Below are 72,089 nucleotides of genomic sequence, written 5' to 3' on the forward strand. Positions count from 1 at the left end.
TCGGACTAAGTCCACCTGCAGGGTTTACATGACAATCCTTATGAGCTCCTCTTGGGGACATTATCAACCTAGATTATTAGGACACAATTTCATTCTATAATCAACAACACACCGTATAAATAATATCATTTCCCAACTTATCCGCCCTATTGATTTATCGAACTAAATCGCACCCTTCGATAAATTAAAGAAATGAATATTGAGTATATGTGCTTGTTATTATATCATGATTTAGAGCACACACTTCCATAATAACAAAGTTCTTGTTCTTTTATGCAGTCAGTATAAAAAGAACTTATCTTAAATGGTCCTGCTCAATACACTCAGAGTGTACTAGTGTAATTTTATAATCAAGATAAACTAATATCAAATTACACTACGACTATTCCAATGGTTTGTTTCTATCCATCTTAGTCATGAGCTACTGTTTATAATTTATAAGGAATTGATAACATGATCTTCTGTGTGTGACACCACACACCATGTTATCTATAATATAAATTAATTGAATAATTACACTTAGCATATAAATGTAGACATTTGACCAATGTGATTCTTATAAATGTTTATACAAAAAACTAGGCTTTTAGTATACATTCCAACAATATCAATGTGCTTGGTTCTCGCATGATGTACCTGATTCTTCGTCAAATAGATAGTACTCTGATTATCGCATAACAACTTGACTCCATCTTGCTGAACACCAATTTCTCTGACCAACCCTGTAAGCCATAAGGCCTCCTTCGCTGCTTCAGCTGCTGCCATGTGCTCTGACTCCGTAGTAGACAATGAAACAATAGATTGTATCATAGATTTTCAACAAATAGATTCTTCTGTCATAGTGAACATGTATCCTGTAATAGACCTCCTATTATCTAAATCTCCTGCATAGTTCACATCTATGTACCCAACAACTGAAGAATCTTCCGGTTGTCTACTGAATGATGTCATAATCAGTTGTATTTCTGAAGTATCTGAAAATCTACCTCACTGTATCCCAATATGGTCTATCATGATTTGAGAGAAACTTGCTTACCATATTAACTGCTTGCGCCAAATCTAGTCTCGTACAAACCATAACATACATTAAACAACCAACTGAACTGGCATAAGGAACCTTTGACATCTCTTGGATCTCGTCAGCCATCTTTGGACACTGTGTATTAGATAACTTGAAGAGATACGCCAGGGGTGTGCTCACCGACTTTGCATTCTTCATGTTAAACCTATCCAGCACCTTCTCCACATAGCTATGTTGATACAACAATAGTCTCCCTGAAGCTCTATCCCCGTGAATCTCCATCCCAAGAATCTTCTTGGCCTCTCCCAAATTTTTCATGTCAAATTTCTTACTCAGTAGCCTCTTCAATTTGTCAACCTCTTTCATTTTTCTTCGTAAAAATGAACATGTCATCTACGTATAGTAGTAAGAAAATCAGTAATTCATTTTCAAGGCTCTTCACATATATGCAACAGTCATACTCATATCTCTTATATCCGTTTTAAATCATGTATAAATTAAATTATTTGTACCATTATGTAGGAGATTGTTTCAATCCATAGAGTGATTTCTTCAATTTGCAAACCAACTGCTCTTGTCCATGTTGACTAAATCTCTCAAGTTGTGACATAAAAATCTGCTCCTCTAAATTTGTATAAAGAAATGTCATCTTCATATCCATTTTATCTAGCCGCAAATCGTGATGTGCCACCAAAGGCAACACCGCTCTAATTGATGTATGTCTTACCACTAGAGAAAAAATTTCTTTATAGTCAATCCTCTTTGCTACCAACCGAACCTTGAACTTTACTTCTTCTCCCTCCAATATTATTTTTTTCTTGAATATCCACTTGCATCCTATAGCTTTCTCTCCTTCAGGAGCTTCCACTAGATCCCACGTTTGGTTCTTATGCAACAACTCTATCTCCTTTGCCATAGCACCTGCCCACCTGTCTCTCTCATAGTTGTGTATTGTCTCCTGAAAAGATGTAGAGTCTCCCCTACTAGTGATAAGCGCATAAGAAACCAAGTCTTCAAATCTATATTTGGTGGATGATTTTACGACTCGTCTTGTTCTACCACCAGGTATAGTGCGATACTCTGTGTGCTCTGAGCTAGAATCATCGGAGTCATGAGTCTCTAGCTCCACCGACATAACATCTTTCTCCATGTTGCTATGTGGTGTTTCCTTTCCTTCTTCTCGAGTATGTTGTAGCATAATTTTCTCATCAAACACCACATCTCTGTTGATCACTGCCTTGTTTGCCTTAGGATCTCAAAACTTGAAGCCTTTAACTCATTTCTGATACCTCAGAAAAATGTACTATTTTGACTTCACATCCAGCTTTGATCTTTCCTCATTAGATATATGCATATACGTCGAGCATCTAAAAAATCTAAGATGAGAGTAATTTACTTGATTTCCTGTCCATACTTCCTCTGATACTTTGTCTTCTAGTGCTGCCCTTAGTGATCTATTAATGAGATAACATGACATGTTAACCGCTTCCGTCTAGAAATTCTTTGCAAGCCCTGCATTAAGCCTAAGACATCTTGTTTTCTCAATGATTATCCTGTTCAAGCTTTCCGCTACACCATTCTACTGAGGTGTCCTACGAACTGAGAACTACCTTATTATCCCATGCTGCTCACAAAATTCCAAAAACTTTGAATCTGTGTACTCAGTCCCATTGTCTGACCTAAGACATTTGATCTTCCTTCCGATCTGGTTCTCCACTTCAGTTTTCCACAGTTTAAACTTTACAAAAAAATTTGACTTATGACGCATAAAGTATACCCAAACCTTTCGTGAGAAATCATCAGTAAAATTCATAAAATACAAGTGCCCTCCACATGATTCTATACTATACTAGTTGGTCCCCAAATATCCGTATGTACGTAGTCTAGAATCCCCTCCGTTTTATTTATTGTTGTCTTGAATTGTACTTTGTTCTGTTTCCCAAGAACACAGAATTTGTAGAATTCAAGCTTGCATGTCTTGACACCCTTCAACAAATCTCTCTTGTGAAATTCTAACATCTCACGTTCACCCATATGCCCTAGCCGTATATGTGACAAGACTGTACTGTCTGATTCAGATTCCACTGAGGCGACCCCACCTACAACTGTAATCCATATCAACTTGTAGATGTTTCCTGCTACCTTTTGTCCTTTCATTATTGTCAGAGCTCCCTTCCTAACCTTCATCACCCCACTCACTGATTTGTAATTGCAACTAATGTCATCCAGTGTGCCTAGTGAGATCAAGTTCTTCCTTAGTTCTGGTATATATCTGACATCACATAGAATTCTGATCACACCATCAAACATCTTGATTATGATGTTCGCTATGCCGATAACTCTGCATGACACATCATTTTCCATCAACACTGAATTAGAATTCACTGCCTTATAGGTGTCAAACCACTCCTTGTTTGGAGTCATGTGATATGAACATGTAGAGTCTAAAATCTATGCATTCGTCAGTTGGTTCGAACTCGACATAACTGATAGCATATCTCCATCACCGCTTTCTAAATTTTCTTCTTCAACTATATTTGTAGACTTTGTCGAATTACCTTTGTTCTTTACAACATGTTTCTTTATCTCTGGACAATCTCTCTAGATATAACCTTTACCTCCACACTTATAGCAAGTGATCACCTTCTTCCTTCTCGACTTCGAATGAGACTTCTTGTTGTTACCCGATCCATGTCGAGATTTACTTCTACCACGCTCTTGGTTGCTATTTATCATAAGTCCTTCTTCTTGAGAAACTTCATCGCTTGTTTTCTTCATTTGGTGAAAACTTAGCAACACACCTGTGATCTCCAATTTGAGAGTTTCTTTACCCAACATCAAAGTAGTAACTAAATTCTCGTACGTAGGAGATGAAGGTAGAGAATTCAATAACATCAACACCTTGTCTTCGTCTTCGATCTTCACATCAACCTGCTTTAGATCGCTCACAATATAATTAAATACGTTGATGTGCTAGCTCACATAAGCTCCTTCTGCCATCTTCAGCCCGAACAATTTCTGTTTGAGATACAACTTGTTTGTCAATGATTTTGACATGTGTCAGCTTTTCAGCTTTTGCCAAACTGCCACCGGTGACTCCTCGTCCATGACATGGTACATCACATCATCCGTAAGACAAAGCTTGATTATTGCCACTGCCTTCACCTGAAATTCTTCCCAATCTAATTTTTCCATGCTTTTCGGTTTCCTTTCTCCTAACGCCTTCACCATGTCTTGTTGCACCAACAAGTCTTTAACTCTTCTCTGCCATAATCCAAAGTTTCCGATTTTGTCAAACTTCATCATATCAAACTTCGCAGAAGTCGTCTCCAACATGTTGAAGAAATTCGCCAAAACCTGTAGCTCTAATATCAATTGTTGTGCAAAGAGGAGGCAACACCGCTCAACCTCTAAAGCGAAAGAAGAGGAAGAGATCGCATAGAGTAACAAGATAAAGATGCACAAAAGGAGAGAAAACACGAGGAAATGGAAGAAGAAGAGAAAGAAGAAGAGTTATCGTGGTTCGGCGGTGTGCTTACTCCATAAAAACGATCGAAACTTTATTAGAATTCTCTCTACACAAGAGAATCACATTACATGATTCTTGTGATTGTTGTACAATAGGTTTATAATGATCCGTATAAATAGTGAATAAACCCCAGGCCCGGTAAAATCATAACATAATTTTGTCATAAAAAATCACAACAAAACTCTGTTATGAAAAATCGTAACAGAATTTTATTATATAAAATCGTAATAAAATTTTATTACAAAAATTTTACAAATTTTTCTTCCATAGCATCCATCGCATTGACTTTTATCCAAATATAAACCACTCGCCAACATCTATCATAGAGTAAGAGTTCAAATCTTGATAAAGCCGAAGAAAAACCTCTCTCTCGCACTGGCTAATTACAACTTCCCGATTTATCTCCTCACATATGGTCATGGGGCCAACCATATGGGGTTGCTGGATTGACAGATTTCCACCTTTACTACCATAGTATATATCGCCCTAGGGCATAGCCGAGTTGGTTATCACATGACATGTTTGTAGAATTAAGCAAGGGTCGAATCTCGGCAAAAACAGAGGAATCATCCTCCCATGTGATGACTAGCTTTGATTTTCTAATTTACTCCCTCCCAATGTGGGGAGGGGGGGAGGAGGCGCAAGGGTGATATATTTCACCTTTTTTTTGCAGAATAGTATGTAGTGTTGGCCTTCACGGGCATAGCTAAGGTGGTAAATAGATGAAGGTTTGTCGAGGTCAAGAGGTCGAATTTTGAGACTAGTGGGGCGTAAATTCCCGCACCTTGTATTACTCATCCCTATCCACTTACCTCCTCAGTTACCGTGATTTATCTCCTCAATATTAGTTCTGGGGCAGACTGGTGGGGGCTCTAGGTGAGTGCTTCGCCTTTTACCACTAGTATATATCAATATTGTCCTTGAGGCTATGGTGTTGTGGAAGAACGTCAAGTTGTTACTCAGATACCTACGGTTCGATCCCCGTTAAGGTGCATATGCAGGTTTTCTCTAAATGGGATGTACAACCACGGGATGCTGAGTTTCTAAGTCGTCCATCGCCAATGCTTTTTGATTTACTCTAATGACTTATGGGAAACTTCCGTAGGACTAGGTATATCGTCCCAGGTTCGATGTTATTGATTCATCATTTTTTAGTATATACTAGTGTTCTCGGTTGATTAGAGAGAGTCAATACTTACTACAATGAGGTAAAAGATTAATTTTCAACGGACACATTTCCTTTGAAAAGAAATTCTCCCATTCCCTAATTAACTTGCTATAAATTAATCTCATAATTGATCTCCTATTACGTAACCTTGGAAATGTCCGCGAGGAACCCACACCTTTTACTAGAATAGATGTTATTACATTCTATTAAATTTCATTTTAATTAGTGTTAAAACATATAAAATTATTTTGTTAAAAAATATACAAATATTTCTATGCTTGTTCACGTAGTTTTATGTTTGCATAAATAAACATAAACAATCTATTATTTGTTTAACATGTGACCATTAGAATTGCTGCCCATTCATCAAATAACTTGATAAATAATATTCTATGTATTCCTCACGTCTGAAATAGGATGGCTGCCCATTCATCATGTGACCTTTTTACTACATTGATAAATAATATTTTATATTTATTTATCAAATAGGTAGGTATATATATATATCATGGTATTGAATTGTATACAATTTTGTCAGCCAAAAACAAATAAACAATTTTTTTTTTTGGCAAAATGGATTGAAAGGGAGTATGATCGGGCATTCATTTTATCGCGAAACTTTAATTTGCCTACAGTGAAATTCTGCGTGGTTCTTTGCGTGTCATCTGCGCTTTGGGATCGTTAATGCACGTTTAATCCCGACGTTTATTCTAATGCCGCAACTTGCGAAGCACAGTGCATTTACTACGCGATGCTAATCACACGTGATGAGATCGGTGTGAGGTCAGGGACGACCGGAGACCATGACGGCGGAACGGCGACGGCGGCGGCGCCGGTTGGACGAAGGAGGAGCGGCGTTGACCCAGCATCGCCGCGGCGGCGCCGGCGGCGGAGGAGCCCCCTGTTGCTGCTTCAGAGAAAAGTTTCCATTTAGGAAGCGGAGAATAGATTTTTGTGCCATGGAGAAGGAAGGCGATCGAAGCGCCCGGCAAACTTTACATTGATCAATAACGAAGAGGAATGTTGCATTAGATCGTTGCAAGAACACAGGACAAACAAAATAAAAGAGTAGAGCTATTTGAGGGAAATTAACTAGTTCATATTCAAGGGAAATAATGGAATTTCTTGTAAACCTAACTTTTTTTGTTGCGGCGATTGAATCCGAAGAAGAGATCGACGGCGGACCGCGGATTTTTGCAGAGAATAAAACCGAACCTGGAAAAGGGCGATTTTGCAGACGAAATGCATCACGTCACCGGAAGGTGAACTTACCTACTTCTCATCGGGTACCTTGTAGGAGTCGGCGGTGATCTCCGACAGCCACGAGCCCGGGAATAAGGACTGCAGAAAGAGGGAAATCGACGTGAGGAATCAAATCTCCGACGAGGAAAATGGTTGTTTCATTGGAGAAGGCAACCGACGAAGCGAAGAAAACCGATCAAATTTGGGGATTTCTAGGAGAGAAAAAAAGCATCCGAAAACGCGAACAGATGGGAGTAGATAGATCGGGGAGGTGGTGGGGAGAGGAAACTTACATCGAGCTGCTTTTGGATCGCCCTCGGTCGCCGCCGTGGTCGGCGGCGAGCCCTGGACCCGGTCATGGAGTAGAGGTCCTCATCGATCTCCTCTTTCGTGAGCGAGACCGAGAACTTGAGCCGCTTCGGCTGCTCCTGGTCCTCCGACCTCAGCCGGACCGCCTTGTTCTCTCTTGTTACCGGCAGGGACCCGGTTAGGTACTGGTGGTTCCCCGTCGGAGACCTCGGCGCCCGGCGTCGCGCCCTCAGGTTCCAGCGCGGCGCCGCTGGCTCCCCCGACGCGTCGGCTGTAGGATGCTCCGCGATCGCCGCTGGTTCCGGCACTGGGACGGGCTCTCTTCCGCCTATCCCGTCGACGGGGAGAAACGAAACCAGGTTCATGCGGTCCGCCGCCTCTCGGAGGTGAAGCAGCAGCTTCTCTCTGACCTCCTCGATCCGGGGGTCGTCGTCGCCTCCATCGTCCTCCACAACAGTCCTCCGTCGCCCCGCTTTCTCCTCGTCGTGCTCGGCCGTCTTCCGTCGGCCGCCGCCGGCGATCTCACCTTTTCCGTTCACACTCACACAGGGGAGCACCCGCCGGCTCCCCCATGACTTTAAGATCGGGAGAGAGGGCGTCGGTAACAGGCTAGCCGGCGCCTGAGGACGAGGCGGCGTGGCTTCCCTCGCTGCCGGTGCCGGAACCGGTGCAGGATCCGGCGGACGGGGAGATGTTTCGGCAGAGGTGACCATGGGGATGTGACCTTATCGATCCGACGCAGGCTTTCGCCGGCAGAAACCGGGAAACGCCGGTGACAGAAACCGGCGCTGCGGAAAAGGGGCCGGGGAAGGGTTTTCAAACGTGAGGGTGAGAATAGTGCGTGGAGGCGGGTGAAAGGGCGACGGACATGGTCCTTAATTACTTACAACACAAAATATATATATATATATATATATATATATATATATATATATATATATATATATATATATATATATATATATATATATATATATATATATATATATATAAAAGAATAAAAAAAGAGTAATTTATAAATTAATAATAATAATAAATATTATCTTATTATTTTACTATTTTATTAAAAATCTCCCTTTTTACTAACTAACTTTAGTGAAACCTAAAATGTATTTATGTTAATATCCTTTTTTCTATTTACAATAAAAATAATTATAAGATTTATTAGTAATTCCACGAGCAAAACAATCAGTGATCTAGAGTTCGAGATTCAGCTATAGCGTATTATTATGAATTTTTTTCATCATTAATTTTCTCTGGTTGTTTTATATAAAAAAATATAGTTATCTTTAGTCCTATATCTTAGAATTGACAACACTATGATCAAAGAAACTTCTATAAATATTTTAGGCCGATGTTAAAAAATATATTTTTCTTAGTTTTTTTAATAAGACAAGTATAATATTAAATTAAAATAATTTTTTACATAAGGAAACCCGGTAGTTTGTTGTTGGGATTCTCTAGCACGAATCTTATCCAAATAATTAATTCTTGATTTATAAGGATACTGGGTACATTAGAAAATCTAAACAATTCGGATTTTCAAAAACTCAAATAATTTATATATTATTATATTACACACGTAACGCGTGTGCACGATCACACTAGTTATTATTATACCATGAGCTCACATTATGTGAAAAGATATTTTTTATTATTATTATTATTATTATTATTAGTATTAGTAGGTTGAATAAGTCTAAAGAAATATATATACTCATGCTGAATTTGTAACGAGCGGGAAATATAAGGGTAAAAATTAAAAAAAGATTTTTTATTTTAATCAAACGGACGTTTTTTTTTTATTTATTTATTATCAAAAGACATACCATGTAAATATATTTTTATTTTTAAAATTATATTATTTTTAATATTATTATAGTAACTACGAGTTCTTGTAATATAAATAGTTAATTTCTAATTAATACATGTCAGTTTCTAATAAATAGTTATTGTAATAACTATAAGATCATAATTTTATAATTGTGTAATTGCGTAATAACGGTGGGATCGTAATTGTTATAATTGTATAACAATCTTGTACTTACAACAATATTATAAAAAATAAAGACCGTTTCAAAAAAAAAAAATACAAAAGGAGGATAGAGGGTCCTTTGATAAAAAAAAATATAAATGATACTTTTCACAATTCAAATAAAAACGATGCCCTCTTGATTTTTGTCCAATCTATAATAAAATAGCATGGTTAAATATGTGATGATAAGAACTAAGAACAAGTATCTTCATTTAAGTTCTCACGGATTGATATAGTTAGTAATTTCATGGATAATTATTCTAATAAATTTTGTGGTCAATTTCTAATAAGTATAAAAATATCTCGTTAGATGTTTGATCTCTCCCATAAAAAAAATCATTGTACTAGGACAAATGTCCCAGATAATTTACTCCCTTTCAGAGAGTGTGAGTTAGAAGGACCACTAAGATAACAATTTCGTCCTTTGTTCCAAAAATATTTTTATTATTTAAGCCCCCAAGGCAATGATAGAGTGAAAGGATACATTTTCAATTTTTTAGATATCTAATGATTGAGTCTCAGCCTTGACGAATTAACATATGAATTTCTCTTAATGGATGATTGACCTAAAAATATTGAGTGATGGACCGTCCACTATGAACACTCTTAATTTATCATGATGACTGATGAAAAATTTCTATGAGACCAGATTTATCATTCCAAGATTAATTAATTAAATTGGATATACGATTAACCAAAATAAATATCTTCACTCAAGATAGTTACCATATAGATTAACAGTCCATTCATTTGCTACGTAATATGAAAATATTAGGAAATATGATTTTATATATAATGAACTCTTCCATGTAAATTGTCTATAGAATTTTTCATTCTCAAGTCATTTTGTCTAATGGCTTATATGAAAAATTTATAGAGGGTTATCTCAAATTTGATATTATCTGATTCAGTATTTTATATAATAGTATTTATATTTCCACATGAGTAGTATAGTAGTAAAGTACTTAGAAGAATAAATAAGAAAATTAAAATTTGAATTTTAATAGGACAAATATTTTAGAAATCAGCTTCTAAGTATACATAAATTTCACTTCAAAATTTATCTAGTAAACAAACCTCAGAGAAAGTCATTAACCTCCTAAATTCATTAGGCAAAATTTGAACACCTGAATTATAAAATAAAAAATTATATAATAGCATTGATGTCTAACTAAAATTTAAACTTCATTGAAAGATTAAGTATTTAAAAAATATATTAGCTCTTGTATTAGTGATGTTGTTGTCTTGTTATATTTTTACTATTAGGAATATACAATAGTTAAGTTCTGGTTGTTTATTATTTACTATGTTAAATTGGTGTAGCCTACTAAGAATTAACTAGAGTTAAGTTCCCCAATCAATTCTAGCTTGGCGGCTCATTTAAGGACATGCTTTAACTTTTATAAAAAGTATACATAAACATTAATTCTAGTTTGGCATCCATAATAAATGTGTCATCTTGAGTAACATTAGTTTTAAAAAAAGTTATGCAAAATCTAATTCATCAAGATATGGATATCAAAAGAATAATAGGATTTTGTTCACTTGCAATGATTTGAAAAGGCTTATCCTTAGCTTAAACAATCTTTCTATAACATTAATTTTAGAGGATTTGATTATTTATCCTTCTATTGTAGACACTTGAGATATATGAGTTCCATCTATGCTTTATGCCTGATTTTGAGTAGAAAATATGCAACCCATGTTTCATTTGGAACATCCTCCAAATGCTTCAGGAATAAACCTTATCTATCCACATTTTCTGGGGTAAGCAATTTATTAACCCCCAAACAACTTTCCAGTTCCATTAAGCATCTATATCATAATACCATCTACAAACATCGTTCGATTGCCGATCTCATGGATCCTCCTGTAAAGTCGGCTAGCTGTTAGTTTTCCTGGACATCGTCGTCGTCTTCTCCATTCTCTTCCTGAGAGAGTTCATTCATCACGAACCGTAGACTGTCACCTTCTTCGAGCTTCCACTGCTGCCTCAGTTCATTAATAGCTTTGGAAGCAGCCGCAGCAACAGCAGGGTTGATGTCCTGTGCCAATCTCTGCATGAAGAACCAAATAGTCATCCTGTTGCTTCTTCAGCAAAACACAATGAGTTTTCACATACTTGCAGTGCCCCCATGCCGGCATTACCCAGAATCCACATGGATGGAGCAGTTGCCAACGCGTTCGCAAGAGCTTTCCTGTGGGAATAACCGAAAAGTGAATCCAAGGGCAAGGCAGTTCAGCATAGCATCAAGGGAAAACTGCATGGTTCCTTGGTTTAAACAAGTTCAAACGGAGCAGAAGTCTCGAATTGGATTAGTCATTTGAGTAGAAGTGTCTATACATCACTAAAACTAGTAGTATGATATCACCAAGAACACTTATGAGAAACCGCAACGAATAGATAAGGATTTAGATATTTGGCTTTAGCATCACCAAATAGCTGCATTGAAACTTCGAGATTCATCGTTGTAAGATGGTTACATCCTAGTGAAAATTGTTAGATGACAATTCTCATAGCCATAATACTTGTGCTAGAATCATTGACTAGTTTGATCGGTTCAGTTTAGGGATTGAAAAGAAAGATGTACCTTGTATTAACATCTGGGGAGCTAGAACACTCAGCCAACAGGGAGACACTACTTTTACCATCCATTGCATCAAGATCGATAAGCGTTGCAACTAGTAGTTCAAGCTGCCGATGACATGCAATGCAGTGAAGATTAAGAAACCTAGTGCATAAAGTAACAAAAGATCTCGTTGATTAAAAAAACGACTAAAGAACGCACCTCCTCAGGGTCGGTGTAATCAATACCATCAGCCTCAGATAAAGCAGATGCCATAGTCCAATAAGCTTCCTAAAACAAACAATAACATGTGAAATGAAGCATTCAGAAACAAAAATAGAACAAAAAAGTATGCACATTAAAGCACCTGAATGGCTTGCATACGGTCTGTTGTGACCTCATCTGCAAATAGATCAAGAGCTTTCCCATTCTTTTCGAGTGTAATGAATCCCATTCTATCTTTGAGAGAGAAAGACCTTTCATTTGAAGGACTACAAGGAATTGTTTCAACGAAATGAATGATTGATCATGAATGCCATATAAACGCAAAAGCGTGCAAGAAACAATTTTAACAGGAGCCACTACATGTAAGAAAGTTTGATATTGAGGTGAATGACTTACAATTGGTACAATTTGTTTGCCATCATGTCATGAATGTTTCTTATAAACTGCACAAGAGAGACAGATTATTCACATTGGTAGCAGCTTGAGTACTGAATTATAGTAAAACAACAAAACAATGAACAATGAACATTATAATCATTTCAAAAATTTTACGGGATATAAACTTGACTCCCGTTTTTGAAACTAGTTAACCATATGACACTTATGCAAGTAATATACGTGATTAAACTTACACCACAACGATGTTGGAAAAAAAGCAGTACATCTTCTACCTTCAATGCCATGTATGCATCTTCCATAGCACGGCGTCTAAATATGAAGTCAGCTCGTCGTAAGTCGGCCTGCTCAAAATCAAAATGTTTTGAAGAAAATTATGCAGTTATAGATGTAAAATAATAAATCAAAAGAAGCTTTAACAGGATTGTTATGGTCATCAATAACAACTTCCACAAACTCCATAGTCACACAGTCATGTGATTTCTTCCATTAACTCATAAAAGAAACTATAATCCACACTTGATATCCAATATACACATAATATTCTGGACAATAATTTAACTTGCATTATTATGAGAAAACAAGCAGAATATTAGCTCAGCAACCATAGCTAAACTCTTTCATATATTCCTTGGATGCAATCTACTATGGAGTATGTGGCACATTTCAACAAACACTTTGGTAGCTTGTTAAAATTTTATTCAGTAATCATTCATCCAAAAGTTTTATAAAATTATAAAGGCTGGTCATCAGCTCTTTTTTTGCCTACATGTGGTGTTCTCCCTCCCTCCTCTTCCACTCTGATTCAATACCCTTCCATTCCTCACATTCAAAAAAGATCACAAATGGCTGTGAAATACATCTGACTTATCTGGTTTGGTTCAAAACACTTGCCAAATGATTGTTTCATTCTTATGAAGCCATTGTAGTTGCATTCTGAATGGAATTTCCTTTTAGATTGAGAAATAATACAATATTCTTCATTCCAGAATATTGAATATAGATGATCTTCTTTACTGCTCAAAATAAAATTTGATGATGGTTTTTACAATAAATAATGAAGGAAAAAGGTAGAAAATCATGACTAAAGAAACTGAATAATTGCTATTAAATACTACAGAAAAAGAGAAACCTCTAAGGCCCCATCACTCCAATGCTGATCTGCTGCTCTCTTCAGATCAGATTTAGCCCTGTCCTTCAAGATCTGCACGAATAAATCAAGCCATGCAGATTAAAAAAAAAATTGGCTGAAAATTGGAAAAGCTAAGCTAGAAAACATACAGTGGCTAAATGCTTCAACCGAGCAGCCTTTTCCTTGACACCAATGTCAATCTTCCCAGTGTCCTCCCTTGCACGAGCTTCCACATTACATAAATGTTAGCACTCAAAAATATTGAAGGAACTCTAAAGAACAAGTGAAAACTCTGTTATATTCAGATAAAGTATAGACTAAAGAAGATGTTATACCATCAAGCTTAAGAAATCCAAGTCCAAGAACAGCAGCATCTTGCCGTGCCCGATCATTTAGTCTTGTTATGCCACTAGTGCATAAAAATTCCATGGAAAAATATCACCAAAGCAAAACAATAATAAACAAGCGAAAAGATGATATCAAAACAAATGGCGACATAGTCAAAAGGTTGCACAGAAATGTAGTCTGACCATACATCTATGACCATTTGAATTAGCAATTTAGTTATGAGCAAGCTAATTAATTAAACTGGAGACTGAAAAAGAAGTTTAATTGTAAAAAAACATGAAAGAAAAAAAAGAAGAGAATCTAGAGTATACCATACCGATCACATTTCACTCAGAATAACAACAATGAATATTTCGTTGCAGACAGTTAGATACCGTGAAAGTAAGATAATGTCATTCCGCGCCCTTTCATTCACATATTTTGCATCATTGTAAACAAATCTGCAAGCTTCAGCTAGTCCTAAACCAGCATGGCAAGTGAATCCTTTATCTTGCCCACCTTCAAAGTGATCTCTGTGCCATTTTTTTTATAAAAAAAGGTAAAAGAAAAATTTAAACAAGTATAATAATAAAATGGAGAAAGAATTAGCATGAAGACTATGTACGACTCTTTAACTGCAAATTAAATCTGGGCCCATGGTTCCGAAGAAAATTTGTGCAATATGGGCAGTACTGAAATCTTTCAATTAGAGTTTAAAGATGATTTGGATTCTTAATTACCATTTACAGTTGATTGAACTAATGCATGTAGCCAATGACATAACTACATTAAATGCTGAAAAAGGAGCATCCATACCTAGAAGGATCTTCAGAATTCCTTATGCATTTCTTGGCCTCACTACTACTAGTATTAGCGGAACAACGAATGACCATGTGGCCTCTGGGATATATATAAGCATATGGACTCATGCACCCAAAGTCTTCATAGGATGAACAGGACCTAGCACTCATAAATTCCCCATAACATAGTTTCTTAAAGCCAATGGTCTTTCTCAAAGGTGTTGATCCGGTATAATGTGATACGTCTGAGAATGAGATAAATCCACTTTGGTCAGTAACTGTCATTCTGCAAGAAATCTTGCCAGCCATATTTGCAACTAGTCGATACAGCTATGCAACTTATTAAGAATTAATTAAACAGAGAGTCAAAATGTTTTCAATGTTCTGCAGCAAGCTTTCAGGCATATGTTGCTGAACCTTCACACATGCTGTTGACCTGAAGAATGTTAAGTTCCATATGAGCATCTCTATCAGATTATATGGTATGAGTATAAAATCATGTTAATATGTAAATTAGTACATGTAAGCACATACTACATTATCATAATCTGCTCATAGCACAAGCTTCTCCTTGAGGAAAAAGGAGCTGCTTGGCACAAGTTCCATGCCAACATGCTAACAATCATGAGTTGGAATTACATAAAACAAGTAAGCTCCCAAGGACGCTGTTGCAGTTTAGATGCTCCAGGACCATTAGTCTCGCGTAGACAAGTTCAGTAGTCCATTATGTTAGAAACACATCCCCTTCCAAATGACTAATTATTTTGGAAAGGAATCAGCTCCACCTAACCCTAGTTTGTAGTTGTTTTCATCTGAAATGAAAACCCAAGCATATGATCAAACATCTTGAGTCTATTCTTACAATTCTAATTCAAATGTGCATCTAACCACAAAATATTAAAGAAGTTGCTCAAACTTTCATCTATCCAGCTCTTCACTGTTCACCATCATCCCCCCAAGATAAGTTACTGGATGAAATGTGTTCTACCATTCAATACCTAAACAGATTGGCCCTGGTCTCAACCTTATTCTTCAAAATTTGTGTAAGTAAATTTCATCACTCCACCAAACAAAAAAAATTAGTAAAGAAGCAAAGAACTGATACGTTGCATTGTCTCCATAATGAACGCAGAATCACCAGAAAATTTTCTTCCTTTTTTTATAAACAAAATAAGCAACTGAAACATAAAAAACATCACAAGAGTAGCAAAGACGAAACCTTTCTGTAAAAGTTGACACAACTAACGATAAAGAAGCCTCAGAATTCTGCTAATGAAGCAAGTACGAAGGCAACCGGAGCACGAAAGGTTCAGTTATCTCCATCCAAGCAAATAGACCAAAATTGGTTAATGATAAACGAGCAATGGAAGGATCAGAACTCACCAGAAGCGTAAACTGTCGAGAGAGGGGAGAGGGAGGAAGGAGGAGGGAGGAAGGATCAAGAACTAGAAGGCAGCAATAATGCGGGAGGAGAGCGAAGGGGGGAAGCTACTGCAGCCACAAATTAAGCATGCGGCACCTCTCGTGCCACCAAAATAATTGACACATCACCCTCCATACTAGAAAATATATCAGTCTCCCTCCTTAGAAGGTGTATGGATATCTTAAACAAAGTGAAAATTCAGGAAACATCGAGGTGGAAACTGAGAATTTTGAATATATTAACTAGGCCCAGATGGATTCTTACGTTATTCTCTCATCCATGATGCTCTGATAGGGATTGTGATAAGAACCAGTCATGCCATAGCTTCTCTTCCCCGTCGACCTGTGTTTTTCATCCTCAAATAATCAAGAACGAACAGACAGACAGACATTAAAAAACAATATTATAATTTCGATTCAGCATCACTTTCCTTACTGTTTCTTCACAAACATTTATCTTATTTAATTCCGAGCCCATACCTTGACTGGACTTTCGAATTCTAATTCAATAGTCAACTCTTCTTACCTTCTTTTCCAATCTTTTCTCTTAAAATCTGAATAATAAGGGAGGCCCTCCACCTGTTTTGAAAAAGTAGACGGTTGTTCATCTCCTGCAAATTGAAGTGCGAAGTCAACCAAGTTTAACTGCTCCGGGGACAAGACAGAGACAGAATTTATGGTTGTTGCTGATAAGATTAACTCTTTAATCTTGAAGGATTCGTGTTGAAGGAAATGTCTTCCATTTCTGACAAAGTTTAACTTGAGGTCCAAATCATGAGGAAGAGGAACCCACGCAATTCAACTTGTCTTCTACACTAGATCTGTACAAGTTGAGCATCCCGAAATAAGAAATATAGTAAGGACTTCCTTTGAATAAAGTATTATATAGATCAAAGTCAAGTGGAGCTCCTCCTCTGAATCTACCCTACAAAATTGGAAACTCCACAGTTATAAGTTTCAACTGCCACAACTTCTCTCGCTCTCTCCCTCCTGCAGAATTCAATCCGACCTTTCTTTCTAGCTTCTTCGATTCTCAAACGCAAGCCATGGATGGAAGCTGGGTCGAAGAGGCATCGATCGACTCTCTGCGATTTTGTATCGCCGGCGTCGACGCTCTGCACAGAATGGGCAGCGTGGTGCTCGACCTTGTTCCGAAAGAAGGGGGCGGTGGCGGAGGCGGAGGCATGGAGGTGGAGTCGAGGAAGCTCCAGTCGTCCAAGTACAAAGGCGTGGTCCCGCAGCCCAACGGCCGGTGGGGCGCGCAGATCTACGAGAGGCACCAGCGCGTGTGGCTCGGCACGTTCGAGACAGAGGCCGAGGCGGCGCGGGCCTACGACGTGGCCGCGCAGCGCTTCCGCGGCCGAGAGGCGGCTACTAACTTCGGGACGCTGGCGGAGACCGAGGAGGAGGAGGAGGAGGCGGCGCGGTCCTTCCTCGGCGCCCACTCGAAGGCCGAGATAGTGGACATGCTGCGCAAGCACACGTATCTCGACGAGCTGGAACAGTGCAAGCGCGGGCGCGGGGCGGCGCTGCTCGGGAAGAGGAAGACCCCAGACGGCGGCTGCCGGCAGTCGTCGTCCCCCAGGGAGATGCTATTCGAGAAGATCGTGACGCCGAGCGACGTAGGGAAGCTGAACCGGCTGGTGATTCCCAAGCAGCACGCGGAGAAGCACTTCCCATTAAGAATCGACGGCGGAAGCGGCGGCAAGGGGGTGCTGCTGCACTTAGAGGACGCCGACGGGAAGATGTGGCGGTTCAGGTACTCCTACTGGCACAGCAGCCAGAGCTACGTGCTGACGAAGGGCTGGAGCCGGTTCGTGAAGGAGAAGCAGCTCAGAGCAGGGGACGTCGTCAGCTTCTGGCGGTCCGGGCCGGAGAATCAGCTCTACGTCATGTGGCAGAGCGGCCGTCGAGCGGAGACTCCGGCGGTGAGGTTGTTTGGGGTCAACATATCTAAGAAGCAATTCATAGAGGTATTGTAGTGTTTGCACGATTAATCCCTGGCCAAGCTGAGTTCAGTTTTACTATGTTTTTGATAAGATAATCGAATTAAATCAAGTCAATTTTAAAATAAAAGTCATCAAAATGATTTATTTAAATGGTAACTGATTCTGCATGAAAATCATGAAGAACATTAGCTGAAAATATGATTTTTGGATTGATCATTTATAGATTTCATTCTACTCTATAATATAACAAATGTTAATACCGAGTTAGGGAAGAGGTCCTTGACGTTGGCCCTTCAATTCTTAAGTCATTTATCGGAAAAATAGAAGGAAGCAGAGCAACAGTAAACATAAGCGTGAATAGTGAATAATGCGTACTTTCACCGGTGCATAGATCCTCCTTTATATAGCGCCCTAGTGGACGACATGCGCGTGCCTCAAGGCGCAGGCACACTTCCCTAACTATCCTATGAAAGGGCCTGTTAAGAAAATATTTCTAATATTATACCTTAACAGGGCATGCAAATCCCTGATGCGACAGTAGAAGTTTTCGTAGTACAATCCGCCTGTTGACCATGCCTCGTTATCAACGGCATTATCTCCCAAAGAGATATAAAAGGGATCCCACTATTTGGTCGAGCGGGGGAGGCGCTCAGCCGGGGATCCTCACCCAGTCGACCTTAGCCAATCTTCTCCATAATCCTTTAGCCCGGTTGATTGTTTCTGCCCCGACCGAACCAGCGCTCTGGTTGCCTTAGTGTCACGCCTCGGGGGAGTTCCTGTCCGAAGAAATTTCGACAACATCTCCCTTGTACTGGTGACAATCTGAGACATATATACAATGCCCTCAGGGCCACATATACCTTGGCCAACACGGCCGGAATAATAACGATAGAATAACTAAACAACCACGCAGTTATATATGTAGCAGCCCACTCGGCTGAACTAAAACCAAAACACAGCGAAAAATGATAGAAAACCAAATACAAATCAAAATACAAAATTGCTAGCCGGCTAGACTTACACAACCATCAAACAACACAAAATACCACATAACAACTCTCCAACGCCAAAACCAGAACATACAATGCTAAGTACTCTTAATATAAAAAAAATAAAGCATAAATGAAACCGATAAGTCTTCTGATGTGATGTGGGAACCGGCAGACAGGATACTCTAAGCGACTCCGTAAACAACCTGGTACTTGAAAAAGATAGTGTCCACGGGGTGAGTTCAACAACTTAGCAGATACCTAGTTGATATGAATAGTAAACTATAACAAATAGTAATAACTATGGAGTACAATCTCTTGGACAAAAGCTAGAAATGCACAACAAAAAAGGCTAAGAGAACTGTACTCACCAGGGCCTCCTATCAGAATAGTCAGGTCGTCAGACCGAGAGTATCATAAATCCTGTATGCATGTCAAACAAATGCATCCATCCAAATGCAGCATATAAGTGCAGCAAACACAATCAGTAAATGCATAAATGCATATGATGCCAATGACATGGTCACCCCTGACGCCAGTCAGCCATCTCACACACAATGGTGAGACCGAGTGGGTAGGGATGTGACAACTGTGCACTCTGCCATAACTGCTCCTGATGAGTGACCGAGTGGACGGGATGTTGTCGGAGTACACCTATCCAATGCTCTCATCTCCCGGTACACGATGACGGGGAGGAATCTCTGCCGGCTACCACGCTGCGTCGCACTACCCATGAGCGGACCAACGGAGCCTAACAAAGTCTAACCGTCTGTCGGCTACCACGCTGCTACACTAAACCAGCGGAGCCTAACAGAGCAGAATTGTCTGCCGGCTACCACGCTGACTCACCGGACCAACGGAGCCTAACAGCAGAACTGCACACACTTGCCTGATATACCACTAACCCATGAGTGGTGGTGTGTGCAGATCCATGTAACTGACGATGTGCTCAACAATAATGGAGCTGACTATCGCACAACATATAATCATGCGAGATAATGCATGACACTAAGCATGGCAAAATCATGAACAGCATAACAATATCCATATATATATATAATGTGTACCGTAGTATCGATGGTCAAATCTGAAGACCTAAGGTACATAGGTCAGGTAGGGTATAAAAACCTAGATCCTGAGCACAATAAAGCATGGTATGTCACTACTATATGAGCATAAATATAATCATGTGGGTACTAACATAAAATGCATAATAGGTGAGCAAACAAGCATGTAACATGTATCGGGTAGTGACCAACTGAAGCAAAGACGAACATAATCATTACTAAAGGCTATAACCTACTAAACATATCAACATGACATTATCAAATATAAGTCAAGGTATCCGCCTCCAATCGGAAGGATCGTATCCGAAATAGATCGCTCGTCGAGACACCGTCTCGAATCAAAGTCCTCAATCTCACAGCTGTGATCACTGATCCACTGCCAAGAGATGGTTGATGCCCGGATTCAGTGGTTGCAGCAAGGTGGGATTGTTCATCTACAACGAATCATAACCAGAATAACCTCATTCTGTCATTAAACTAATTCATAAAAACTCACCCAAATTCAAGATGGTCACTAATGGCTCACGGTCAAAGGGGTTCCCTGCCCAAAACAGAATAACTGGCGCTGTAGATCGCCAAGTCAACAGTGCTGGCCAAGCTTCAAAGGCTGGTAAACAAACAATCACAAACCTCCAACTACAAATTAAACTCACGACACTACCAAATCAGATATCATACTTCTTACCTCAACACCAAACACCACTGTTAACAGAAATCCACCTGTGTACGCTTCAAACCTAGGCAGAGGGGATGAGGAAACCGAGAAAAAGAGATGAACCAAGGTAGCACTAGGGCATGGGATGGCAACGCACAGTGAAGTCGGCGTCGGCTGCGGTGGCCGGTGGCAACACAAAGGGAAGAAGGCTTGGTTGCCGACGCTAGGGCAGAGGGTGCTAGGGCACAGGCGACGGTTCGAATGCCGGCGAGGATAGGGAGTCGGCACTGGGGTTTCCTGTGGCCGAAGACTCGAAGGGCTTCCCTCCTCCACTCTCCAAGATCGACCCGTGTTGGCAACGCCGAGAAGATGAAGAGAGAATCGCGGGTCGCAAAGAGGGGAATCGCGAGGAAGGCGAGGATCGGGTGGAGAGGAGTCGGGAGGAAGGTGAGGAGGCTCGGGAAGAAGAATCGGGTTTGGCGTTTTGTACACTCGGGGAGAAGGAACCGTTGCTTGCGGTTAGGGCAGAGAGGAGAAGGCGCGAATGAGGGGAGACGACGTCGGGGAGGCGTCGGGTGAGGGCACGGGGAAAAGGGAGAAAAACAAAAGAGAATGAAAATAAAATAAAAGAAAAAATACAACTTTTCCTCATTTTAATAGGATAACCTAAACAGGCTTTCTCGGACCCCGTTTTTATCCCCGTAACCTGAGTCATATGATCTCCAAAAAATTTCAGAAAAATTTCTAAAAATTTCGGAAAATTCCCTTATCATTATTCGTCATTTTTCGGTATTTTACACCTAGTGTTTCTCCACTTCGTGATAAACATCTGATGTTCTGGCCGTAGTGTTCATGGCTATTCAGGCGTTTCGCTCGAACAAGTCATTTGCCAGATTGACAATTGCAATAGACCTCCATTCGGCCATCTTTCGTGAGCTCGTTAGTTCTCTAGCGTTAACCGTCTTAATTTTGACCTCCACGTTGGTTGTTATCTGCACACTTGACCCGCACTCAATGAGTCTCACTTTATCATCGCATAAAAAAACTCCGAATTCAAGATTATTTGATTATTTAAAATTTTTATATTTTTACTTATTTTTTAATTAATTAGTTATTAATAATATAAATTTATCTATTTATTTTAATTTTTTATTTATTTAACATGTAAATAAAAATTTTATTAATAAATGTGATTTACGTTATCCTTCATCATTGTTTGTGAACGTTAACAAATTCAACTATATATTTAAATTTATTTATTTAATTATTAAATTATTTAAATTTATTTATTTAATTAATTTATATATATTAAACTAATATACATAGATTTTTATTAAGTCGAATATCAATTTTATTAAGAACATTTGATTTATTTGATAGTCTATACCGATCCAAATTCTGAACTGGCTTCCCTTTCATTTTGTTTTCAGAAAGAATAAACATTAAATTTATGGCTTCTCGATGCACGATTACTTGTATTTGTGATTAATTAACATTGACCTGATTATGTCTTTGCACAAGTCATTCAAATCCTAATTTAATAAAACAGACTAAGTGAGCATTGAATTCTGAAAGAAAATAATCAAATGATGTGATTAAGATATGGGAAAAATATGTTTAGATGTGCTAAGTAGAGATAAATATTCGGTTAATTTGATATTAATTTGATATAAATTTTTTTATTATTTTTTAGACAAATTCGGTTATTTCTGTGTTAACCTATATAATCTATTTTTAATTTAATTTGATTAATTCGATTTTAGTAAAACTTTGATTTGATTTGATTAATCAACATTAAATCAATTTTTGATTAATTCGGTTAATTTATATACCGAATTAACTAAATACTCATCTCTAGTGCCAAGTGCAACATCTTATATCTTAACCATCCCTACTCTGAGGGTACAATTTAATAATCAAATAATGTTCTTAAATACAGATGCTAATTTAGATCATCGAATTTGAATCATGTTATAATTTTATTTTGAAAATCTCAATCCTAATCTGAATACAATTTAAATCTCCTAAATCTGAATCCGAACCCGACCCATTCAAATCCAATTTGAATAATCCGATTCAAAATGATATTTTTTTTTATTATTTTTATATAATTTTTTATTTTTATCTCAATACTATATTATTATCGAATTAATATTGATATTAATATATATAAAAATAACTTAAATTTTAAAATAAATTTTTATACAATTTTAAAAAAATCTACCAAACCCTAAATTCAAACTGCATCAATCAAATTCGATCTAAAAACTTTTAATCCGAAAATTCTCTAACTCAAATCTCATCCAAATCTAAAAATTCTCAACCTGAGTATTATGTTTTTCAGATCAATTTGGATTAGATGGTCGGATGAGATTTATTTCAGACACCCTTATTTTTAAAGGTGTATTTGGATCGCCATACACATTCGGCTATCTAACTAAGCATTTGCATGAGCCCGATTCTTAGTTGCTCACGGGACGACTAGGAAAACATCGATAAACACAGATTATACCAATAATATATCAGATTCATATTATACAACTAGAAGTTAAAAATTATATATATATATACTCATCGAGTTGATGGTTGACATTGCATGTGGAAAAAACATAGATGACTTAATGGAATTAAGACTAAAATATATTTATAAGCAACTAAGTTGTCTGGCAAAACAAGAGCGTAATTTTTCACAGATCTCGTGGGGAAATAAAGCAATTAGCACGTTAATTAATTTTAATTGCATATATGTTGACCTTGTCAGCATCTTTGACTATGGTACGCGTGCATCATAAGTTTCAATTAATGGCGTCATTAGAAATATAAGCATTCTTAGTCATAATTAATCGTAGTATTATGACTAAGAATGTTTTTTGAAGAACAAATCCCATTTGGAAAGTTAGAGAACAAATAGGATCTTTTTGAAGAAAACAAATTCGATCGATCCTGATGGTGAATTCTGTAACTTCCACGTGTTTTATAGAGTTTAGAGTTATGCTAATCCGTCAGTCAAAGTCAATAAATAGATTAACTATAACACAAAGGGAATTGGACTTTATTCGGATGAGACTTGGAATTAATTGAATCGACTATGCTCATCCTAGAGGTTCAAATTTGGTTAATTATGACGGTACAAGTCAGCTACAATGACTCTTATTTCATATCCTGATCTTGATATATATTCGTCTCAGGCTCAATTGCTGACATTGTTCTAATATTTATCTTAGTCTTAGTTGTTATCATCGCTCTTGTCTCAGCCTCCGATTTAGACATCCTCCGATTCTCAATTCTCAGTTCTCAGTTCTCAACCTTGATATATCCAGTCCCGACTTCAGATCTAGACATTTTTCATGTCTTAGCTCCCGACCTTGACACTGCTTCCGCCTCAGTCATAGATTATGACACTACTTGCCTGGCTCGATCTCAATCGGTGACATCATCTATGTCTCGAGCCCATTTGCCGATATCGCTTCCGGCTCAGTTTCAGATCCTAGCATCACTTGTCTTGCTTTGCCTTAGTCATCAACATTATCTATATCTTGGCCCTAGTCGCCGACACCTCTTCCGTCTCTGTCCCATATCCTGGTACCATTAACGTTTCGACCCTAGTCGGCGACACCACTTCTAGTTTACTCTCAAATCCGGGTGTCTCATCTCGGCCTTAGTCGCCAACTTCGTTTACTCGGCTACTCAACACCAACTTCAAATTTTCATTCCCTCATTCTCAAATCAGGCCCACACTCTACATGGCCTATCATTGAAAATTATTTCTTTGCAAATACTCGAGAACATATGTCGCTGGATGAGCGGAGAGGTAGTTATAGGATTATTAAATCTGGTCTCCTAGATATCTCAGTCCAAACACGTGGTGCTTAGTGAATGGCAAGACAACTAACGACTGTCAAATTTGGTCCCCTTGGCTGACTTATATGAGAAAGATGGAGGAGCATGCAATAGGTCATCTTCTCTTTCTCCATCTTCATCTTCTTCTTCCTACATACCACCTCAAGTAAATCTTAATTTGAATGTTGGAGTGACCTGTCGAAATCTTCCCAACACCAATCAAATCCTTTATTGAAATATGTGGCAAAAGGCAATTCACTCACCCTCAACGTCCTCGCTAACCCGTCTCTATGCCAACATGGAGGAGGTAAATCATACGTGACTACTAGCCATTAGTGCAAGTGACCATGTAAAATACCGTAACAAAATAATAATACTATAATAAGGTTAATAGACGAATAACCTTAACGGAATTTTTTAGAAATTTTTAGAAATTTTCTGGGGATTTTTCGGAGCCCATATGATGAGTTTAAGGGGATGTATTTATAGGCTAAGTACAAGTCTGGTTATAATATCCAATTTAAGGAGTTGATTAAATTAATTGAACTAAGTTTATAAACCTAAACCTAAGTTTAATTTCCTATTTCTTTCTCCTCTTCTCCCGACTTCTCCTTGCTCCCGACATCTCCCTCTCCTCCTTGCGACACCGAGCCCTCTTCCCTTTCCTCTTTCTTATCTACTCCCAATTTCTTCCTCCTCCCCCCCCTGCGATCTCTCTCACTCGCGCGAAGCCACCATCCCTTCTCTCATCGTCTGCGCTGATCCCCAGCTCATGAGTGCCATCTTCTTCCCTGACGTGTCGCGGACGTCAATCGACGAATGGCCTCGTGCCCTAGCTGTTCCTCTTAACCATTGGCTGTTGTGGGCCGACGCTACAACATAGGCGTCGCCATTTACCCCTCCGAGTCGTGCCTTAGATTCCATCACGACGCCGACTCCCGATCCGCCGATTTCCCCCTTTCTTCCTCAGCCATCTCTGCACGGACGCACCCCGATGCCACCGCCGGCCAAGCTTCTTCTTTCCTTTCTCTAAGTCACCTCTTTCTTGCGGGGTGCAGCAACCCTCACCGCTGAAGCCGCCGATTGTTTGACACCATCTGAGGTGTAGCCGTCGATCTCCACTCTCTCGGCCACAAGAAGATCCGTACACGCGGTGACCCCATCCCATACCTGATCGCCGACCACAGTGTTCATTCGAGCAGCTCACTAATTGTAGGTTCAAGGCTGCAGAATCTTGGCGATCACTGTTTTTCCTCCCTTCCTGATCACCAGAAACTGTCTCCCTATCAATATCCTGGCCTCCGATGATCCCTGGGGCATAGTGGCAGCTGGGGGACAGATCTGTAACTGTCGGAGAGGGTTGAGGTAACAAATTAACCCTAGTAGCAGGTTCAGGTGTTTGAGATGTTAGATATCTGATTTGGGGTATCTGTTTGGGTGGTTAGCAGCATCATCCAGCTCTGACCACCAATTTCCAACATCAAACTTCTCCAATCGTGGGTTAGCAATAGCACGATCGAATTTGGGTGACTTGTTGGATTGGTTTGATTCATTATGTAGTAGTTTGATAATTAAACGATGGATTGGTTATTGGAGTAGAGAAAAAAAGATTAGTGGATGAGTAGATATTGATAAATAAGGAGTTAAACTAATATAAGGAAGATGATGAATTTAATTAGGTGAAACTAGTTTAACTCTAGTTGAGGTGGTTAATCAGTAATCGTATTCGATTAAGGTTATCGTAAATAGGTTAGGGGATTTGATTTAGTTATTTAACTTATAAGTAATTATCTAAATCTGTATGTTATGATTTACAGGACTTTGATTCGAGACAAACGTCTCGATGTGGGATCTATCTGATACAACCTTCTTTTTGAGGCGGGTACCTTTGACTTATCTCTTTTGATATTGTCATTTTGATATACGTAGTAGGTTATATCTAGTAGTAATAATTATGTTTATATATGCCTTGGTATGTGACTACTTGATATCCGTAGTATGCCCTTATTGCTGTCTGTTTTGCATTATTGCTTATGTCCTCTTGATTCTTGCATTGTGTACTTACATAGTAACATACAATGCATTACCGGATACAGGTCTAATTACTAGATATACTTGACATATGTACCTAGTGTTATTACTTGACATGTGTACCTAGGTTTATTACTTGGCATGTGTACCTAGGTTTACTATCTGGCATGTGTACCTAGATCATTGTTATGGACTCGATTTTCCTTTTGGTACACATTATGAGGAGGTTGATATTTTCAGGAGTTACATGCTTTAGCGTCATGCACCATTTTGCATGATTGCATGCTGAGAGATTGTCGACTCCATTGTTGTTGATCACATCGCCAGTTACATGATCTGCACATACAACCACTCATAGGTTAGTGGTATATCAAGTAGGGTGTGTGCAGTTTGCTCTGTCAAGGCTCCGCTGGTCCGCTCATGGGTAGTGTGACTACAGCATGGTAGCGGGCAGAGATCCCTCCTCTTGACTATGATACAGGGAGATGAGAGCTTTGGCTCCCCCACTATGTTTGGGGTAGGAGGATAGGTGTACCCCGACAGCATCCTGTCCATTTGGTCACTCAAGAGTAGTGATGGCAGAGTGCACAGTTGTCATAGCCATATCCACTCAGTCTCACCATCGCGTATGAGATGGCTGACTAGCGTCAGGGGTAACCATGCCATTTGCATCATATGCATGAATTGCATTTATTGCTTGTGATTGTTGCATTTTTAAATGTTACATTTTGGTGGTTGCATATGATTGACATGCATACAAGAGACATTATATATTGGTCTGATGACCCTGCTACTGTTGGTGAGGTTCACACCCTTATGTCAGGATAAGAGGCCCTGGTGAGTACAGTTCTTCTTCGGTTGTTCAGTTTTGCATTGCCTGTTATTATTCAGGAGACTGTACTACATGATTATTACTAGTAGTTATATTTTACTATGCATGTCTGTCAATATTCGCTGAGTATGTTATACTCACTACCCCTTATTTTTCTTGTTGTTTTCAGGTTAGCACATAGATTGTCGTGTCGCTTGGAGTATCTTATCTGCCAGTCCCACTTCACATCCGAGGACTGTTTCCGGTTTTACTTTTACTTTACTTGTCTTATATTTTTGGTGGACTTGATGTTGTATAAATTTGACTTTGTTTTTGGTTTTGCTATGTGGAGTTGTAATTATTTTTTTGTAGTTGTGTAAGCCTAGCCGGTTAGTAGTCTTTATTGTTTTCGTTTGTATGGGTTTTCTTTCGTTTTGTTTTTCCACTGTGATTGTTTTTAGTACAGCCGTGTGAGCTGTTTATTGTATATAACTGCGTGGTTCTATATATATATTCCAGCTGTGTGGGCTGATGTATAGTTTGTGGATGTATATATATCATTCAGATTGTCACCGGTACAGAGAAGATTTTGCCAGATTTTTTCTCTGGCAGGAACTCCTCTAGGGCGTGATAGGCAAGACATGGAAGAAGACATGTTTGAACATGCCGAGTTTCGACGTCAATACCTTATATTTCAAATCCTCTATTGAAATATATGACAAAAGATGATTCGTTTACCCCAACACCTCTACTAATCTATTTCTAAATTAATACGGAAGAAGTAAATTACATACGACTATCCCAACTATTAGTACAAATGATCAAATTATAAAGAAAGATATACTCATAAGTATGAGTTTTAATTCCAAAACTTTATATAACAATACTTTAATCTACAGTTTCATCCCTAAGAGACAAACCTTTTATTCAAATATGTTTCAAGACTTCTTTTTCATCGACACTAGTAATCTCCGGGAAGCACGTGAGTTGGATTTAATTGGTGATTTGACCATTTGGCCGGAACAGATGCGTTATGAACCAATCTAGAGATCTTTCACCTTTTTGTAAATGACTGAATGAAACACCTGGAGACAAAGCAAAGGAACCTTTTATTTAATCTGATTTCATGTTAGCTACTTTGAAATTTTAGCATTACAGACGAAATGGAAAGATGCAGCCTAATCTAGGGGTGTCAAAAATGAACCCGACCCGACGACCCAACCCGAATCGACCCGAAAAAAATCAGGTTCGGGTTGGACATTTTCGGGTTCGGGTCGGGTTCGGGTTGGAGGGTATTCGGGTTGAAGATTTTCGGGTTGGGTCGGGTCGGGTTCGGGTTGACCCGGGTTGACCCAAATATAGGGTTTAGTGGGGTTTTTTTAGGGTTAAATCAAATTTTATTTTGAAAATTAAGATGTTTTATGTATATTAATATCAAGTTAGTATGATAATGATGAAATATTGAGATAAAAGTGAAGAATTATAGGGAAAATAACTCCAAAAAGTCATTTTGAATCGAATTTTCGGGTTACACGGGTTGGGTTCGGGTTGGGCGGGTTCGGGTTCGGGTTTAGGAGTTTCGGGTTGAATTCGGGTTCGGGTCGGGTTCGGGTTGGGTTATAAAAAAAAAAAAAAAAATTTAACCCGACCCAACCCGACCCGACCCACCCGAATTGACACCCTTAGCCTAATCCATGAGAACAACAGTTTTCGGAAAGATATGAAACATTTTACAACAACGAGTTTCTTTCAACTAGGCTACTGACTAGTGATCACAATGCCATTGATATCTTCAAATCTTCAGCAGCAGCAGCAGCAGCAGCAGCAGCAGCATCAGCAGCTTCAGGTGCTGTGACTGCCAAGTTCACTGTCTGAAACTGAGAGGCTAAAGGTGGTTGTGAAAATGCCTGAGAATAGTACATCTGAGGTCGACGTCCAGAATCAGCGGAAATTTCATAAACATAATTAGCCATTGCTGCATGGTTTGGATGCTGCATCCAATGATACTTCGGTCCAGCATAAGGATGAACTTGATTGGGGAGTAACTGGATCAACTGAGGAGGGCATGCAGAAGGAATGGGAGGAAGGGCAACCGATTCAGGGTTCTCTGGAGCACATGAAATAGGAAGAGATGGCTTTCCAGATGATGTCATTAAGCCAGGATCAATCAAATTGGGCTGATATGAGAATAAAGGGTATGGCATATGCTGGGGAACGGGCAAGTAGTATACTGGAATCTGGGAGGCTTGTGGTGGTTGCTGCATTGCAATAGGGTGGTAGGGATGCACAGGGAAGACTGTACTGGCTGTTGGGTGGTGGATGTAATGTGCATTTGCCTCAATAAACTGGGACGGATGTTGATGAACAAGGGGAGATTCTGCTACTGAAAATGGGATAATAGATTCAGAAGAGACCTTTGCATCGGAGTTCTGAATAACATTCGTAGGACTGGATGGAGCAATCAATATCAATTTTACGTCAAGGCAGAGTAAATATTTAGAACCAAAACAAATTTTAAGAAAAATTTGTAAAGAAAGATCTCACCTTGATTCTGAACTGGAGACGATGGCTGCCACAACGTCGGCGAGCTCTGGAGGTTGTAGAATGCCACCGTGTTCAGATTTCTCATCGAAATCTTCGTCTTCAATCTGCGTCGCGGAATTGCTGGATGAGAGGGGGATCAGAAGGGCGATGCACTGATCGGAACAGCGTTCATCGGAAGGAACAGGAATAGGTGGGAGATTGGAGAGAGACAGAGCAGATGATGTAGATGCGGAGGAGGAATCGCTACCAAGCTTCGCCATGGAGTCGGGCCGAGTGAGGACGAGCTGTTCAGGCTCGGGCTGGGTGCCGCCGCCATGGGAGTGGATAGACAAGTCGTCTTCGAGGCCGAGGAGGCAGTTGATTGAGGCGGTGTCGGAGGAGGATCCGCGCGGGAGTTCGTCGGTCCCCGTGCCCATGCCCATGCCATTGATTGCATTATTGAGGGCGTCGACGAACCAAGTTTCCGATTTTGACTCCTCCAATATCGACCGAACGCGGGAAGAATGTTCCGACAGGAACAAGAACAGGCGGAGGCGCGGTAAGCGAATCCCGTCTCCTCCTGCGGTCGAGATGCGATCGATCTCTTCGATCATGATCTCCAGGTCCTCTTCGGTGGAGACGGAGATGAGAGAATCGAGATCCTCGTCTGGCAGTTTGTACTTGAGGGAAAAAGATCGCCCGTCGAGAAGATCGCGGGAGAGCCTGGCGGATACTTCAGCCAGCGGTGAACGCCGATCGACGGCGACCATGCGGGTCTCGCCTCCAAGGTAACAGAGAGCCTTGTCGGTCGGTCGGAAAACGATGCGGCCGCCATAGCTGCACATCAGGCGGAGCTTGCAACCGACGGACGATGCCGTGGAGGAAGGAGTGATCGTTTCGTCTAAGGAATCGCAGCCAAGGGACAGAGGGGAGGAGTAACCGGAGGCAAAGGCGGCGGCGGGTTCCATGAACGGACACCCGCATCAATTCGGGTATTTATTTATTATTTTAGAAAAGGAAGGATGACGACGAGATGACGCGTCATGCTTAATCGCTAATCAAGTCAAACTCGTCACGACTCTGACTGAAGTAGGAATAATAATAATAATATTAATAATATCAAATAATAAATAGTTAATAAAAAAAATATGATGATAGTAAAGGTTGATTATACTGTGTCCCATAAGATAAATTATAGAATCATATTATAATGCGAGAATTTTTTTTATTACTACTAGAAGATCTTGTCTGTTGGTTTTAGACAAATTAAGGGGCGCAACAGTTGTCTACGACAAGGGCGACAGTGCTCCTCTTCTCATGGCAACGACACAGGATGTCGAAGGGACGCAGCAAGGCTAGGGATGTCAGGGAGGGGCCAACGTAAAGGTGGAGGGAGTTTCCACTGCTTTACGTCTTTGTCAATGGGCAAGGTCACATGGTCTGCGAGTATGCGGATGCATGCTTGAAATTACGGACCACAGCACGCTACCCCAAAACGCAAAGATAAAACTATATATAAAAAAAAAAGGTCTAGGTTTACAATTAGAATTTTAAAAAAAAATATAAATTTTAAAAATTAATGTGCGGCCGTCTATCCCTCCTTATTCTACGTCAATACAGAAAAGATAAATTATAAATTATTACTAATATTAATATAGATGGTTAAAGAGAAGATATGTTCAGACGTATTAAATTTTAATTCTAAAATTTCATGTGTCAATATCTTATTTGTCAAGGATTAATTAGTGTAAAAATATTTTATTATATTATATGCTTAATTTTTCCTTATACGTACTAAGATAAATGATCTCGGATGCTATATGAAATCGATGGAGAGGACACTCTAGATAGGTGGCCCTATGTTGACTGTACGAAGACTCCAAACTAAAAAAAATGACTCTGAACGATCCTGGGTGTTTAAAGGAGTGTTAGTAATCAAACCACACATAGACCCTCTGATTCCTAAGTCAGTGATCCGATTGAAAGCGATAAACAATAAATGAACAGTGACTATGCGTATTAAATAGTTGTGTAGCATCGTTGCATACTTCTGTCTGTAGATGGAAACCCTCTTTTATAATGTTAATGTTTGTCTATGAACGAATCTCAAAGCGTTTTCAAAAAAGGGCAGGCCATAAATATGCTCTGATACCTTTCTCAAAATGGATATGCAACCTCTCTGTATTTGACAGGGTGGAAGCTTCTAATGCACAACTTATATATAGAATACTCTCTTTCATACGTAGCACAAAATGTCAAAAAGGAATGTAAGATCGTTGGGTTGAGGAATCCTCAATATGCATAATTGGCCAATTGACTGAGCATCTCTTGTAGTCTGATTGGCTGTTACTTACAAGAGTGACCCGTTCAAATTTGAGGAATGTTACCACAGACTCGTCCTTTGCTCAACCTCTCCGTTTGGCATTAGAGTTTGGTGAGGTCAAGTGTCTAGTTTGTCCAATCAGATCGTAAGTTCGATCGGCTAGATCACTCGGCCAAAATAGTTAACTGTGCTAGTCTCGAGTGATGAAGTGGACTTTGTTCGGGATGATACTGATTCGGCTTAGAGTTCTTTTTTATCAATATGTAGGGGCTTGTCATTCGATCAGTTCAAGGGTTCGATCGGATGAAGAGCTCGGCTTCCAGCCGACCCCAAGATCCAATCGAATAATCTCTCAGTCAAGACGATCTTCTTAGCTAACCCCAAGTATTGATCTTTCCTTAACTTTGACCGCCATATCATCTGACCTCCTAGACTTTGACCTGACCTAAGAGCCCCATCTTATTCACCGCATCAATCCCCATAATTTATTCTTTTTTAAAATCAATTTGGAAGAGCTATTAAAGGTAGATTCGCCATCTCAGCTTCCCATGGATATAGGAGTTAAATTCAAATATAAAGCCGGAAGATACATGGTCGGATGAATTTCAATTCATGAATTCCGATAAAATTTAACCTTTAACTATTATACTAAAAATATTATACGTCTGTCAGCCACACTACGTTTATTATGGTCAGTTTACTTGGGAGAGCGGAAACAAACCTAAGGAAAAGTTTCCGCAGTGGAAAATAGTTAACTGTGCTAGTCTCAAGTGATGAAGTGGACTTTGCTCGGGATGATACTGATTCGGCTTAGAGTTTTATTTTATCAATATGTAGGGGCTTGGCATTCGATCAGTTCAAGGGTCCGATCGGATGAAGAGCTCGGCTTCCAGCCGACCCCAAGATCCAATCGAATAATCTCTCGACTAGGACGATCTTCTTAGCTACCCCCAAGTATTGATCTTTCCTTAACTTTGACCGTCATATCATCTGACCTCCTAGACTTTGACCCGACCTGAGAGCCCCATCTTATTCACCGCATCAATCCCCATAATTTATTCTTTTTTTAAAATCAATTTGGAAGAGCTATTAAAGGTAGATTCGCCATCTCAGCTTCCCATGGATATAGGAGTTAAATTCAAATATAAAGCCGGAAGATACATGTTAGGATGAATTTCAATTCATGAATTCTGATAAAATTTAACCTTTAACTATTATACTAAAAATATTATACGGTTGTCAGTCACACTATGTTTATTATGGTCAATTTACTTGGGAGAGCGGAAACAAAAACTAAGGAAAAGTTTCCGCAGTAGAAAAGTTTCCGTCATTTATTTCATTAAAATTTTCAGATGGAAAAGAAACACAATCTATCAACGGATTATTTTGGAGTCAAAATCGATCACCTCAAAATCGGATGGAAAACAGTGAATGTGAAAAAAATGACGTATGTACCCCTTTTTATTTATAAAATTACACCATATATCAAAAAATGACGCATGTTCATTTTTTAACTCACAAAATTACACCATGTACTTAAAAAAATAACGTATTTTTACTTTTTAATTCACAAAAATACACCATGTATCTAAAAAATGACGCATGTATCATTTTAATTTATAAAATTACACTATGTACTTAAAAAAAATGATGGATGTACTCTTTTTTATTTATAAAATTACACTATGTACTTAAAAAAAATGATGGATGTACTCTTTTTTATTTATAAAATTACATTACATGTATCCACTTTCATCTATCAAAATAAATAAACATACAAAAGAAAAAATTTCTTCACTCTTTCTCTTCCATCTTTATCTATCAAGATAAATAAACATTAAAAAAAAAAAAATCCTTCTCTTCTCTTCGTCAGGATAACTTTTTATTATAATTTTCAGAGCAGTTAAATTGATTAGTGATGACTTCACATGCATGCCACTTATCAACACATACCCAGCGCTCGCACTCGACGGCACTGATTGATCCCCTCTCGTCGCGCGCGACCTCACCGCCCGCGCTGCACCTTCTGCGTTGCCGCTGCTCTTGAGCTACGTACGCACTTGGCACTTCTACGAGCCATCGCTCCCCCGTTAAACTCGCTCCGCCACGAGCAGACGATGTCATAGAGCGCGTACCGGTGCATGCTGCCGTAGCTAGCGTGGGAAGAGGTCGCTGTTGGAGCAGCCAGTCACGTAATTGTCCTTCATTGGACGATCGACAAAAATAGAAGCAGATGTGGACATAGGTGTAGTAGGTTGCTGTCTTTTTTTTTTTTTTTTTTTTAATGAGAATATTCCTTTTAGGTATACTGGGTGTGTATAGTATTTTCTATTATATTATCTAAGCTAAATATAGACAGTATTAGTTAGTGATTTGCTTTTACTTTTTATCTTATAAAATTATTTATATAGAGAGTTTTGATTAGGAGTGTAAATTTTTACTTTTTATCTTATAAAATTAGTTTTATATAGAGGTTTGATTAGGGGTGTAAATAAATGAGAAATTAAAGAGACTCTATTTAATGATGGGCTCAGCTCAAAACAGTGAATTTACATGGAAAAACCCTTGCAATTTCTGGCAAAACAAAGAAAACGCTCTAGCTATAAACACCTCCTCAATTTATTATTTAATTTAAGTACTAATTATTTTAAATATTAGAATATTGAATTAACTTGGTCAGAATAAGCTTGACAGTCATCGAGCAAGTATTAAATGGGCTCGAGATAATCTCGAATATTAAATGAGCTGGCTTAAGCTCAGCTCGAGCTCGATCAACTTCAAGCTCGAGTTGAGCTTTAACTGAGTTGCTCATGAGCAGCTTGACTTATTTACATCCCTAATTTTGATATGCCATACTCTTATGTTGCAGAATTCGTGAGCACCTAAAATTTATATTCGGTTTGAATTTTTTTATATTTAATACTCTCTCTCTATATATATATTTATACCTTGCGCACCCTTATATGGGCGATGGTGGGCGACAGTCAACATGACAAGTTGACGCCTGGACAAAATTCAACATTTTCTCCTTCTCTTCAAAATGTGTGGACATATTTTGTCTCTCTCTCTCTCCCCTTCCCTTCGTTCACATCGTTGGTTTTCAAAACCAAAGCCCTAAACTCTCTTCCCCTCTGATCTCGCTCCTCTCTTCCCCCACGTCAGACCCTAGACCCAGATCATCTTCTTCAGTGATTAGCTCGCGTGGAGTGAGTTAGGGTTTTAGTCCAACTTGTACTACTCATCTCCCTTTTCTACTCATGTTTCGTAATGGCGCATTCCATGGGAGTTACAAAACTATCTTGAGTATTTTTCTTTTAACCATCGTTGTTTCTAAGAATCAATTGTTTAAAAACCACTACGAGATACAGTTTATTGGTTAATTTCGAAGGAACATGATGGTGCACCAACGTTGCAGTTTATTTTTCACTATGATTAATATTGTAGTTGATTGATAGCAGCGTATAGAAGCTAAAATTTTAAATGATACTTCGACGTTTCATATGTAATGGTCTTTTCGCTTTGAATGTATTGATTTTTTTTTATAATTCACCACCACGTTGGTACTAGTGTTTTTAAGACCAGCACCAACTTGGTGCTGGTTTTGAAATACTAGCACCACATCGGTGCTGGTATCATTGGTGCTAGTTTTGAAAGACCAGTACTAATGTGATGCTGATTTTGAAAGACCAGCATTAATGTGGTGCTGGTCGGTGATGGTAGAGTTTTGAAAGACCAGTACTAATGTGATGCTAGTTTTGAAAGACCAACATTAATGTGGTGTTGGTCAGTGATGGTAGTTAGTGCTGATTTTGAAAGACTAACATCAATGTGATGTTGGTCGTTACTGGTAATTGGTGTTGGTTTTGAAAGATCAGAACCAATGTTATATTGGTCGATGCTAATTTGGAAAGAATTGAAAGGGTGTGTAGTATTTTTCTAGATTTTGAATCGTTAATATTATTATAATAATTATTTTGTAATTCACATTAACTTGTGTAGAATTCTTCCCTTTCTTGCCTGAACAAAGAAATTTATAGGTATACTATATTTTGGATGAGATTCTAATTGTAGTGAGCTTCAAGAATTAAAGAAGAAAATAGATGCTCAACTTATAACTATCTAGTCACTGATATACTGGTTGTGCTCCCACCTGTATTGTTGCTCAATTTTCTGAATCAAACATTCTACATTAATGGAAGAAAATATTTGTGATGATCAGCTAGACATTTCCTAAGTCGATGATGATCGAAAGTCAAAAATTGGGATGAAATTTACATCACTGGAGAATGCATTTTCGTTCTATAATCAATATGCACGAGAAGAAAGATTTAGCGCAAGAATAAGCAATAGTCGAAAAAAATAAGAAAACTAATAAAGTAGCCTGGAAAAATTTTGTATGCTTTAAAGAAGGGCATATATATGTTCAACGGAATTTGCAAATACAAGGTGATAAAATCAAAAAGACAAGAGCACGTGGCAAAATTATAATTGGATGTAAGTGAAAGATTTCATTAGTGAAGGAAATAACTGGACCTAATTGGGTTATCACTAACTTAATTGAAAGTCATAATCATCCACTCTCGTCTCCTACAAAGGTGCATTTGTTATGCTCACATCGGAGTATTTCAGCAACAAAGGAAGCATGGACTCAATAGTTTTCAGAAGTTAATGTGTCAACCTGTCAACAAGTAAGATTATTGAATATAGAGCATGGAGAGTTTGAGCATGTAGGTTGCACAGAAAGAGATATTAGAAACTTCGAGAAAAGTTAAGGGATGAACAAAAGGGTATCGATGCTGAAACACTGATTGAGTTATTTTCCTATGCGAAAGAGAAGAATTTAGGTTTTTTATTTGATTATGATACTGATTCAGATAACAAATTTTGTAGGTATTTTTGGGTGGATCATGTATCAAGGAGGGCATATAATGTATTTGGTGATGTAGTTACATTTGATATCACATATAACACCAATAAATATGGGTTAATTTTTGCATCATTTATAGGAGTTAATCATCATCATCAGATAATTATTTTTAGTTGCGGATTTCTAAGTGATAAGAAAACTGAGTCATTTGTTTGGTTGCTTAAGAAGTCCACATAAGTCATGCCTAAAGGTACACCAAACCTGATCATCATTGATTAGGATCCTACGATTGCGAAAGCCATTAGCCAAGTTTTTCCTCAAACAATGCATCGATATTGTTTATGTCTTATACTGAACAAATTTATAGATAAATTACACTCTTTGACTTTTTGAAACCATTATCAAAGCATAAAGAATGTCATTGCAAATTCTACAACACCTAATGAATTTAAAGGTAGATCCGCTACCTTAGCGGCCCCCCTAGTGCCGGCCCCACGGATATGGAGGGAGGTTCATGCAGGTACACAGGCCATAAACACCTAATGAATTTAAGAAGTCATGGAAAGAGGTTATCAAGTGTGCTAACATGGAGAAAAATAATTGATTGTCTTTGATATATGATTTGCAACACAAGTAGGTGCCAGTTTATTTTAGGCATATATTTTCTACTGGAATGTTAAGTAGTTAGAGATCTGAGAGCTCACATTCATTTTTCAAGAGTTATGTTTCAAATAAGAACTCATTGATGGATTTTATCACTCATTTCAATAGGACACTAAGACACCAAAGATACAATGAGTTAGTTGCGAACCATATTAATATGAATGAACATCCCAAGAATGAGACAAACTGGCCAATGAAAATTTAAATTGTTAAGCTATACACAAAAAAATAAGGCTAGAGTAGTGAAATGAGTGATAGTCATGGTTATTTTATGCAACGAGCATCTACATTAGTTAACTCAGTGATTTACCATGTGCTGAATTTTCAAAATTATTCTTCCTTCAAACCAAGGGTGCTCACACTATTAGAGTGTATACTAAAAGCCTAGCTTTTGTAAACATTTATTTGTTGAAATAAAAGAATCACATTGGTCAATATTTGCATTTATTTGTTAAATGTATTTGTTCAATTAATTTATATAGTAGATAACATGGAGTGTGGTGTCACACTCAGAAGATCATGTTGTCAGTTCTCTATAAATTATAAACAGTTGCTCGCGACTAAGATGGAAAGGAACAAACCATCAAAATAGTCGTAGTGTAATTAAGTATTAGTTTATCTTGACTAATAAATTACACTGATACACTTTAAGTGTATTGAGTAGGATCATTTAGGTATGTTCTTTTTGTACTGACTTAGTAAAAGAACTAGACCTTAGTTATTATGGAAGTGTGTGCTCTTAATCCTAATATAATAATAAGCACATATATTTAATATTTATTTCTTTGACTTATCAAAGGGTGAGGTTTAGCTTGATAAATCAATATGCCCGATAAGTTGGGAAATGATATTACTTATAGTGTGTATTGTTGATTATAGAAGGAATCTGTGTCCTGGCTATCTAGGTTGAGAATGTCCCAAGAGGTGCTCATAAGGATTGTCATGTTAAACCCTGCAGGTGGACCTAGTCCGACATGACAATAAAGTTGAGTGGTACTACTCTTGGAGCTAGATATTAATTAAGTGAGTTGTCAGTAACTTACTTAATTAGTGGACATTCGTAATCTTAAACACAGGGAGACTAACACACTCATGATAAGAAGGAGCCCATAATGTAATTTGGGATTGGTACGGTAGTGCGGTAATAACTCTCTAGTGGAATGAGTTATTATCGATGAACTTGAGTTGTGTGTTCAGGGCAAGCATGGGATACTCAAGCTCATCGGAAAGCCAAAACCAATTTCTCCTCTAGGTCCCTGTCGTATAGGGGTGTAAACGAATCGAATCGAGCCGAATATGTTGAAAAATTTAAGGCTCGAATTCGGCTCGAATTCGGTATATTCGAGTTCGAGCTCGATTCGAAGCTCGAAAAATTTAAAATGTTTGGTTCGAGTTCGGTTCGAATTAGGGTTCGGGTTCGAATTCGGCTCGAAATATTCGAACATGTTCGCGAACTATTCGAATTATTACCCGAAAATAGGTTCGAAAGGCTCGAAATTTATTTATTTAATATATATTTAACTTATATTAATAAATATTAAGGCTCGTGAGCGGCTCGCGAGCAGCTCGAACAATATAATTTGGGCTCGAGTTCGGCTCGAAAAAAAGTTCGAACATGTTCGAGTTCGGCTCGAATTCGATAAATTCGAATACGAATCGAATATTTTTCGAGCCGGCTCGAAAAGCTCGCGAGCCGGCTCGATTCGTTTGCAGCCCTACTGTCGTAGCCTCATTATAGCCTTAAGTCCATCCAAATGTAAGGCTCTTCTTGGAGTCCAAGAAGGGGGCCGGACCATTGCTTGGTGACCAAGAAATGGCCGGCCACATCCTCTTATAGGGGCCGGCCCTATAGCTTGGTGACCAAGCTTGTAGGGTCGGCCAAGATTAATTCAAATAGGAGGGGTGTTTTGAATTTTTAAAATCTTCTCTTTGTAGAAAACTATAAGTTTTAAAAGAGAGATTTTAATTTTTTAAAACTTTCTTTATTTTGAATTAGGCCACATGTTTTAATAGAGTTTTAAAACTTTCATTTTTTAACCATCCTCATAGTTTAAGAAAAAAAAGGGAGATAAGTTTTAAAATTAAAATTTTCTATCATCATGTTAAAAAAGGAAATTTTATAAGAGAGTTTTTAAATTTTAAAACATGGTTTTAATTTTTAGAAACTTTCCTTTTTTAACTCTAGGAAAGAGAGCTTGTAAAATTTTGTAAGAGTTTTTTCTCTTGTAAAATTTTATAAAAAATTATTATTCCTTTCCTAAAACATGGTGGCTGGCCACCTTGCTTGGTGCCCAAGCAAGGGGCCGGCCAAGCTCAATCCTAAACCAAATAGGATTGATCTCAACCATTGATTGATGATTGATTCAATCAAGAGGAAAGAAAAGGAAAAATAAAAAGGAAAAAGGAAAAACTCTTGGATGATTTTATTTTTGTAAAAGGTTTTTCCTTATTTGCCTTGGGCAAGTAATATAAAGGAAGGGGTGAGGGGGCTTCATGAGACACAACTCTTATTCTTTTGCTTGGATCTCTTGGTGGCCGACCCTCTCCTTTCTCCCTTTCCCTTTGCTCTCTTCTCCTTGGTGGTGGTGGTGGCCGAATTCTAGAGGAAGAGGAAGGACTCTTTTGGGTGGTGTTCATCTTGGAGGATCGTCGCCCACACGACGTCCAAGGCGAGGCGAGGAATACGGCAGAAGATCTTGAGGTCATTAGCTTACAAAGAGAAGGTATAACTAGTATTTTTCTTCCGCATCATACTAGTTGTTTTTCTTTGTATGAATTCTAAATACAAGAGGCAATTAGATCTAGTTTAATCGAATTTATTTTTCGATTTTGTGTTTACTTCTTTTTTGAATTTGTGATTCGATTGTTCTTTTTGGTTAACCTAGAGTTATTTAAGGAAATAAATATTAGTTTTCCTTAAAAGGCTTTGCCTAGGCGGTGGTGGTTGCTCTCATGTCCAAGAAGGCCATGTGCCTCGCCATGCAGTCCTGGAAGCCAATTTTAGAAATTAATATTTATGGAATTAATAACTTAGGTAGACTTGAATCAATAGTGTTAAGTTCCGCTTGCGATTCAAATCTAAACTATTAAGAACAGATAAGTTAAATTTGGAATTAATGATGTTAAGTTCCGTCTGCGATTCCTTATTTAACTTCTAAAGAACACAATAGGTTATTTAAGGAAAGGTTCGACACTTGTACAAAATTTTTTGCACAGTCGAACCGGTACGTTTTCCTAGGATTAACCAACACACACATCACCATCAGAGGGACTACATTTCCTGTAGTTGTATGAAATTAAGTTTGAGGGCATTTCATGCAGATATATGTTAGCTTATTTTTGTATCAACCAAGTGTTTCATTTACCTGATAAGTATATACTCAAAAGATGGACACGAGATGCAAAGGTTGGTGCTGGTTTTTCTTTGGGGAAGGAAGATATAACCGATGATCTAGAAAGGTTATTGATGACAAGACACTCAAGGTTATCCTTTAAAGATTTAGTAATAATTAATGATGCATCTTTGATGGATGAGGGGACAAATTTCTTGGATCAACAATTAGATTGTATTTATAGCAAAATTCAAGAGATGAATATTAGTAGAACATGCGACAATGAAAGTTAAAGAAAGAAATCCATAGATGGGACCCTTAGTATTGTTGATCCATCTTTAGTAAGAACAAAGGGATGTGAGAAGAGATTGAAATCATCAATAGAGAAATCAACCTCAAAATCTAGGCTATGTCATGGGTACGAGCTTCGAGGTGTGCTACATGACAAGCGTAATTGTCCTATTTTGTAGCAAGGGTATGCGCCGATTAATTCTACATTTGTATTATAATTTTAATTCTCAATCAAATAGTTTAAATAAATTTTGTAAATATAAGGATGTGTTAATTTTCAGATCAATTATTGATAATGAAATGTGACAAGCGATGATAACACATATGAAGCAGATTTACCATCTATAGCCGGTACTAACAAAGTTTGTTTTAATTAAATTTTAATGGTTGATTAAGAAATTTAAGTTTGTAATTGTCATTATTGTTGTAGGTTCAAATAACATGCCTTAGGATAAATAAAGGTTTAGCATCTTTCTTGTATCTATATTCTTGATTTTGATATCTTGTCTGTGAATCACAGTGTAGATTTTAACCCTGTACTAAAACTAGTTTACATTCTATTTAATAGTTAAAAGTTATTAGTAGTTATAATTCACAAATTGAAATATATTATGATTTTTCTATATGCTATCTATCCTTAATCTGGGTTTGTTTTAGTTAGATAGGATTGCTAACTTATTTTGTTCATGTAAAAATAGAACTTTCTCATGTTTTATGATTACATATAGAAAACTAAGTCTTTTACTGGTTTAGAAGTTGAAGATTAGTTTAAGGCTTTTATGAATCTGGTTTAGTATATCTCAATGCAAAAATTTGCAAGCTCACAAATGATATAGACTTTGGAAATAAATTCTGTAAAAACCAACGTGGTTATTGCAATTTGCGTATATTTATTTGCATCATACACATGTTTATATACGATGACTAGATATGCCCCATACCCCAGCTAAGTTAAAGTTCCCTTAGTATTGGGATTATGAGTGCTTCCTTAGTATGTAACAGTGTGAGACATCGCATTTGCCTTGTTTGGCCAACGTGCAAACAATTTTCTGAATATGAACTGGAATTTATAAATATGAAATTTGTAATTCTTGGATGATATTATATAATTATCATATTTTTAGCAAAAGTTTATATTTATTTATGAAATTTAGTGTTGCATGTGAATTCCACCAATATTGCTAGTGAAATGATTCTATTGGATATAATCCATTAATGTTGTTTGATCCTGTTTGAAGGCTGAGAAGATAACACGCTGGCTCAGGTGGATGACTTGTTGACGAATAGTTAACTCTCCGATCTATGATGAAGCTCCTCAATGATCCTGTGCACAACCAGATAATCCCACGAAGCATTAGTGACCAAAGACCAGGGAAGGAGTCCCTGGCAAGGCCCTCTAATGCTCAAGTTAGTATTGAGGAAGAACAGTAGTGGATCTACAAATGAATGTCTCAAATGCAAAAATTGCATACCTTGTCAACGGAGAGGACTCCCCTTTTTATACCACCTCTTATAATCTCCGTGACCATGAAGTGGCTTCATGTGCCAAAGTTTATTAGGTTGTTCCTTAAAGAGTTTTCGAGGAATCTTTTTTCTACCCACAGATGTATCTCTTTTGTTGTTTATAACTTAAACCTTCTCTGAAGTCGTTGGAGGAGGATGTCGTTATGGATGAGTCACCCATGGGAAACAGGATAGCCTTCGAAGGAGGTTCTGAATAATATTCCCCGATAATTATGACAAGCTATTAAAATATTGTCTGTTACTTGTCTACTGAATGTATCTTGGCTGGGCCACAAGGCCGGTCGTATTACTTGCCATTGTATCAAGTTGCTCTGTCATATATTCAATATTGTAGAGATATGTTAAAAGACTAATATAGTGCCCATAATATGCCAAAGCTTCACTTAAGAAGTCACATGATAGATTATGTATGTTGGGGCTTTATTTTAGGGACAATGTAACATTATGTAACTTGAACTCAATCGACCTATGCCTGACCGAGCGGATATGTAGAGTTTTCTAAGGATAAGTGTCTTTAAGTTCATCCAGTCTTTACCCAATCGGGCATACACAGAGAGCATGATATTCAACCGGCCTTTGCCCGGTCAGTCTTATACTAAGAGTTTTATAAGGCCAAATGTCCTTAAGACCGCACGATCTTTACACGGCCGAGCGTAAATGGAGAGCCTTACGTTCGACCGGCCAGTCTTATACTAAGAGTTTTATACGACCAAGTGTCTTCAAGCTCACCTAGTCTCTACTCGGCTGGCGTACATGAAGAGCGCCTTATGTTCAACTGACCTTTGTCTGACCAGTCTTATACTAAGAGTGCTATAAGGCCAAGTGTTCTGAAGCCCTCCCGGTCTTTACCCGGCCAGGCGTACATGGAGAGTCTTATGTTCGACCAGCCTTTGTTCAGCCAATCTTATACTAAGCCTGCTCAGTCTCTATCTAGCTGGGCATACACGAAGAGCCTTATGTTTGACCGACCTTTGTATAGCCAGTCTTATACTAAGAGTTTTATAAGGCCAAGTGTCTTCAAGCATGCTCGGTCTCTACCTGGTCGGGCATATATGGAGAGCCTTATGTTCGACCGGCTTTTGTCCGGCCAGTCTTATACTAAGAATTTTATAAGGCCTAAATGCTTAGAGCTCGGTCAGTGTTTACCCGACCGAGCTCCCTTGCACTCGGTCGGCTACTTGACTAATCGGATATACTATTTCTTGACTTCCAGAGTAGAACACTAGAGTCCTTATATCCGACTGGTTTCCAAGCTGATCGGCTTTATTCGAATGTCCTACCTTGTAACCACTCGGGCAGGACCCTAGAGTCTTAACGCGGAGCAATCAACAGAATCATATGGGAAGTGCCCTCCCATTTTGACTTTGACGACCACGTCATCTTCGAGATCCGCTTATTATAACCCATATCACTAGCCTCCCCTTCAAGTCTAGTCAAAAGAGATGTAAACGACTGACTAGACTCAAGTTCTATTTTTCATACATTTGCCTTCTCACTAGGGTCGTTCGACAATTCGTACTTTCACCCATAACAGAAACACTTGGTGATTTTTTCAAGAATTGCTCGCTGATAACTTACTATTTAGAAAAGAGGCAGAACCAAGGACCTATGCAGAGACATTTGGTTTTCAAAAAATATGTCGCTTGTCATACCCATCATAAATGTCGATTTATATGTGAGTGTCATGTGACACTACTACTTATTTTCTGCAACATCTTCTGACATTCCCTACTTCGTATGATGCAACCGAACGCCCCCTTTGCAAATCAATGACCCTCCTCGTTCAGGTTGTTCCAATCTAACGGTCACAATTAAACTCCCCTTTTTATAAAACCCTAGGCGCTGTAAGTTCTTCGCCCTTCATCCTTCCTCCTTTTGAGTTCGTTTTCTTTGACAACCTACCTTTTTCTGTCTATTTTCTCCGACGATCTTCCTTGCTCTGCATGCCTTCATGCTCGAATCTCAGACAACCCAATAAGTTGTTCACTTTCCGTTTAAGATTTGTTCTACCATGGCCCAGGAGTCTTTCACTCCGTGGTATACTTTTACTTTTTCAAGCTTTGATGCCTCTGATCGAGCCTATCTCTATTCCAGATATGAAATCCCTCGTAATTATCGCATTCGTCTTCCTTCCCCAACCGATCACCCTCATCTTCCTCCTGATAACTATATTACTTTGTGTTCTAACCAATTAGTGGTCGGTTTATGTTTCCCTGTACTCCCATTTCTATCAGAAGTAAGTCACTATTTCCATATCCCACTGTAACAATTTGTGTCAAATACATTCCGTTATATATGTGGGATGCTCATGTTATTCCACCTGTTCGACATCCCTCCTACTCTCTGCAATCTTTATCTGTTCGCTTATCCTAAAAAATCATAATTTGGGTTTTTTCTCTTCCAGTCTAGATTGAAAGCAGTCTTCTTCGAGGATTTGTCCTCCTCGAACAAGGGCTAGAAGTCACACTTCTTCTTCCTAGAGATGCCAACTCCTGCTACTTGGTCTGTTAATTGGAAATCTTCCTTTCCTCCTCTTCTTGACCCTACAAAACTAAAAAAGGATCTCATCTACCTTTCATATCTTCCCAAGCTAAGCTATCAACGTTTTAGCATTCACAAGTGGCTACAAGAGGGCCTTTTGTATCTTTTTAGTTTGAGCCCCGTTCAAAAGATATTACCTTGCCCCTTTGGTAAGTTTTGGTAATTTTGATACTTACACTATCTCTAACTAAGGTATTTTTTTTGTTTTGTGCAGTGGATGCTATTCTTTTATCCCTGATCGATGAGTCAATTGATCTGAAAAAGGTGGATCTTTGTATCATGGAATAAGAATTATTGGTCGAGCGGGGTTTACCAGTACCCCCTCCTTCTGATGAGGCCTCTACAGATCCCATAGATGAGACGAATACAACTAAAGTATCTGGGAAGTTACCTTCGAAACCTTCTCCAACCCCTGTAAGCTCTTCTCCAGAGAAGACAGCTTCTCCCAAGAGACAACGCAAGAAGTGCAAGTTAACCCATAGAACTTGGAATGAGTTCGATCAGACTCCTCTAGGTCCATTAATAGGTTTTGACCTAAACCCATTGATTGACCTAGAGACATTGGATTTATGAAATTCTTGTATTGGATGGAAGGGGTGTGTAACGACCCACCTTTTGGGTACTGGCTGTAAGGCCGGTCGCTACAATTATGCTGTGCTAACTACTCCCTGACCATCATAAAATCTAGGTGCGGAAGCTGTACTAATTTAAAATTTTCTAAGCTGCTAACATTTCTTGATTCTATACATGCTAAAGGGTGTAATCTAAAGTATACCTAGCATATACTACATCCCTTATGGTCAAGGAGCTGAGATAAACCCTTCCCCGCCGTTTTCAGACCTCCCAATCGATCCATTGATCGATTGAAATGGTCGGATCGATCCAGTGATCGATCCAGCCGGCTACTGTGCTCGGACGATAATTTGGATCAATCGGCTGATCAATCCAGGCTGGCCAATCGATCCAGTGATCGATCCCGAAACCTTCTGTTCGCGACAGAATTGACTCGATCGATCGGCTGATTGATCCAGACGCCTTCTGTTCACGACACGAGTTGCCCAATCGATCTATCGATCGATTGGAAACCCTCGAATCGATCAGCTAATCGATTCGAGTTACTGATTTCGTGCCAATTGTCTGATTTCAGCACTTATTCGTGCCAAAACTACTTGTAACATTTCTACATTAAATGCCAAACATTCTATCATCACAAAGATAGTATTCTAAGCATGATAGGGTGCATGATTAACTAGTTCATAACATTTAACATACTAGAATGCATGTTCACTAATTCATACCATTAACCATACTAGAATGCGAAGCATAAGGGAAAAGAGGACAAGACTTTAATAACTAGGCTTGCTACAAGTTCTAATGCGTAGTAAAATAAAACTAGATCCCTAGGATCTTTATTCCAGTTCCTGCCACACACATCCTCATCTGCACTGACCTCCAGCCTCCACTGCTAGTCCATTTTCCTTTTACCTGTATCTGCAGTATAAAGAAAATAGTATCTGTAAGCTAAAAAGCTTAGTAAGAAACCATCTACCTCACTAAATCATGCATACGATGCAAATATGCTTTTAAATCATGCTGTTTGAAAAACATACTGAATATGCAAGCATGGCATGACATGGTATCATACAAAGCATGGCATGACATAAGCTGAGCATGAAATAAAACTGAACATAACATGTCTATAACTGTATATGAAGCTATCATATTTAACAACAGAAATAAGCTGAGTTGACACAAAAGTGAGCTAAGCTGAAGCTGAACTAATACTGAATTCCATTATGTTTTAAAACTGATTTGGAAAACTATTATAAATAATAGATGAAAATACTAAACATGCTGCTGTAGGGCCCTAGCAACTGTACTTGTTGTGCGCGCATCCCTATCTAAACCCGGGATTGCAAGTTCCGAATCTAGTAGGGTTTACTAGGTTAGCTAAACCTAGGGACGACTATGGGAGTCCAGCCCAGTGGATATCTAATCCAGTACAGTGCCACTGCTGAAAGTAAAATACTGAATGCTATGTACTTATTTTGCTGAATCTAGGTTATCTGAACCTAGAACTAGGTTGTCTGAACCTAGAGGTGACTGTGGGAGCCAACCCATTGGACTGTAGTCCTACATAAGTGGAAATACAACTAATTTGCTGTTTTAAATGCTCCTAGTGCATTTAATAAGTTAATTAAACTGTCTATTACTGAGCTAGACCTTTAATCGAACACCTAGGATACTCTAACTCTTCTCCCTATTAGGGAGACCACCTCTAGGCACCCGACAACGTCTAACCTCCTATCTGAAGAGGGAAAACGTGCCCGGCCCATCTAGAGGTGCTCAACTAAATCCCTAATCTGCGAAGAGAGTTAAACACACCCTAGATATCAATAAAAATCTGCATACCTCCTAACTAAAGCATAAAAACTCAAACGGAAGCTATTATACTGCAGGTGAGGGGTTTCTTACCTTGTGTGCTAGATTTCTTACAAATCTAATCGCTAGAACTTCCGGTGGAGATGACTTCTCGACGATTCGCTTGCGTCCACGCGTTCTTCTTGCGGAGGGGAACGTCCTCGTATCGAAGATCTCGCCGGAAAGTGCTCCTAGAGCCCTTGGGGCTTGGTGTGCCGAGAGAGGAAGAAGAGGGAAGAGGCGACGGTGAGGTTTCGGTGGTGAGGGTTGAGAAGTTGCCGAACCCAAAATAAACCCAAAACCTACTTATGTTTTCCTATTTATATTAAGCGGATAACTATGCCCAACTTAAATATAAATATATTTGATTCTCCTTTCTTTTCAGCACGGCCCTGCTGGGTTCACCGGTTACTAAGGCTAACTAAAGGTTTAGCGGACCCGAGAGGTCCCGGGTTCGATTCTCGCTTAAGCCTTTTTATTCTTCTAATTATTTTTGCTACTTCCGCTACTCGGAAAATTTCCGGAAAAATATCTAAAAATTCCAGAAAAATCATAGAATAATTCTAATGCAAGTTTGAGAATTTTCGGGCATTACAGGGTGAGTGTAGAATTTATTTATGCTCTCCAAACTTGATTCTAAGACTCTAACTTGAATTTATGGTCGCGTGCCAAGTAGCATGGATCATGACGCTATTTTTCTAAAACCAGCAATAGCGTGGTGCTGGTCTTGGAAAAACAACTCCCATGTGACGTTGTTCTTGGAAAATCAACACCACGATTTTTACAAATCTTCAAATTGTTTGGACCGGCATTGGGAAGATAGTCAAACAATAATTGAGACCATATTCAAACTTTTATGAGTCATATAAACCCATAGAACTTGGAATGCGTTCGATCTGACCCCTCTAGGTCCATCAATGGATTATGACCGAAACCCATTGATTAACCTAGAGGCATTAGATTTTTAAAATTCTTGTATTGGATAGAAGGGGTGAGTGTGTAGAATCTATTTAGACTCTCCAAATCTGGTTTTGAGACTTCAACCTTAGTTTATAGTCATGTACTAAGTGTCATGGACCTTGGCGCTGTTTTTCCAAAATCAGTACAGCGTGGCGTTGGTCTTGAAAAACAACTCCGACATGGCATTGTTCTTGGACAACCAGCACCACTATCTTTACAAATCTTTAAACCATGTGGACTAATGTTGGGAGATAGTTAAATAGTAATTGAAGCCATATTCGGACTTGTGTGAGCCGTATAAACCCATAGAACTTGAAATGGGTCTGATCCGATCCCTCTAGGTCCATTAATGAGTTTTTACCAAAACCCATTAATTAACCTAGAGGCCTTGGATTTATGAAATCTTGGTATTGATAGGAAGTGCCGGATGAGTGTGTAAAATCTATTTATGCCCTCTAAACCTAGTTCTGAGACTCCAACCTAAATTTATGATCGCCTACCAAGTGGCACGGACCTGGCGTTGTTTTTCTAAAACTAGCTACAACGTGGCGCTGCACTTGGAAAACCAACATCGCTATGTTAACAAAGCTTCAACCAATTTAGACCATTATTGGGATGATATCTAAATAGTAATTGAGTGCATATTCAGACTTGTGTGAGCTGTATGAATCTAAAGAACTTGGAATGGGTACGATCTGATCTCTCTATTGATGCCCTCCAAATCTGGTTCTAGACTTGTGTGTAGAATCTATTTATGCCCTCCAAATCTGGTTCTGAGATTCCAACCTGAATTTATGGGCATGTGCCAAGTGTCACAGATCTTGGCGCTATTTTTCCAAAACCAGCTACAACGTGACACTGGTATTGGAAAAACAACTCCCATGTGGCACTGTTCTTGTAAAACCAGCACCACTATCTTTATAAATATTTAAACCATTTAGACTAGCATTGGGAATATAGTTAAACAGTAATTGAGACAATATTCAGACTTATGTGAGTCGTATGAACCCATAGAACTTGGAATGAATTCGATCTGACCCCTCTAGTTCCATCAATGGGTTTCGATCGAAACCAATTGATTTACCTAAGACCTTGGATTTTTGAAATTCTGGTATTGATAGGAAGTAGTGAGTGTGTAGAATCTATTTATGCCTTCCAAATATGGTTCTGAGCCTCCAACTTGAATTTATGGTTGTGTGCTAAGTGGCATGGACCTTGGCACTATTTTTCCAAAACCTGCTACAACGTGGCGCTAGTCTTGGAAGAATAGCTCTCACGTGGCGCTGTATTTGGAAAACCAACACTACTATGTTAACAAAGATTCAACCCGTTTAGACCATCGTTGGGAAGATATCTAAATAGTAATTGAGGGCATATTCGGACTTGTGTGAGCTGTATGATCCATAAAACTTGGAATGAATCTGATCCAACCCTTCTAGGTCCATCAATAGATTTTAACGCAAACCCATTAATTGATTTAGAGGCATTAGATTTCTGAAATTCTTGTACTAGATAGAAGGGGTGAGTATGTAGAATTTATTTATGCTCTCCAAACTTAGTTTTGAGACTCTAACCTGAATTTTTGGTCGCATACCAAGTGGCACGGACTTTGGTGGTGTTTTACCAAAACCAGCTACAACGTGCCACTAGTCTTGGAAAAACAGCTCTCACGTGGGCCTGGTTTTGGAAAAGCAACACCACTATATTAAAAAAATTAATTATATAATAACTATTTCATTACAAATTGGAATGAGATTTCCTTTACTAATATTATTAAAAATACAATATAAAAATAACACAATACTGATGAAACCATATACTTCTATATTTTACAAAAATAGATATACAAGTAATAAAAGTACACAATATTAGCTTTACAATCTCTACCCAAGTAGTCAAGTTGCAACACAATATATAAATATACTGAAAATAATGAGAACTTGTATCTCATAATTGATACTGATACATCTATTCTAAATCTTTTTATGTCTGCTTGTTTGAATTCCATCTTCAGATCATATAATAGACATCTAATGTATTGCTTCACAAAGAAGCCATAATCATTAATATAAATAACATGAACAATTTAGTATTTCAAATTTAAGATAAATTTACATATTCACACTGACTCTTATACTGTCTTGGCTTTTTGTTATAGACAATCAAATATGACATTGACCATTTGGCAAAGGGATGATGACATTCTAAACCAAAATGAATAGAAACAAGTTACTCATGAGAAAAGTAATTTATTTGGGGTACCTATAAGAATAAAAAGTAAAAAACTAATATCAACTGTAATTTATACTACAATAGTATCGTAAGTAGAGTTATTGTTTTCACACCAATGCTTCAAAATTTGATGATGATTTATGAATATGTGCAAGAGAGTTATAATGATTGAAAGTCATAGCTTTTGTGTCCATAGACAACAAGTGAAAATGTACATCACCTGTGGGAATATGTATAAAAAGATACTTAGTCTCTTCCTTTACCATATCAATTTTTTTTTTTTGTGTCGTGGTAGTCTTTTATAGATATTTTTGTTGGTGTGGTTAGCACTAACGGTCTAACTCAAGTTTTGACGAATGACAAAATAGATTAAGTTAGTTTCGTTGTTATCTAATACTCTGATCGAGTGTGCGGGCGAAGCCCAGACAGGTCGACGGGCTGACTAGATGTTTGGCACGAAGCCCAGCTATGTCGACGGGCCGATCGGATAGCTGACACGAAGTCCAAACGGATCGACGGGCTGACCGGACGTTTGGCACGAAGACCAGTTAGGTCGACAGACTGACCGGATAGTTGGCACGAAGTCCAGACGGGTCGAAGGGCTGATCGGACGTTTGACAAGTAAGTTAAGGTAAGTCACTGGAGGGGAGTGACTGTGAGGACGTGTTACTGGGAAGGGAACATTAGGCATCGATCCGACTTAGATCCATTTCGGATATTTAAGTGAGATCGAGACTAGATTCCGGTCCCAAGAAGACAGAATCTAATTACTATTCTGCTTATCTATAAATTATGCTAACATTCTATTTTAAAAAACTTTAAAAAATACTTTTAAAAATTCTTTTAAAAACTTTAAAAAATGATTTTAAAAATGATTTTTAAAATTCTTTTAAAAAATTATTTTAATTTTTTTAAAAAAACTTTAAAAATTCTTTTAAAAACTTAAAAAAATTCTTTTAAAAACTCTTTTAAAAATTTAAAAATTTATTTTAAAATTCTTTTAAGGACTTTTAAAAAAAATTATTTTAAAAACTTTAAAAAATTATTTTAAAAATTCTTTTTAAAACTTTAAAAATTATTTTAAAAACTTTAAAAATTATTTTAAAAACTCTTTTAAATTTTAAAAATTATTTTAAAAATCCTTTTATAAACTCTTTTAAAAATAAAAAAAATATTTTAAAAATCCTTTTATAAACTCTTTTAAAAATAAAAAAAATATTTTAAAAATTCTTTTAAAAAATATTAATTTTTTTTTTAAAACTTTAAAAAATTATTTTAAAAATTCTTTTAAAAACTTTTAAAAAAATAATTAAAAAAATTCTTTTAAAAACATAAAAAAAAATATTTTAAAAATTATTTTAAAACCTCTTTTTTAAAACTAAAAAAAATATTTAAAAATTCTTTTAATAACCGTAAAAAATTATTTTAAAAACTTAAAAAAAATTATCTTAAAAATTCTTTTAAAAAATTTAATAAATTATTTTAAAAACTAAAAAAAAAATATTTTAAAAATTCTTTTAAAAACTTAAAAAAAATCATTTTAAACTTAGGTTAACCTGACTAACCTAAATTTATTACAATTAAACTTAAACTGACTAACCAAGTAAAAGCTGCTATCCTTTAATAGTAAGTAAGTAGCTAATTGATTAGATAGTTTTTGTAATGTCAAGTTCAGGGGGAGGATTAATGATTTTCATACTTATTTTGAAATTAAGTTTTGAAAAATATTTCTTTAATAACATTTTAAACCTTTTTAACACTAACAAAAATTTTGGATTTTCCAAACTTAAGTTTAAATGTAGGTTTGAAAAGTGGTTTTATTTAGTTTCGAACTTTAAAACATTTTAAACTTAAGTTTGAAAATCGTATTTATCTAAGATTTTTCACACTGAGCTTTGAAAATTAAATCTTACTTAGTTTTGAAAATTAGATTTATCTGCTTGGTTTTTCTTATGTTTGAAAAGTGTTCAAACTTAGTTTGAAAAGTGTTCAAACTTAGTTTGAAAATTAAATAAAATTAGTATTTGATTTGAAAATTTTACTTTTGCAAAACTGTCTTTATAAAATTTATGTTTAAAAAGTTGTTTTAAAAACTTACTTCTGAAAATTTGATTAATTTTACAAAATTTATCATAAAAAAAAAATTCAAACTTAGCTATTTTTGAAAAAGATAAAAAAATAAAGCTTAAAACAAAATTTTCAAGAGTTGTCTATATTATACTCCCCCAAGTCAATCTTACTCGAGTTTAGTTTCTCTCTTGCTTCTTTTACTTAGTCATTTACAATCATCATTTCTACTATGTTTATTTTTGAATGCCAAAGGGGGAGAGTTAGGTGGTTTAAGTTAGTTAAACAACAAAATTTAAAACAAAGCTAACTTAACAATCTTATAAATGCTTGTTTTTACTTGCATATTTATTTCACTAACTTAACCAGATTGTCATTGCATCAAAAAGGAGGAAATTGTTGGTGTGGTTAGCACTAACGGTCTAACTCAAGTTTTGATGAATGAAAAAATAGGTTAAGTTAGTTTCGTTGTTATCTAACACTCTGATCGAGTGTGCAGGCGAAGCCCAGACAGGTCGACGAGCTGACCAAATGTCTGGCACGAAGCCCAGCTAGGTCGACGGGCCGACCGGATAGCTGGCACGAAGTCCAAATGGGTTGACGGGCTGACCGGACGTTTGACACGAAGACCAGCTAGGTCGACGGGCTAACCGGATAGTTGGCACGAAGTCTAGACGGGTCGAAGAGCTGATCGGACGTCCGACAAGTAAGTTAAGGTAAGTCACTGGAGGGGAGTAACTGTGAGGGCATGTTCCTGGGAAGGGAACATTAGGCGTCGATCCAACCTAGATCCATTTCGGATATTTAAGTCGAGATCGTGACTAGATTCTGGTCTCGAGGAGATGAAATCTAATTACTATTCTGCTTATCTATAAATTGTGCTAACATTATATTTTGCAGGATATAAATTATACTTGCCTCGGACTAACATTTTCTTGCAGGAAGGAGATTGCCGGAAAACATAGGTTCGGGCGCCCGGAGGCAAATTTTATCTCTATCATCGCCTCGCCACGTGGAGCTTGCTAACTGGCTCGGCTACGTCACATTCAGGGCGCCCTGAAGGGATCCGGACGCCCCGAATCTCCTATATAAGGAGGGTGAAGGCTGAAGCAAAGACACAACTCACGATCTACGCTTCTGTGCTCCTATGACGTTGCAGAGGCTCTCCAACAAGTTTTGTTTGTGTCTTATTCTCTTATTGTCGGTTTCTTTTCTTTTACTAAATAATTCCTGTACTATATTTGTAAAAAACTTTCGAATTATTAGTGATTACCCAACGAAAGCGCTCAACGAGTGCGGACCTTGGAGTAGAAGTCGACAAAGGCTCCGAACCAAGTAAAACGACCTTGTTAGCATTGTGTTTTCATTTTTCCGCTGCCTACTCTATACGCCGATATTTTTAAATCGCTATTCACCTCCCTCCCTCTAGCGAAACTCATCGATCCAACAATTTTGATGTTGACTACAATTGTGCAAAGAGACATATTTAAGCAACCAATTAATATAACATATTCAAACATTATATATTACCCAATAAATTAAATTCCTTATAGTGAAAATGGTTGAAAAATATATAGAGTTGTTGTATGACGTACTTGATGAGGAGGCCCCCCTAAATAGAATTGAACAATATATATCAATTAACTCTCCTCTTGTAAACACATTATCATTTACACCAATGAATAAGGAAGCCATAGTTAAAAAAAGGCGCTTCATCCCAAACATGTTCTCTAGTAGGCTTGAAAAGAAAATCATTTACTTTTAATTATGTCAACAAATATTATAACCTGTGAATTTTTATACTTGTCAAAGAATTAAAATAATTGTATAATGAGGGGTTAAAACTAATATACTTTAGTTTTTCCAATGCATTTAACAAGTAGGCCACATCTTCATTTTGTTTTTTCTTCTTAGGAGTTTTAAATTGTTTCTTCAAATACTACCACAAACAAAAAATTGTAATTAGTGATTGAAATCAAAGAACTAAAATTAATTGATGTGTACCTATAGACTTATTGTAATGACTTGCATTCTCATTTTATTAAATATGCTAATTTTTTCAGCCTTCTTGGCATCTTCTTCAAAATTTACTTCTAGAATTGATATAAACTCTCCCTCTTATTCTCTATCATCCAAATCAATTTTTTATTTTCTCCGGTTAAGACCAACCGTAGATATTGTAATGTTCTCCAAAGGCTTGCTGATTTCTATCTTGCTTCTCTTCTTTAGAGGTAATAGCTTTAACCACATATGACTATCAATAGGAGTATCCCTGTAATCATAGCAACTTCAATTACGACCTCTCCTAGTCCTTGTTCTAGAAGCAATGGGTTCAGGATGAGGATCCAATATAGGGTCGCTTGATTCAACCAAGATGCCCTAATTTTCTATTATTCTAAGTAATTCTTGCACCCTTTCATTTAGCTAATTGTTCTCCATTGCTAGCTCCTTGATTCAGTTATGATGAATAATACATTTAGGGCATTCACTATTAGTTGGGCAACTACCTTCTATATCATATATCGGAGATGCCTCTAATGGATGTGGAGTAACATCGAGCTAAGGGAGATTCCCTACCAATGTTTTTTTATAAGGGATAGAGACTAGTTCACTAATAACCTATCAAACTAGAAATAATTATTTAATAATTGCAATATGAATTAGGTGATAGTGTTAGATATTTACCTGTTCAGGTGATACTTGCTCCAACAAAGCTCTTACCTTACTAATATGGGAAGAAGTAGATCTCCACTGTGTTTATTCGTGCGCCTTCAGTATTATATGATTTTTAGATTGGGACATGCTCCAAAAATCATGCCTATAACATTAGACACAATCTTACATACATAATAATGTCCATATAAAAAACTACATTTACCATTAAAAAAAACTTACAGTTAAAAGACCAGCAAATGTCTTGAGGTATGGAACTAAAGTAGTTGTATGAGATGTAAGACTTGATGCAAAAGATCCCTAATGGTAAGTAATTGGGAAGCAATACATTGATGAATCGCTTCAACCCAATTGAATTTACTTAAATTTTCAAAATCATCTACAATATCTATAAGACCTAATGGAACCTTATATGTATTAGACAAAAATAAAATACAAACAAATATATACAAAATACTAAAATATCAGCATCTACTTCAATTCTATGAAAATAGAGTTTAAGCAATTCTTCAATTCTTGATCTAGTATGTTCTTTCTTATGGTAAAAGTGAGCAAGGAAGAGGGCATTCGATGCCTTAATTGAGTTCATAGGAACAGAAGCATCTCTATCTGAAATATCAAGTAATAAAGATACATCTCTTCTAGTGAAAACTACTGGGACACCTGAAAATTTAAATTGATTAGTTTTGTATTATGTACTTTTAACTTTCAAAACTAGAAAATGTACTCGAAAATATAAATGTTTGAGATGCTGAATCCCAACTTTGAAATATATTCATGAGTAGACCATGAATTTGTTGAATATCTTGTATATCCAAAAAATAGCAAAAGGGGACTATTTAATAATCGTTTTATGTCGATCATGTAAACGAACAGAACCATGATCTTGTTCTTTCATTGTTGGCTGGCAAAAAAACCATTAAAGTGACCTAAAACACTAGTCCATTGGAATTTATGACCCACACCAACTGATGACCGAAATCCCATGGCAAAATATCAATTATTTACATAAATAAATAAATGCATATATGCAAAAATAATGTTTCTATGATTAAGGAAAGTCATCACATGTTGTGCTAGTTTTTACAAACAAGCACAACGTTGTTGGTTTTTACAAACTAGCATAATGTTGTAGCTGGTATTGAAAAATAACACAACGTTGTAGCTAATTTGCAAAAACCAGCACCAAGGTTGGTGCTGGTTTGCAAAAACCAGCTACAATGTGACCATTTGAATAAAACAACATATAGAAACTCGATTTTTTGCAAAACAATAGTACGCTGGTACTACTTTTTGAAAAACACCACCTATGTGCCCATTTTTTAAAACCAAAATCATCATGTTCCTTCAAAATCAACCACTAAACTATACCTCGTAGTGATTTTTAAACAACTGATTCTTAGAAACAATGATGGTTTAAAGAAAAACACTCAAGATACCTTTGTAACTCCTGTGGAATGCATCATTAAGAAATACAAGTAGAAAAAGGAGAAGAGGGAGATGAGCAGTATAGGTTAGACAAAAACCCTAACTCACTCCATGCGAGCTGATCGCTGAAGAAGATGATCTGAGTCTAGGGTCTGATGCGGAAGAAGAGAGGAGCGGAATGAGAGGGGAAGAGGGTTTAAGGATTTGGTTTTGAAAACCAGCGACGTGAACGAAGGGAAGGAAAGAGAGAGAGCCAAAATATGGCTACACGTTTTGAAGAGAAGGAGAAAATGCTGGATTTTGTCCCCGTCAGCTGACCATGTTAGTTGTCTCCTACTATCGGTCATATAAGAGTGTGCAGGGTATATATATATATATATATATATATAACTTATGCTGTGTATGGAGCAAACTTGTCTGCGCCATAATGAATCAAGGCACCTCAGTTCAATTTTTTCTTCATTTTTGAAAAATCAACCTTTCCTTACATTTTAAATCTTAAATATATATTATATCTCGTGAGCACTTAAACTTTTATTTTATTTTATTTTTTAACTTAAACACTATAATCCAACCCCTAAACCCTAAAGATAAAATCTAATTGGCTTAACCCCAGATCTAAAAAAAATTTAAAAAAAAAGACTATCATACACCCTAAATATATACCCCATGAGCACTTAATTTTTTTTAGCTTGAACACTATAACTCAATCGTTAAACCATAAAAGTAAAATTTAATTGGTTTAACCTCAGAACTAAATAAAAATAAAATTTTTAAAAAGCTACTGAATTGGTCCAAGCGCCTCGACCATTGTCATGGACAAAGTCTGCAACATATATATACGCGATGCTTCCTACATGATCGTGAGCAATGTGCTTACATGGCATTACCAGTTTGATTTCTTTATATTATTAAATTCCTTTTATTCTCTCTCCTCTTCCGCCCTCTATTCAAAACCTTGCCCTCGACTTTTAATCTCACAAATTTCCAAAATCTAAATTTCCCTCTCTCTCGCTCCTTCCTTTGTCGTTGTCTTCCATCGATCTCGCTCATGTTAGCAAGCAAAGCAAAGGTGTTGCAAGCTAAACAGCCACGTGCGTGTTCTCGAGTTGGCTGGAAGCTCCCCAAATTACTACCTCAAACATAGCCGATGTTGCTTTACTTAGAACACCTCTCCATTCTCGATCATAAGCTTTTCCACTCCACTCTTTGTTTTTCAGCTATGTACAATATTTTTATTAAGATTTATTCTACAACATATAAGTCCTAGCTGTTACAACGTGCAACAGTTACTTGAACAATTCAAACAACCTTTTCTTATTAATTTTTGGTTATACAATTTGTAAGAAACTACCAAACATCATTTCTCACATTTCATAACCAATGGTTGTTTGTCCGTGTTAGGCCGGTTAGAGGAGGGGAGGGGGGCGTGGTGAATAGCCCTAAAATAAAAGTTAAAAAAAAATCTCTTACTTTTGAACTAGTAAGGATAGATAATTAATTAAACAATTAAAATAAACATAAAAGGGTAAGCGACATAAGAGTTTACTTGGTTACAATCTACGTGGTTGTTAATCTAAGATAAGTGAAAGCTCAATAAGAATCTCCTTCATTGAAGGTAGAAAAGTTTCTTACAATCGTTGATAGCTCAGTAAGGAGTATAGAAATTGATTACTAGTTATTGTATTTAACTTCTAGCTCCAGGATGCTATTTATAGCATTTTGGATAGATGTTACCATTGGTTTCCATGGGTTGGAGGCGCCTCCAGTGGATAAAGCTTTATTCACCCTCGCAACGATAAGTTAACAGTAATCGACAACTCAAGACACCTCCATTAGAGACGCGGGGGCGCCCTCCATGGAGGCGTGGGGGCAACCACCATGGAGGCGCGGGGGCACCCACCATGGAGGCGCGGGGGCACCCTCTATGGAGGCAGCAAGCTTCCAGCTTGCTTGGATGATCTCTGTTGGGATTGCAACGTTGCAAATATAGTCCTACATTGAAAATACATGGGAAATATCATGGATTTATAAGAGAAAGATATCTTTATTGGTATGAGGCCTTTCGGGTAGAGCTCTAAAATAAAATCATGAGTGTTTAGGTCCAAAGTGGACAATATCATACAATTGTGGAGATATCTAAATTCTTTTGGTCCTAACAATTGGAATCAAAGCCCGGATTTCCAGAAGGTCTAACCGCTGACTGTGCATAAGAGCTATAATCTAATCGAGTTATGTGAGTAGAATATTAACCTTGAATAAAGGAAGTGGGGGCTCCCATGTTTGGATCAAGAGGATTAGATACCAGGCAGAAAATCCCAATTGCGGCTAGGTAATGAAGTCCTAGTAGGTTGGTTGGACAGAGGGACGGGAAGTCTTAGTTGTGGCTATCCAAGAAAGTCCTAATAGGTTGATTGGATTGAGGGGTACGAAGACCTGGTGGGTCAAGAATCAGACGTTAAACGGATAGACTTTCCGCTTGAGGGGTGATCTTATGGTCCTTTGTTTGAGGGGGGATTGTTGGGGTTGTAAGATTGCAAATATAGTCCCACATTGAATGCACATAGGATCATGGATTTATAGGAGAAAAATATCTCTATTGGTACGAGTGCAGGGATCTTATGTATAAAATAATACATAACGCAATGAAAAAAGATCCTTCTAGAGATCCTTACAAATACGATATACACGTTCTTGCTACTCTATCAAATAGAATAGTTACCTTTATTGTGTAATCGGTACTCCAGACAACAACTTTAATTCGAATGCAAATTTCAATGCAATTAGAATGCCCACACCCTCTACGGAATCCACACAAACACGTTTCCCATTCGTCGCACGAATTCAGATTCAGAGAAGAACTACCTTCGTGGTGCTAGCCACTTTAGGAGGTTCGACCAAGAAGAAGAGGAAGAAGATGAATCTCTTACAAAATGCAATGGGTTTAACTATTAACCCAATAAACCAATCCATATCCATTAACTCAATTAGTCTAATCATCTTATAATTGACTATTGGGGCTAATACTAACAATGAGACCCTTTGGGTAGAGCCTAAAAATAAAACCATGAGGACTTTGGCCCAAAGTGGACAATATCATAGTGTTGTTGAGATATCTAAATTTTTTTAGTCCTAACAATTTTCTTTCGGAGTTGAACTCACCTAAATCCAACTCCAACCTTCTCCTCAAGTAGACTTCCTCCCTGTTTCTCGTCCCTCAAACGCTCCGCGTGCATGCTTCTCGTCCACCTGTGTATTCTTCCATAACTTCTCGTCCCTCGGATGTAGTGTACCCGTTGACTCGCTTCTCGTGCCATCCTTCTCGTCTACTACATCTTCTACTCGACTTCTTGTGCTCCTAAGCTCCTGCACACTTAGACACAATGCATCAAAACTATATAAGACCTAACTTAACTCGGTTGATAACATCAAAACTAATTTGGATACTTACAATGATAAGTTATTTATTTTAAGTTGTAATTTCCTCTAATCCTAATATATTATTAGGAGTTATGCTATAACGTGTAGTAGCTATTTGGACATTTAGCTACTATAATGTATAGCAACTACTTGGACAATTAGCTACTACACGTTATAGTAGCTACTTATATATTTAGCTGCTACAACGTGTAGCAACTACTTGGACATTTAGCTACTATAATGTATAATAACTACTTAGACTGTTAGCTGGTATATGTTGTAGCAGTTACTTGGATATTTAACTGCTATAACATGTAGCAACTACTTGGACAGTTAGCTGTTACAATGTGTAGCAGTTGCTTGATAAGTCGCTTCATTTTAAGTTGTAATTACCTCTAATCCTAATATATTATTTATACGTGATTCTTAATGATCTATTTAATTAATATAGAGAAAAATATATGTTAACTTTATTGGATGTCAGTCGATTTACACAAGTTAATCATTTTAAGGATGTTATACACTAGTCCTTTGAGAGTAAAGATGATGCAATAAGCTCTTTTAAAGTCTACAACATACAATCTTACAATGTTAATATTTTTTTTTTGATAAAATTTAATTTTTTTGGTTATATAATTTATAGAAAACTTACCAATTTACGTTGCTTTAATTTCCCACAATTGATTCAATGGTAAGTCATTTCAATTTAAATTGTAATTTCCTCTAATCATAATATATTATTAGGATTTATGCTACAACGTAAAATCCCTAGTTGTTACAATGTGTAGCAGCTACTTTGACAGCTGCTACACGTTATAGTAGTTACTTCGACAGCTAACTGCTACATGTTATAATAGCTACTTGGATAGTTCAAACAATATTTTCTTAATATTTTTTATTATATAATTTGTAAGAAATTTGTCAAACATCATTTCCCATAATTCATTTGATTGTAAGTCATTTTAATTTAAATTATAATTCTCTCTAATCCTAATATATATTATTAGGATTTATGCTACAACGTACCAACTCTAGCTACCATAACGTGTAGCAGCTACTTGAATAATTAGCTACTACAAATAAGTTAATAGACATTTATATTTGTCTTGTCATTTTTTATATCCATTATTATAGTTTGCATGTTTGATATATTTTAATGTATTATGATTCAAATTGTAACTGTTTCATGTAGTAGCTATCAATCAGATAGCTACTACAACTTATATATAGCAGCTACCCGACAGTAGTTACTACATATTATAACAGCTACCCTATATTAACTGTTACATATTGTAATAACTACCTAACACCAGCTCGAGAACAAGCATGCAGATGGAACATGCCTGTCATGTTAACAAATGAGGATATAGATTAGAATATGATTACTTTGAAAGTGTAATGTTTTACTTAATTCCGGAGTTATAACAAAAAGAAATTTCTTAAAAAAATTTCTTCCAAGATGAGTATTTCAAAAATTGAACCAAACGTATATTTTATTCCTTGTAATTTTATTTATGTGATTAGCTAGTAATCACATAATTAAAATTATATATTATAACTTGAACCAAACACACCCTATCAAAGATTATATTCACTACATGATCAAAATTGATTAGTAAAATGCAATTAATTGTATTATATAAAATTAGCACACTTTGTCTTTTATATATAGTGTATTATTGATCTTATATTTGTAATAAATTATAACTAATCAAAATTGAATTTGATCACATCATATTATGAATATATTTATCCAGTATCATTATCAATAAAAATTTGGATAGTGATTACATAATTTGTAACTAATATTTCAATTATTATAAGACTATATTTCTTCCTTGTTGATAAATTAATAACGTGGAAGATTTAAAGTCTATCATATCAATAGCTAAACCTAACTTATGCTATCTATCTTATATCTGAATCACTTAAACAATAGACAAATATAATTAAATACAGTGCAACTATGATATGAATAATAATAATATCCCTAGTTTCGTTAAATATGATGAAGCTAGCTAGAGAGTAGAGACCAACTGAGTAAACACCAAGACTTAAAGAAAAGAAATGGAAGAGTAATCAAAGAGCATGCTTCTTTTTCCTTGAGAATATTTTATACTTGTTGATGGATGAACCCTAGGGAATATGCCCTACACGTTCTCTTCTCAATCATCTCATCAGCAGTGTCTGAGTTGGGAGGGCTATGGTTTGAGACTTAGTGTGGGATCAGGATGACAAGGTGAGTTGAAGAAGAGCCTGAGGCATGTATAAATGGAAAGGGATAGGGAGCACTAAGCCAGAGTGTGCATCTGTGCTGTCTATCTGTGTGTGGGCGATAGAGGCGAATGGGGTGTGTATGTGAGAGAGATGAATGGTCAAAGTTAGGGTTGAGGGTGGCAGGCTAAGGCAGCATACGGTCAAATCAGTGAAATTATTGTCCTTGTTGTTTGCAGGGGAGAGGACGTGGGTAGCATGAAAGAAGGGGAGGGTGGTAGTACGTTATCTGAGCAATTCCCTGTTCACTTTTTGAGGCAAGATCTGCTTGCTGTTCTTAATTAATACGTTTGTGTCACACTAAACCCTAACTAAAACCTCAACTGAACTCTCCTTTTTTGCGTATAATATTTTAACTGCTATATGCATATAATTGTTAAATATTATTAGGAATTGAGGCTTTAGATAGGGTTTACTGCAATATTTTATATCCAAACTGAAGACACTCTTTATATATATAAAAATATTTAAAATTGATATTGTTAAAATGTATGTAGCATAGATTATATTCAAAGAACGTTGAGTTTTTAACATTTAGATGGATCCCGCGCACTTGTAACAGCTTGATGTAGATGAATTATAATTTTTTTTCCGGTTATATCATATTAAGATCAAAATTTGACATGTTTGAATATACTTTTCCACATGTCTTGACCTGTATTGATAATTAATAGTCATCTATGATTTAACTTCTCCATATTGATCTATGGACGAATTGACAAGAACATTTGATATTAATTTTGTATAAATTTTTTTTATTGTTATTTTAAATAAATTAAGTTAATTTGGTGTTAACTGAAATAACTAATTCGGTTAATTCAGTTTTAGTAAAATTTTGATTTGATTCGATTAACCAACATTAAATCGATTTTTGATTAATTCGGTTAATTTATGGATCAAATTAACCGAATGCTCACCCTTGTCGGAATGAATAAATCATCTTTTTTACCATATTGATATAGTTGAATTGGTATCGAAATGGTGAACTTGTAAATAACACTCTCATTTAGAAGATTGTTCGATAAGAAGACTTGCGTGAGTGAGCGTAATCATATTTTACATAATTGATGGGTAAAGATGGACAGGATCACCTTTCAACTTAGCTCATTTTATCCAATCGGTGAAGAGAATGTAGCTTTTTTAATTTGATGATAAAAAGCACACTTTTAAATGCTCCTATCTCCAAGCTAGCTAGCTCCTCTTCTTCACTCTCGATCTCTCCCGAGCAAAGATTTGGCTAAGAAAAATGCAACCTTTTGATGACCAATCCATAAACGAGGAGGAGCTGCCACTGGAGCTAAACCCTAATCTCGTTCCAAACTTGTCCTACTTCCCCAACCCTACCCCTCCTACCTTTTACGCTTCTTCTAGCTTCGACAATCATGCCCTCTTCGGTTCGATCGCCGTCGAGAATGCAAGTGTTCCTAGTACTGCCGTTGCTACTGCTGCCGCTGTTGCTGCTGCTTCTTCCGGAGACACGAGAAAAGGAACGAGAAAGGGGAGGCATAGCAAGATATGCACGGCGAAGGGGCCGAGGGACCGGAGGATGAGACTGTCCATCGACGTGGCGCGGAACTTCTTCCGGCTCCAGGACATGCTCGGGTTCGACAAGGCCAGCAACACGGTGCAGTGGCTGCTCACCATGTCCAAGGCCGCCATTAAAGAACTCGCTTCCGTTTCCTCCTCCAAGATTTGTACTTTTTTAGGGAACCCGAGCTTCGAGAGCACCGAATCCTCGACCTTGCGTGGTGACGAAGCCGCCTCAGGATCTAAGAAGGCAGCATCGAAGACGAAGGCAAAGAAAGAAGCCGCCAAACCTTCCAAGAAGATCACGGAACTCCACTCGGCGCAGGCGAAGGAACTCCGGGCCAAGGCAAGGGAGAGAGCGAGGGAGAGGACCAGGGAGAAGCAAAGGATGCTGTCTAATTCTTCCTTCCCGATCACCTTGGATCCCATGAGCCACCACGACAGCTCGTTCCACTTGAAGACTCTACTTGAATTTGCTAATAGGCAAGTCGAAGGGGGGGACGACATTTGCGCCCTACCGAGCGAGGGAAACATGCCGGCCGATACAATTCCGGTCATGAGCAATAGTCAGGCGGCCATGGCAGAAATGAACATGGCGAGCTACATGTTTGAAGAACAGTGGGAGATGGAAGCCCTTTCCATGTACTCAAGATGATGATACAAGACAATTCCAGTAACTACCTCATTATTCTGGTTTCCTCATCATCTACTTTGCTAGTTAGTTAGTTAATATCAGTTGTGGGCTATCTGAACTTATGACCAGATTTCTATGTGTCTGTGATCAAGAACAAATTGTTTCTAGTTTAAGTACTCCTTTTTTCAGCATGAATTCTGAATTGAGTTTATTATTTACTCAGATATCTAGCATGATATCCTAATTTGAGTGAGCTTCTAAAGGAATTGCAAGAAAACTTATGTTACATAGCAGTACTTGATTGCTTCTCAGCACTGAGGACATAAAATATCGATCCAGCGTGCTCTCTGTCATTTACTATGACCCATATGTTCTACAGAGTATCCATCCAGAGATTTTGCATTGTCCATCTACAAATTTGAATTGGCCACGAGGTTTAGGGTTTCTAGTTCAATTTACAATTTGCATACACCATTTTTATAAGAAAAAGAAAAACTTAGGTTATCATGCTTAGCATAAACCAATACTTGCATAGTCAATGAGTGATGAACTAGTGTTGTAGGTTTGCGATTTCAAGTACTGGACATATGATTTGAGAAATTAATCAGAGAAGAATTGCATTAGAGAATCATAATTTACTTAACTATAGACACAAACTACATTATATAATTGAAGATGTTCATTTTATGCAGGAACTAGTATATAATATAGATCATTTGCAGATAGAGCTCCATTTTTCTTCTGATAAATCCTATTGAGAGGGAAATTATAGACTCAAAAGAGTTGAGTCTGTAATTTGTTGTCAGGTAATGTCTTCTTTATGGAAGATAAGGGAGGAAATCATTATAAAAGGTTTACTTTCAAGAGACAATGATGCATGAATAATTCATCATCATTCAAAGTGTTAATTATCATGGTTAGTTGTGCATGAGACTCTTTGTCAAGCTTTATTTCCAGAATGGAAGAGGAACAAAGCATTGAATTTCTCAGTGATGCCAGAAACTGAGTTCCAGACTTGTCATGAAGATTTGGCATCACATCTTGAATGCTGAAAGTGGGTTACACAATCTCAAGGAATTCAATCATTTGTGGAGATTAATGTATGGTTTTCTTCATATTAATGGCACCAATTTGATCAATCTTCCAAACTCTGGCTACATAAAACAAAGTGAAATCATCTTACAAGTTTGATCATTCTTCTGTCGACAAGGAAGCTTAGCTTAGGTTAACAAAATGCTAGTATTTGCCTAGAGACTGATATACCGAAAAAATATAGACATGATCCTCTACTTACAGATAATAATTAGTAGAAATGTTCTACTTGAACAACATGTTCTTATGTTTACAGAATGAGAATTTTTGTGAGAATTAGACTATTTTTTTTTCTAAAGAAGTAATATAAATCAGACCATTGCATCACAAGAAACATGTAACACTTTCTCTGCGATTAAACGGCTTAATCTAGAGACGCGAGTTATATGCAGAATAATCATCTGCTGAAAAATAAAAGGCTTTAGAGCCACCCCTTCACCTAAAAGGAAAGCATCACAAAAATAGGATGTTAAAGTCTCATAGAGAAAGAATAGGAAGTTATGGCAGTGTTCATCCTGATGAAATCAAAACTCAATTTAAGTTCCTCGACTGTTTCGAGGACCCTTCATTTAAGAACCTGATAGTATATATGAGAAATAATGGATCTAAATTCTTGATGTAACAATGAAAAGGTGAGATAGAGGTGGAAGAGATGGTAGATGATGAGGTAGTAATCAGAGCTATACAAGAAAGTCTAACCACATCAAGAAGAAGCCTAATTTCTTCTTATAAGGAATTTATCAAAAATAGATAGATGGAAGAATTCATCCAAGACAGACAAAAAATTCACCTTGCAGAAAGAACATCAACAAAACTTTCAAAATAAAATATAAGATACTTCATTCATTTATTAATACTATCATCAATCAAAAGATCTAGAATGAGAACAATCTTAAATAAACTTGGAGAACAAGGAAAAATAATATATTATCTAATAAAAATTATATGTCTTGGAACTCAAGTACTCATGTCTTTTGATCAAACATTATATTAGATGATCAAAAACTTGTGAATATGCATTAGACTTAGGTAGGGCCAACAATACAAGACACAACTTGATAGTAAGTCATAATCCAACTCAACCAAAAATACAATTAATAAACACAAAGATTGAATCATACGCCTCTAAAGGTGAACTTTGACCCGTTTGACTTGAAAATCTATCGTAAATATACTTAGCATAAAGTGAAGGCAAATCTTATTAGCAAAGATTTTTGACAACCAAATTCCTTGATAGATTTTTCAAACTTCAAATGATAATTTTTGCTTGTCCATCAATTTGAGGATGATATTTAAAAAAAAAACTAATTACGAAGTGAGCTAGTTTTCTCTATATAATGTGCACCAAAGATGCACAACAAACTTGAATTTTGGTTGGATGTAGTAATCACTAAAATTTCATGGATTTTGAGTATCTCTTTCAAATAAGGATTGGAACCATTTATAGTTTTGGCGCAAGGAGCGAAATAAGCCATCTCATAAAATTAATCAACAAGCATTGTAATAGTCATGAATGAGAAGTATGCCCAAGACAATATCAATGCCAATATTGATATAACAATATTTTTGGAAATTGCTATAACAATACGAAAAGCACAACATTCTTGATATAAAGTTTTACATCTTAGACAAAAAAAAAAAAAAAGAAGGCCAACAATGCCAAGGTTTTATCTTAACCAAAATTTTCACTAAATTCAATTGATAAAATAAACAATTCAAAATGCACAAGAGATTACCGTTACGAGAACATCTTAGTTGACAAACTTTGGAGAATGATCATCTTAGCATACTTTCAAAATCTCACTAGATAATTAGCATGGTCATCTTCATAAAGTTCTTTAATCACTTAAAATGCACCATGCTTACTTGCATATTGATAAGCAAAGTATATATTAATCACTTCAAATCTCACCATCTTCCTGATGGAAAAAAAAATACATTCAGAAAATTCCACCAATTCAGCAGCATGTCTAGAATTAATATATTTTAAAGTCTCATGCATTTTGGAAATAAGAAAATGTCTCCTATGTAATTAAGCACAAGTGATAGCATGCAAGTCCTTATCATAAGTAAAATAATTTTTATAAGAAGTAGATGTTTTCCACTAGACAATATCTTCTCAGCTATATGAACAACTTTGGTGCCAACATTTTAGAAATTGCATTCGAGTTCAAATACTTCCTTGATGTCGAAAATGAATGAATATGAGTCTCATCCCTCCAATGAGCATTTAAAAGATCCTTTTCAAGTATTTCACGATTGGAGAAATAATATATACAGAGAGAGAAGGCTGCCACAGTAAGAGTTTGACTGTCGTCAAAAGAGAAGATTATTAACCTAAACCTTTTACTTTTTCAAGACTAAAGAGAAAAATGTCCTCCCTTCCCTGATTTTTTTTTCCCAAAAAAAAAAAAAAATTGGTATGATTCACGGATTAAATTGTCTTTATAATTATGTTTTCTTACCGGTTCTAATATCTCCTGTTTTATTTTTTTTTTTCATAATTTGTTTGCACAAGAGAACCAATCACTTCTCCTCCTCCATGGAGAAGAACCTACTTTCATCTGTATATTTTACAGGTTCTGAAGCCTCAAATACTCATCTTTAGTTTGTCAGTAAACCTTAAGACACAAGCTACGTAGTATCTCACTTTGCATATGAAATCTGAGCCAAATATCCATGGAGAAGAACAAGCTAATTGAATTTCATAAAAAGCTAAACATTGAAGAACTACTTCTAGACGAACACACACGTACTTAGGTACATACCATCAACAAGAGGATGAAGTACGACTCAGGAGGATCACCACAAGTACCCTGCCAGAGAAGAATCACGGTGGGTGAGTCCGAGAACGAAGAGCTTTAGAAGAACCAAAAACAAGGAAAAGCAGTACAGCGACGAAAAAGTCCAGGTGAGAGGCAGTAAGATAATTCCTATAGTGTAGTTATAATTGTAAGATCGTAAAATTTTTATAATTATTTAATAAATTGAGGTAGAGTGAAGTATTATTTCTCGCTGGCCAGAGCACTAAAACCTCAGATTAAGTGGATGATGGTATGATATTATTAGGGTTAGCTGATGTGAAAGAATCCAGTACTGAGAATAGAAGATGTACTAGTACAAAGAGACAGTAGATTGACTAGCCTTGACCTTCTACAGATGATTTATTAAAGTCTCATCAAATCATCTTCAGTGGCTCACAGTCCCTTACCATAATTGGCTGCCCATGTCGAAGAATTGGTATAATATTCGTAGAACAATGAATGGGATATTCATCATTACTCTACTGTTTTAATTTATAAATGTTTTATTTTTATTTAATAATAATATTATTATTATTATTAATATTAGTATGATTGGGATTACTCATCGTACTGGGAAGGGCAACATGTCGTTTAAGGGATGCACCAATTCCGCCGATGTTTTAGGCCAAAACGAGGCCCCATGCCCTGCCAACCCAACCACCTACAGCTGTAGCTCTAACGCTGCTTTCCGGTAAGGTTCGTACAGGAGGCAAATAGCGCCTCTCCTTGCGCGTGTCGTATCAACAGCGGAATGGAGGCGTCGTACATAAAAAAGGCCTGCACGCTAATCCTTCATTCAATTCGCAGCCTTCATTTTATATGTTTTTTTTTTTTTTCATTTTCTTTTCAAAATACCCACAATCGACCGAATGCCTTCGCAGCTATTGAATTTTTATATACAATACAAGGAGGTTACAATGACAATAAGTTTGAAAGGATAGTCTGCCAGTGAGTTTCTTGTGGGAGAAATACTGGAAAGCTTTTCGACATTAAAGTGGAACTCTATATGACCGGTCGACCATCTTCAATATGAATAAGTTCCCCTTGTAACCTCTGGAAATCCTGCAAAGAAAGCATGAACGTGAAGTGCAGGCTGTTAATTAATATATCAAACCATTCATCACAAAGAACCCTGTCATTCTAATGATCTAGACATTCTAATGATCTGACATAAATTTATTTAGATGATAGATGCTAACATATAACGAATAGTGAAGCACAGTTTATCTTTTATGTTTATTGTTCATATTGCTGCAGTCTTTTTTGAAACTGCGGAGGTTGTAAAGATTCACTATGCAAGATTACCTGATCTCCTCGTCCAAGTAAGTAATGTCCAATTCACCACGGTTTGTTCCGGGGGCTTTTATTGGAATCTGTGCACAAATGAAGAGAGAAGAATTATGGAACTCATTATCTCACAGAACCAAAGCCAGTCAATTTCAACTAGCTTCTATGTGGTTCGAAGTATTGGAAATGATAGCATGATAGAATTTGATGTGAATTTCAAAAAAGTACTTTTAATATGCCTATCAGTTGGTAAAAGACGATTTCGCACGTCCTAGTACTCCCGTCAATCCATTTCAGGGTCAATATAGAAAAACCTTTGGAATAGTGACTGACGGATGAGGGAGACATTTAGCTGAAATTTGAATCCTAGACTTCGAATTGGTAACACCTCATGTGCTAGTCATTAGACCGTCCCGAGAGGACATCAAGTAAAATATGCCTACCAGTGCAATATATATATATCAGCTATTCGTTAGAACACTTAACAATCAAAATTTAGCTGCTTGTCTAACACAGAAAAATAGGTAAACGGTATTACACAAAACAAACCTAAATGACTCAATTATTGTGAATTAAGTTTGGCCGCATGAGAAAATGAAATAAGAAAAATATGAAAAAACAAATAAAAGTATAAAACTATAAATATACAAAGTAATGTACATAAGTCAAGAAAACATATGAGTTGGTAATCTCTAAAGAAATCCCTGTCAATTTCAGTGTACAAATATAAGTCCATTCAATCAAACTAACCCACTGCGCCAATTGGTCTGACCAGATTTGTGGACAGTTTAGATGCAACCTCAACAAATTTGAATTTGAGCCAGGCAAATTAATCAAATTGGGGTTACAGAAATTGTTGACTATGATAACATTCCTAAACCTGGCAAAGGCATAATACAAGAATTTTACTCACCAATCCTAGTATTTTGAAAGTATCCCATTGAGCTTTCACCCTTCTAGCATTTAAAGGAATCAAATTAGCTGTTACCTGAAAATGTAAAGTTCTATTATAGATTGAGTTCCATAAAATATATACATAAATACCAAGCCAACAAATGTAAGAAAGTAAAGCATCTGTTAAAGTTTCCTACTTATCCTACTGGAGAAGTCAGATCACGATATAAAATCTTAATTCCCTCTGAACAGTTCAGTTGACTTTGCTAATAATGTACCAAGAAAACTAGTTTTTTCAATATTTATTTAATTTAACAGAACAAAAAGTCCATTCAAGATAGAAAAGTCAGAAAAGCAGTGTCTTAAAAGGATTTTATACCCATAAGTCTTCGTGCTTTGTTTACAACTTATCAAGTTTGTATCGGATGAATATGTAAAGATGCCACAAATCATACTTTTGCAATAGAAAAAAAGAAAGAGCCTTGAGAAACTATCCTGAATGATACGAGAGGTAATCATAGGGTGCCACTAAATATACGGACAACGTAGCCGTTTTGCCTGAAGAACATGGGAAACATAGCCGTTTAGCCCGGAAGAGGTTGGCAACGTAGCCATTTATTTCAGAAAACATGGGTAACGTAAACATGGATCTCGAAACATGTAGAGAGCGTGAAAGCACAACTACAACTCTATAAAAGGTCGCTTGCTTTTGCAGGCACAAGAGGAGGTACCCATCTTAACTTGGAGGGGCATCTACTACTCTTCTTTTCCATTCTCGATTGTCATAGACTTACTTG

General features: G+C 37.2%; 6 protein-coding genes across 10 annotated transcripts in view; 2 read left to right on the top strand and 4 right to left on the bottom strand.

Moving 5' to 3' along the window:
* Positions 1-6,762: 6,762 nt before the first annotated feature.
* On the bottom strand, positions 6,763-8,136 carry LOC122016650. The gene is made up of 2 exons (XM_042574022.1): positions 7,254-8,136; positions 6,763-7,059 (listed from the first exon to the last, which is right to left on the bottom strand). The coding sequence occupies exons 1-2, from the start codon at positions 7,980-7,982 to the stop codon at positions 6,991-6,993; spliced, it is 798 nt and encodes a 265-aa protein (XP_042429956.1). The 5' UTR covers positions 7,983-8,136; the 3' UTR covers positions 6,763-6,990.
* A 2,819-nt stretch (positions 8,137-10,955) lies between these two features.
* Positions 10,956-16,533, bottom strand: LOC122016544 (senescence-associated protein OSA15, chloroplastic-like). Of its 4 annotated transcripts, XM_042573878.1 has the most exons (14): positions 16,135-16,256; positions 15,971-16,017; positions 14,768-15,187; positions 14,347-14,484; positions 13,960-14,033; positions 13,774-13,850; positions 13,625-13,696; positions 12,729-12,836; positions 12,493-12,539; positions 12,239-12,362; positions 12,094-12,162; positions 11,896-11,999; positions 11,427-11,502; positions 10,956-11,361 (listed from the first exon to the last, which is right to left on the bottom strand). In XM_042573878.1, the coding sequence occupies exons 3-14, from the start codon at positions 15,058-15,060 to the stop codon at positions 11,194-11,196; spliced, it is 1,350 nt and encodes a 449-aa protein (XP_042429812.1). In that variant the 5' UTR covers positions 15,061-15,187; positions 15,971-16,017; positions 16,135-16,256; the 3' UTR covers positions 10,956-11,193. The 4 variants fall into 4 exon arrangements, with proteins under 4 accessions (XP_042429812.1, XP_042429813.1, XP_042429815.1 ...); XM_042573879.1 differs by lacking the exons at positions 15,971-16,017; positions 16,135-16,256 and adding an exon at positions 16,439-16,533; XM_042573881.1 differs by lacking the exon at positions 15,971-16,017 and having other exon boundaries at positions 12,768-12,836; positions 16,135-16,290.
* Positions 16,534-16,986: 453 nt separating this feature from the next.
* LOC122017180 (AP2/ERF and B3 domain-containing transcription factor RAV1-like) lies at positions 16,987-18,158 on the top strand. The gene has a single exon (XM_042574719.1). It carries the CDS (start codon positions 17,220-17,222, stop codon positions 18,153-18,155), a length of 936 nt encoding a protein of 311 aa, XP_042430653.1. The 5' UTR covers positions 16,987-17,219; the 3' UTR covers positions 18,156-18,158.
* Positions 18,159-29,205: 11,047 nt separating this feature from the next.
* LOC122014151 lies at positions 29,206-31,006 on the bottom strand. Its single transcript, XM_042570332.1, has 2 exons — positions 30,060-31,006; positions 29,206-29,963 (listed from the first exon to the last, which is right to left on the bottom strand). Exons 1-2 carry the CDS (start codon positions 31,004-31,006, stop codon positions 29,288-29,290), a joined length of 1,623 nt encoding a protein of 540 aa, XP_042426266.1. The 3' UTR covers positions 29,206-29,287.
* A 33,232-nt stretch (positions 31,007-64,238) lies between these two features.
* On the top strand, positions 64,239-65,433 carry LOC122016806 (transcription factor TEOSINTE BRANCHED 1-like). Its single transcript, XM_042574206.1, has one exon. The coding sequence runs from the start codon at positions 64,301-64,303 to the stop codon at positions 65,234-65,236; it is 936 nt and encodes a 311-aa protein (XP_042430140.1). The 5' UTR covers positions 64,239-64,300; the 3' UTR covers positions 65,237-65,433.
* A 4,539-nt stretch (positions 65,434-69,972) lies between these two features.
* Positions 69,973-72,089, bottom strand: part of LOC122017738 (probable plastid-lipid-associated protein 4, chloroplastic) — a 4,479-nt gene continuing 2,362 nt past the window's right edge. For both annotated transcript variants that reach the window (XM_042575421.1, XM_042575420.1), the window contains 3 exons: positions 71,312-71,386; positions 70,417-70,484; positions 69,973-70,173 (listed from right to left, as the gene is read on the bottom strand). In XM_042575421.1, the coding sequence (XP_042431355.1) occupies positions 70,101-70,173; positions 70,417-70,484; positions 71,312-71,386 (216 nt within the window). In that variant the 3' untranslated portion in view covers positions 69,973-70,100. The remainder of the gene's footprint in view (positions 70,174-70,416; positions 70,485-71,311; positions 71,387-72,089) is intronic.

This window comes from Zingiber officinale, chromosome 8B (genome assembly GCF_018446385.1).
Source record: "Zingiber officinale cultivar Zhangliang chromosome 8B, Zo_v1.1, whole genome shotgun sequence".
Classification (NCBI taxonomy): domain Eukaryota; kingdom Viridiplantae; phylum Streptophyta; class Magnoliopsida; order Zingiberales; family Zingiberaceae; genus Zingiber; species Zingiber officinale.

Bases quoted from the DNA above. Each gene is read 5' to 3' on its own strand.
- LOC122016544 (XM_042573879.1), bottom strand. From the start codon at position 15,060: ATGGCTGGCAAGATTTCTTGCAGAATGACAGTTACTGACCAAAGTGGA. The intron at 12,837-13,624 runs GTTTCTCTTTTT...GATTTTGAGCAG, and splicing joins GGAGTGATGGGGCCTTAGAG to GCCGACTTACGACGAGCTGA. The intron at 12,163-12,238 runs GTGCTTTAATGT...TGTTTGTTTTAG, and splicing joins ACCGTATGCAAGCCATTCAG to GAAGCTTATTGGACTATGGC.
- LOC122017180 (XM_042574719.1), top strand. From the start codon at position 17,220: ATGGATGGAAGCTGGGTCGAAGAGGCATCGATCGACTCTCTGCGATTT.
- LOC122016806 (XM_042574206.1), top strand. From the start codon at position 64,301: ATGCAACCTTTTGATGACCAATCCATAAACGAGGAGGAGCTGCCACTG.
- LOC122016650 (XM_042574022.1), bottom strand. From the start codon at position 7,982: ATGGTCACCTCTGCCGAAACATCTCCCCGTCCGCCGGATCCTGCACCG. The intron at 7,060-7,253 runs GTAAGTTTCCTC...CTCTTTCTGCAG, and splicing joins CGATCCAAAAGCAGCTCGAT to TCCTTATTCCCGGGCTCGTG.
- LOC122014151 (XM_042570332.1), bottom strand. From the start codon at position 31,006: ATGGAACCCGCCGCCGCCTTTGCCTCCGGTTACTCCTCCCCTCTGTCC. The intron at 29,964-30,059 runs GTGAGATCTTTC...TGCTCCATCCAG, and splicing joins GTCTCCAGTTCAGAATCAAG to TCCTACGAATGTTATTCAGA.